General features: G+C 43.2%; 1 protein-coding gene across 2 annotated transcripts; it reads left to right on the top strand.

Annotated features, from left to right (window-relative positions):
• Nucleotides 1-14,503: 14,503 nt before the first annotated feature.
• Nucleotides 14,504-49,045, top strand: MRO (maestro). Of its 2 annotated transcripts, none has more exons than XM_070627598.1 (9): nucleotides 14,504-14,567; nucleotides 28,836-28,966; nucleotides 33,655-33,775; nucleotides 41,432-41,534; nucleotides 42,813-42,959; nucleotides 44,045-44,227; nucleotides 46,741-46,896; nucleotides 47,722-47,829; nucleotides 48,187-49,045. In XM_070627598.1, the coding sequence occupies exons 4-9, from the start codon at nucleotides 41,436-41,438 to the stop codon at nucleotides 48,238-48,240; spliced, it is 747 nt and encodes a 248-aa protein (XP_070483699.1). In that variant the 5' UTR covers nucleotides 14,504-14,567; nucleotides 28,836-28,966; nucleotides 33,655-33,775; nucleotides 41,432-41,435; the 3' UTR covers nucleotides 48,241-49,045. The 2 variants fall into 2 exon arrangements, with proteins under 2 accessions (XP_070483699.1, XP_008505738.2); XM_008507516.2 differs by lacking the exon at nucleotides 14,504-14,567 and adding an exon at nucleotides 14,666-14,831.
• The last annotated feature ends 6,824 nt before the right edge of the window (nucleotides 49,046-55,869 follow it).

Below are 55,869 nucleotides of genomic sequence, written 5' to 3'. Positions count from 1 at the left end.
CCAGCAATTAATTGGGAGCCTTCTGTTTTAATAGGCACCCAAAGGAAAGTAGAATATTTTTCTTTCCTTACACTTGAACCAAAATTATATTGCAAAGAAGAACATAGAATAGATGATTAGTCCAGAATAAATGATTAGTCCTAAACAGTACAACCCTGCAAAAGTTGTATCTGGATTCCAACTTATTAAGGTCACCAAATGGTGCAAACAGAATCTGTTTTTCGTATCTTTGTGCCTGCAACTAGAAATGATGAACCATAAGCTTTATTCATAAAATATCAGATCAGAGGATCTTAATCCTTTTTTTTTTTTTTGGCTAAGGAAGATTCACCCCCTGCTAACATGCATTCCAATCTTCCTCTATTTTTTAGTATATGGGCCACCAGCACATCATGGCCACTAACAGAGTGGTGTAGGTCTGCACCTGGAAACCAAACCCAAGCCACCAAAGCAGAGTGTACTGAACTTAACCACTAGGCCACCAGGCTGGCCTCTGATCTTAATCTTTTTTGTGCAGTGGACACCATTGACCATCTGATGAAGCCTATAGACTCTTCAGAATCGTTTTTAAATGCATAAAAAATACGTAGAATAACCAAAGAATCCAATTATATGAAATAAAGTTATCAAAATATTTTTAAACCCCACATTTCTGGTATAATAACACATGTGCTACTTTATAATGCATTATATAAAAATCTCATGGTGGGTCTGACAACTAGTAATGATGAATAGAAATGATATTTCGAAGTGTCTGCAACAATTGTAAGGCGATATGAAAAATCCGTGGTTTCTGTTAATCCTAGTAACTTGTTGCCTACATTCATAATTGAAGGAAATAAATTCCAGTTGGAGATTAGTGAAAATAAATATATTTTTCTCAGTCCAAGTTCACATACTGCCTGTGGTTAAGAACCCCCTGTACTAGGCTATTTGTTTTGATCAAAGTTCAGCCAAGAATCTTGTTCTACCTTCAGCAATTTATGAGTTCAACTCAGTGAATTCCGCTCCATTTCAACCTGTTGGGCTTTGTTTGGACAGTGTTACCAGGGCTTTCCTGTAGGGGTGAAGCAGCATTATGACACACATGCAGGTGTGTCTGATTGGCATGGCAGAGGTTGTGTTCAAGTTGAAAATTGGCCCAATTTCCCAGCCTCCAAGGTTTACAATTTAGGAAACTCCTCTTAGTCATCTTTTGTTCCTTGTTAAGAGGAATTCATTTAAGAGGAATTTATTCTCTCCTTGTGCCAGGGGCACATATTGTTAGACATGTTAAGAAAGTAACTTGTTACTGATGTTCTTACTGCTGGAGTAATTGCTCTAGAAACATTTTTGAAGGCACCGAAGAGGGTTTTTCAAAAAACATTTTATCATTTTCTTTTGGAAAATAAATGTATTTTAGCTCCTTTTGTGAGGAAAAATTACTTTATATTTTCATATTGCATTCACATTTTCTGAATAAGTGTGAAAAGCAACAGTATTCCTTGTGGAAGTTTGGGGGAAGAATAGAATTTTATTTCATGCCAGCTATGAGCTGTCATGTTCCGGGTTCTGTCATGAACCCAGCTCATTCCATACTTATCAGGGCAGAAAGGAGAAGTGAGCAGAAAATGTGAGAAGGAACATTCTGGAGCTCGTTTTACTCTATTCAAATGAGGGAGCTTGATTCGCTTCCGTGTGGCCAAACCCTTTCAACAAACAGCCTACAGCTCCACGCTCTCCTGTGGACTCACTCCTTTCCTCATCTCATGCAACCTGGCTGTTATCTCCACAACTTTGCTAAAACTGTGCAAAACTTCCTCTTTTCTGGTGGAGTTCAAACCCTCTTTCAGTCTTCAACTTCCTTATTCATTTAGCAAAATTTGACCCCAATGACCTTCCCTTCCTTCTTGAAACACTTCCTTTGGCTCCCCCGACACAGTGCTCCTCTGGATCCCCAGCCTCGCCTTGGCCATCTCCTCTTCCTCCTGCCCCGTAATGAAGGGTGGTCCCCAAGGTTCAATCCTGAATGCAATTCATTGAGATGACTTCCAAATCTGGGTCCTCTGTTGTGAATTTTCACCTTGGACGCTGTTCTTTTTCCTCAAAAGGCTCCATTCATTCAGCAAACATTTTTTGAGTGCCTGCTTGCTTTCAAACATATATTTTATTGTCCCTGCCCTTAGGTGCTCAGGTGGTGGAGCTGAAGGGTTGAAGAGCAAAGAGAATTGGGAGGCAGCAATAATAGAAATGGGGACAAAGAGAAGAGACACCTAACCCATCTGGGATGGGAGTGGGGAAACATTAATTTTAATTCAACAAATGTTAACTACCATGCATTCAACAAACAGTAGCCAGGACCTACTATGTGCCAGTTATCAAGCCAGGCACTAAAACTATAAGAGTCAGAAAGATAGGCCTGGTGCTTGCCTTCGTGGAGCTTATAGTCTATTAAGTAGAAGAAACAGACATGAAACGAGTCATATAATTTTGTAATTGTGATAAATGCTACAAAGAGATAAACACAAAGTGCCAGCGAGTGCTTAACAAGGAGATCTAATCTGGCCCAGGAATCCGCCATGGCTTTCCTGAGGAAGTGACGTTTAAACTGAGGCCTGAAGCTGAGTAGAAATTCATCAGGTGAAGTCGGGAAAGAATAGCCAGGGTGCCTGATGACTGAAAGGAAGGAGACTTTGACTGATGCTGAGATGATGAGGGCAGGGCACGGGCAGGAGGTGATTTGTAGGTCCTTGTGGTTAAGTAATTTAGTCTTTATCTCAAACAAAGACCAACCATCCAAGAGGTTTTAAACCATAGTTGACAAGATCAAATTTCCGTTCAGGAAAGTTCAGTCTGGTTACAGGGAGAGAGAAGGGAGGGCTATGGCAATCTTCTGGTTGAAAGCTAAGCACGGCTTGGGCTTGGGGGCCAGTAGAGATGGGGAGAAGTGGACAGATATGGGAAATGTATAGAAGGGAGAAACTATAGGGCCTGGTGATTGGCTATTGGCGGTGAGGGTGAGGTAGAAAGAACCTCATAGGAGAAGCTGCTTTTACAAGAAGGTAGAGGAACAATGGTAGAGAAGTCCTGGGATGTTGGGTGGGGGCAGTGGTATGTGGTCAGGCAGCAGGAATGGGCAATTAGGGAGTCCAGTGGTGGCTGTGGCTATGACCATTGTGATGGAGCAGCCTGGAGACTAGTAGCTGGGAGGTTGGAGATACTGCTCTGTGTGCCTCGCCACTTGTCTTACCTCATGTCTGGACTATCTTTTACTGGAGTGTTGGGGAAGATTTTTGAGGGAAAGTGTCTGGCCTGAGTATTAAAGGAAGAGTAGCATTAGCTCAGACGGGGTGTGGAGGAGAAAGGTTTTCCAGGCAGAGGGAACAGAATGTGAGAAATAGCATAGCTCAGACAATTCAGAGTTGCTGGAGCAGCGGACAGTATACGGAGGGGCAAGAGATGATACTGGAGAAGAGGCAGGGCCAGATGAGGGAAGGATGACAGGGAGCCACTGAAGGGTTTTAAGCAAAGAAGAGACATGGCCATTTTTGGATTTTGAAGAGATCACTTGGGCAGCTATGTAACTTTAAGGGGGGCAAGAAAAAAATCCCAGTGGAACATGGGCATGTGAAAGCACCCAGGTGTATAACTAGAAATATAAGTGCTCAATAGAAATCAGTGGAATCTGAATATGATTCTTCCTTCATCCCCTATAATGAATTTATCACCAAGACCCAATTCCTGCTCTTTTTGTCACCTTCCCCAGTCCTTATGAATTACCACACCTCCTACAGGTCGTATTTCTGTCTGCCTCCTCTCTTGGTACCTGTCCATCTTACAGATGACTGCCTACCTTATTTTTCGAAAACAACTCTTTTTTCATATCATGCCCCCGTGTCAGGGTAGTGGAAACAAGCAGTGAACTTCAAGTCAGAGGTCTAGCAAACATTTTATTTCTATCATTTTAGGTTCTTCATCTTTCTGGCATCTGGGGAGGCACAGTGCAAGCTCGGCACTAGTGAGAAGCCGGTACAAATGACAGGAGCCTGATAGTCCAGAAGGGGTCCTGGAATCTATCCCTTAAGATTTGTAGCTCATGTCATTGTTGAGGGTCCTGAAATATTGTATTCACCTGCAGATGAACCTGTTCATTGTCCCCATATCTCACACAACTCTTCGGGTGCTGTGAGGCCCAGATGAGATAAGGGAGGTTTTACGGATGTCTGAAGTCCAGCGTTCTCTGCCCTCTTCCCCTCTCCTCTTACCCCTCTCCTATATCGAGGTCAGATTTCACAGCCCAACTCTCCATGAGGTGGCCTCATTTTATTCCTTCCCTCTTCTATTCCCCACTTAGTTCATTTTTTTTTCAGGTGTGTTAGTTTTGCTCTCCCCAGTTGGGCTCTAGACTCTTCTGTACTTCCCAGGGGTGCAACAAAGATGCTCACTGAGAATGTCTACTGATGGAATTATTACCTCCAGATCACAGCTATAGAGCTTGAAGGGGGGCCTTACCATTCCCCAAGTCCCATGTCATTGTCATGCTCTGAATGTGCAGTGAAGCTTCCCCAGGTGACTGAGTAACTCCCCTGAGGACCCGGATAAAACCCAGCTCCCCTGACTGCCTGGGGAGTCTCATTGTTTATTAATCTGCACCATGATTGATGGGTGGTCAACTGCTCAGAGAACCAGCTCCCCAGGAATCTCAGCACAAACCCCCGCCTCGATCTCACAACTTCCAAATCTAATCTCTGCCCTCATTTGCTGGGGACCTTGAATATATTCCTTCCCTATCTGGTTTCCTTTCCTCCCCTGACTCAAGGGAATACAAAAAGTTGGCTCTTGTGTCAAGTGCCAGGTAAGCACTGCACAGTTATCTGGAATAGAACTCATGGATTTATAACCAAAGCTCATCCTTGTATAGATTGGCCTCTGGACTGAGAGTACAATTATATGAGAAATGATTAACATAATTTCCTGGCAAAATGTACCCAAATTCGAAAAGTTTGTAGGTTGGAGTTGAAGCTATTTACCTATAAAGAAAAATTGTTGACTAGGGACTGGCCCGGTGGCATAATGGTTAAGTTTGCAGGCTCCGCTTCTGCCACCCAGGGATCTCAGGTTTGGACCCCAGGTGCAGACCAAGCATCACTTGTCAAGCCACACTGTGTCAGCATCCCACATAAAATGGAGGAAGATAGGTATAGATGTTAGCTCAGAGCCAATCTTCCTCACCAAAAAAAATCTTGACTAAACTCACCACTAGTGTAGTAATAGATTTAACAGATATTTTATTAAGTAATTTTAGGTAAGGGAATGTGCTAGGTAACAGATATTTTATTAAGTAATTTTAGGTAAGGGAATGTGCTAGGCATCGAAAGTTTATAAAAGTCAATGATACTTTCCTTGACATTATGGAGTTTGGAGTCTGGAAGAGGAACTAGGATGTGTACACAAGTTACTGTAATACCGAGTGTCAATGTAGGTTTATCAATTGTAACAAATGTACCACACTGGTGGGGGATGTTGACAATGGGGGAGGCTCTGCCTGTGTAGGGACAGAGTATAAGGGAACTTGCTGTATCTTCCTCTCAATTTTGCTGTGAATCTAAAGCTTCTCTAAAATATAGTCTATTTAAAAAAACAAAACAAAAACCCTAGCTATCCTTCAAGGCTCAGATAAAATGACACCTGCTCCAAAAGCCTTCCTTGATTTCCCCAACCTGAAATGACTTCTCCCTCCTCTGGGTGTTCGTGGCACCTCCTCTGGAGCACCAAAATTGAGAGGAGGATACAGAGAGTTCCCATACGTCATCACCACTCAAGGTCACGGTTTACCTTAGAGTTGTGGAAATTAATAAACAGAAACCTCATTAGACTGAGGTGGGGAAGACAAAAGGGGGAGCTCTCATGCCCTACCTGGATAGCAGAGCCCAACAGGGAGAAGAAAGACCTCCTCTTCTTGACAGCAAGAAGCTCAGCCACTGAGAGACTGTCTCAATTCAGACAATGAAAAGCCACTACACCTCAAATTCTCAATTCCTCCGATGGACTCTTTGGTTTACAATAGCCCTCCCAACTTCCTTTTCCCCTCAATAAAAGAAATTTTCCCCTTTTGCCGCAGGGGGACTTGCAGGTGACTCCCCATGGTTGCAGAACCCAAATTGCAGTTCTTTGCTGATCCTGAATAAACCCATTTTTGCTGGAGAAATAACTGGCTATTTGTTTAAGGTCAACAGGGGTCTCTCTTGGTGTTGTACATTCTATGGGTTTGGACAAACGTATAGCGTGTATCCACCATTATGGTGCCATACAGAGTAGTTTCGCTGCCCTGGAAATCCTCTGTGCTCTGCCCATGCATCCCTCACTGCCCCAGCCTCTGGGAACAACTGATCTCTTTACAGTTTCCATAGTTTCGCCCTTTCCAGGATGTCATATAGTTGAAATTGTACAGCAGGTAGCCTTTTCAGACTGGCTTCTTTCACTTAATAATATGCACTTAAGTTTCTTCCATGTCTTTTCATGGCTTGATAGCTCATTTCTTTTCAGCGCTGAATAATATTCCATTGTCTGGATGGACCACAGTTTATTTATCCATTCACCTACTGAAGGAGATCTCGGTTGCTTCCAAGTTTTTGGCAATTATGAATAAAACTGCTGTCAACATCCGTGTGCAGGTTTTTGTGTGGATAACAGTTAGGGTTGTGACAGGTAGAAATTCATTCCAGATAGAGGTGGATGTGAAATCTTAGAGCTTGCTTCTTTAGCAGGAATTTCAAGTATGAGAATGTAAGACTAGACTGGCAGGTTGGGCCCTTGACTCTCATGCTGAGCAATCTTGTCCTTGTTCTGCAAGCAATGGAGACTTACTGAAAGTTTTTCGGGAGTCATAAGGGGGTGGGGTGACAATAGGGACATGATCAAACTGTGCTTTAGAAGTCTCCTTCTTTAAACCTATCCAGTGCTCTATGTCAATTATATCTCAATAGAACAGAGGGAAATAAAAAGTATTATTCTGGAGTCATATCAGAAATCAGGTGACCAGATAGGACAGCAGACCAATAGCCTGTACTAGTCAAACCATTAAGGGTGTCTCAACCGGAACAATGGAGCTGGGAATGGAAAGGAAGGGACAAAGGATAGACCCCAGCAGTTTTGAGAGAAAGAGGGAGAGTTACTCTAAAGTTTTAAGACTAGTTCATTAAAAAAAAAAAAAGATGTAAAAGAATGGAAAGTGATCATTTTTTAGGCAGAGCCCCAGAAACAGCAAAGTCAGAAATGTACACCACCCACTCGATAGAGGGCAGCTCAGCAGCTGAGCCAGCACCACACACTCCTGGGCTGCAGGTCAGGCGGAAGGAGGGGAGTGTGAGGTTTGGTGAGCTTTGCCTTAGGAAGCAGAGGCTGGAAGCCCCTCAGACTTTGAGAATTTGAACTCTATAAATGATGTGTTGTTTATTTATAGTAAACTGATGTTTCCCATGCCATGGGAGTGACTGTAAAACCCTTCCTGGGAAAGTGACTAAGTCTTCTTTGACTTAATTTCGGCTTTGGTGGCAACCCTTGGATGAGGAGGGGAACTCTGGCTTCATCCCTGGAGTTTGCAGCAAAGATGGGAGGAGATCCGGGCATTTGAGTTGGCCCAGGAAAGAACGAGCCTTTGGGGATAGGTAGTAGAAAAGTCTCTGAGGTCCTGACCTGGGAGATAGATATGTTTATCAAGGATTAAGAAACCAGAAAGAAAGAAAGAAAAGCTTTTTCAGAAAGAAAAGCAGGCTTGTTGTGTGGAAAGTGAAGGGTTCTGTTTTGAACAACTTGAGTTTGAGGTGCTGGCTCCATGAAGACAGTCTAGTCTTGGGAAGCCAGACCTCAGCTGATGGGGCTCAATGGTTGAAACCAACCTAGTATCAAATGAAAATAAGATCTAATTTGGGAAGGATGTCTTTATAGGCAGTATGTGGGTGATATGACCTTTCATCCAACCAGAGACAGAGGGTTTCCCCAATGCCTCTGCTGACTCAGGCTAAGTTGATTTGTCAAGACAGTGTCCTGGGTCAGGGAAGAACGGCCTGGCATCATGAGCACTGGCACAGGTTTCCTTGAATAAGAAATAATTTGGCTGAACAAGATGTTCCAGCGATTTAGTTGTAGGAACAAATCTGCTCATTTGCAGTAGAGAAAAGTTTCTAACTGAGACAGCCAGCTGATTGCTTTTGGAGAGATAGTGCTTACATTCCAGTGAAGGATTAACTTGGCTTCTTAGAGTTTAGGCTGGCCTGTGGTAATTGCATGACCAGCTTTGACTTCTTTAAGGGTAGCAAGGAAACCCACGCAGCAAGTGGATTTGAAAAAGCAACAGATGAGAGAGGAAGGAAAGTCAGCCTATGAAGTGAAATATCACCCATAAAGAGAACGTGTTTGCATGCCCATGCTCTGCCTCCTCTCTCTGCTCCTTACTCGTTTCGGCATAATCCCTTAATCGGTCGGCTTTTAACCCAGCTCACTTTTTTTTTTTTTTTGAGGAAGATTAGCCCTGGGCTAACTACTACCAATCCTCTTCTTTTTGATGAGGAAGCCTGGCCCTGAGCTAACATCCATGCCCATTTTCCTCTGCTTCATACGTGGGATGCCTAACACAGCATAGCTTTTGCCAAGTGGTGCCATATCCTCACCCGGGATCCGAACCGGCAAACGCCGGGCCGCCAAGAAGCGCAACGTGTGAACTTAACCGCTGTGCCACCAGGCCAGCCTAACCCAGCTCACTTTTCTCTTCTGCTTCCTCACTTTCTCTTGACTACTCCCTTACAGGACTTTTCCAGGTAGGAAGGGCTCTCCTTTATGTAACAAACTTCTTTCTTCTTCTTTTCTGTCTTCATTCTTCCCTCAATTTACTGAGAATCTATTTTCTGTAGGGTACTCTGCTAATTGTGTCTGGCTATGCATGATGTCCGAAGACATAATTCCTGACACCAAGGACTTTAGAATCGAGTAGAGGAAATAAGATTTTTACATATTTTACCATAACACAAAGGTGGAAGAAACTGGAGGGGCCAGCCAAGTGGTGTAGTGGTTAAGTTTGCATGGTCCACTTCAGAGGCCCAGGGTTTGTGGGTTCAGATCCCAGGCATGGATGTACACACAACTCATCAAGCCATGCTGTGGTAGGTGTCCCACAGATAAAGTAGAGAAAGACTGGCATGGATGTTAGCTCAGGGCCAATCTTCCTCACCAAAAAAGCAAGAAAGAAAGAAAGAAAAAAAAAGGTGCCATATGATAGTGCCATATGATAGATTCAAGCAATATCTAAGGAAACACTATCTAAGGAAAGTTCAGAAGAGGACACATTGCTTCTAGCTGGAGAGGTGAAGACTTCCTGGAGGAGGGGACATTTGCATTGAGCCTTCAATAATGGAAACAATTTAAACATGTAGAAATGGAGCATTTTGTCTATGTTACATTAGATGTATACACTTAACCACGTTGGTGTTTCAGTCTCATTTCGGAGTACACAAGTCACTGACATGTGATTTATAAAAGGGAAGCTAGGGGTAAAAAGGGCATTTTTAAGCATAGCCAGCAACCCCACCTTCAGAATCAGAGAACTTCCCAGTGGTTGGTTGTCAGTTCAGATAACTGTCTGGTGGTGGTGTAGTAAAAAGAACGCAAACATCTTTCTGATGGGTGCATGGACGCAATTACCCTTACTTCTATTTAATATACCTTCCAAAGCTGAAATTTTAGATTTTACAATATTTATGGATGATAAAATGGTGGATTTACTCATATCCCTATGCTGCACATGGGGAAGCTGGATTTTCTACATCCTTGGTCACACACAGAGAAAAAAGTGATAAGTCAGTATGACGACAGACAGCTGTCAGTCTGTGACAAAGTTTTCACTAGTCTGGGGTGGAATGAGAAAAATAAGGAGACTGCAATGAATTCTTCTTTTTTTAAAGATTGGCGCCTGAGCTAACATCTGTTGCCAATCTTTTTCTTCTTCTTCTTCTTTTTCTTTTCCTGAAAACCCCCAGTATATAGTTGTATATTCTAGTTGTAGGTCCTTCTGGTTGTGCTATGTGGGATGCTGCCTCAGCATGGCTTGATGAGCAGTGCTAGGTCCAAGCCCAGGATCCGAAACGGTGAAACCCTGGGAAGCTGAAATGGAGTGCACAAACTTAACCACTCGGCCATCGAGCCAGCCCCTGCAATGAATTTCTTTTTAAATAAACTAAATGTGTTAAACACAAGGATTATGTTTTATCCAGAGATTATATTTCTGATCTTAACATGGCTTGTTTAAATGACATGATGGGAATGGTTGGTAGAACGGTGGATTTAAAAATAAAAAACCTCTTTCTTTACAAAATAAAAAGCTTATAACCTTATGAAGAGCCTACAGAAAAACACTGGAAGAAAGGGAAATTTACTGGCCTATGAAACTCAAACTAATAAACCCGCTGATTTAAGGAGCAGAGGGTGGTTTTTTGCGTATAGAATAAAATAATGTCAGAATCGAGGGGAACACAGAGATCACCTGGTTTGTGCAACCTCCTCATTTTACAGATGAGAGATCTGAGGCCCAGAAATGTCAAGTGACTTGCCAAAAGTCACTTGCCATTTTATTTATATGTTTTCAAGTGGCCCTATTAATAGTGTTTCTGATTTATGTGTAAGCACACATGATCAAAAAAAAGCTCAATGAGCTCTTATCAAACAGGGTATTTATCATAGCCTCAAATTATGTGTAGTAAACTTTAAGAAATTTTTGACATCACTTCCTCTGAGCCTGTGCTACTATTTATAAGTAGTCACGAAATAATTGTGTTTTATTGTTCTGCACTCAAGAGGGATCTCAAGAGTTTACAAGACCAGGCAAAGCAGTGACCTGTCAATACGCCATTCCTGTGCTTTCTCACCTGTACTAAAGGGAAACATCCACACCACTCATTAACTACTCTGCTCCAGGAATTATAAACAAATTGGTGACACGACCTGTTCCATGGGCTTCGAGGTTTGCTGGTTCATTTGGTTGGAACTTACTCCCTGTTACGCTGTTACACACTATGCCCAATTAAGACGGGGGATCAGCAAGACTAGCCTTGTTATCCTGGAGGTGAAAGTTTAGTGGGGGAATCTCAGTTATGGAAGGACCTCGAAGATCTGGTAGTGGGTTATAGACCGATGTTGGAGGTGCCAGAGGGCTGCCGTTCTATATGTTTGCGCTGAGGAACGATGCAATGAAGATGGCATTTCAGGGTTATCGGGCAAGGAGGTGCCATGAAGAAGGGAAGGAGAGGAGCCTAGAGTAAGAGTTGTAATAATCAGCATGTGGTTACTGAGGACCTGCCCTGGCTGAGAGCAGGAGGGAGGATCTGAGACTTCTCAAGGAAATAATGCCTGAAAATTGATGGCTAGTGGGATGACGGACAAAAAAGAAGAGTGAGTTAATGATGCTCCAAGTTTTGGAATTTTAAGTGATTGAGACATTGGTGATGGTCTTAGATAAAGCTAAGGGAGCTGAGGAGGAAGCCTCTACCCTAGATCGAGGAGAAGAAACTGTTTGAGTCCTGGTGCTTCTTGCTTTTCCTTGATATGAATCTGTCTGTACTTTCAGAACTCTGTATTTCAACGAGTTCTTCTGAAAGCCAGTTAATGCTGTTAATGGTAGCTTTTAATTTTACTATGAATAGGTAATTGCATCATAGAGAAGCAAAAAAAATAATCTGTATGTAAATTCTGGATTATCCTTTTTGACTGCCTACGTCAGGGATAGACGAGCTCTGCATCTGTTTTGACTGGCAGGAGAGGCATATAACCCAGGCGGAGGCATGTACATTTGTTACATCCCTGTCTTTTTCTAGAATGAGGGTGTTTCACATCTCTGGTTCTATTCTTGGACCCGAAGAGCTAAAAATTTGGGTGTGAACTGGCTTGTCAAGCTAGCCAGGGCATGAATTGGAACAGGTCTCTAACAACAACCTTGACCGTGCTTTGACTTTTGACTCAAGAAGGATTGGACCTGTTCCCAGATTTTAGACCTGAAATATCCTCTCACCACAAAGTAAAGCCCGAGTGTGGCTATACGCCAGTCTCACTGGTGTGTACTTGGCACTGGTAATGAGGCAACACTCAGCCTTCAAACCACAGGGGATTCTGGGTTAACTATGTAATTCTAACCCTTTGATGTGTCTTAAATGTTCTGATACGGTTAAAGAGAGGACAAACAATGCGTTTATAACGATGCAGAATATATTGTTCCCAATTTTTTGAGCCCTTAAATCTAGTAAACTAGGTAGGTTCCACAAAATATACATTAGCCTACTTCAAAGGTGCCTGCTTTCCCTTTCACCAGCATCTACCCACCCCCCCAACCTGTAAACAGTGTTTTCCATCTCTCGTAACTTTTGTTCTCCTTCAGTGCTTTCTTTTACTGGAAACCCAACCACCCCAGAAGAATTTTACTCATTTGTTTAATAAAACAGTAGTATACCCGCTGGCATCTTCAAACTACACAGTGACAATGCTTGAAATGTATAGGGCTAGAAGTTTGAGAGTGGCTGCTGAATGCTGTGCTTGAAGTCACTTTAGTAAGTAGAAGTGACTAAAAGTCAAAAGTAACCAGCAGCTTTGGGACACACGTACCTAGAAAGGAAATCCCCCCACAGGGTGTTTTGTTTTATTTTTCAACCCAAGAAGCACATAAACCAGGACATAATTTATCCTGGCTTTTCATGTTGTCCTTTCTACATGATGTAAATAAAACCAATTCGTTTGTCTCTTCCAAGTGGTGATGTTGTGAAAGCATTTCTGAACAATTAACGTCATGGTTCTTTGCTGACATTCACTTTACAAGCCAGATCTTAGGTGTATGGATAAAAAGCTAATGCATTTGGCTTGGATAGCTCTTGAGACCCTGAGAAGGGTGCTTTGTACCTACTGTTGAGGGGTAATGCACAGGATGCTTCATGATAAGGCTTAACATGCTGACGAACCAGAGCAGAAGCAGCAAATATCTAGCAGCACAAACGTGCAGTCGAGATAGCCGTGACACTTCTTGACAGACGGAAACAATCCTCAGGGATATTAATTCTTATTTTGACACTTAAAAAACTAGTATAACTGAGCAAGTGACTGTCTAGTAGTGGCTCAAATTCCTCCCTGGAGGAGGCCCTGTGTTTTTTCTCAGCTGGATTCTAGCCCTGGATGAATCTCTGGGCCTCAGTTTCCTCGATTATGAATAGAGATTTAGCAGAGATTTCCCTCTGCTGTGGGGACAGGGAGTGGGGGTTGGGGAGTGACCGTTAATGGGTACGGGATTTCTTTGGGGAAGGATGAAAATGTTCTAAATTTGATTTTTGTGATGGTCGCACAAGTCTGTGAACGTGTTAAAGAATGGAATTCGACACTTTAAATGAGTGAACTGCATGGCATGTGTTAAAGGCTGGTTCTTTAAGCCTTTAAGCCACCCAGCGTGTGGCGCTTTGTTATGGCAGCCTGCAAGGGTTACTTTTATTTTTCAACTTGGCTGGACCACGGTGCCCAGATATTTGGTCAAACATTACTTTGGAGTTTCTGTGAAGTGTTATTTAGATGAGATTAACATTTACATCTGTGGACTTTGAGTAAAGCAGCTTACACTCCCTGATGTGGGTGGGTCTCGTCCTATGAATGGAAGGCCTGAATAGAAAGAACATTGGCCTGCCCTGAGCAAGAAGGATTTCTGCCGGGAGACTGCCTTTGGGCTGCAATTCTTCCCTGGATCTCCAGCCTGCTTGCCTACCCTGCAGATTTTGGACTTGCACCTCCACAGTCCTGTGAGCTAATTACTTAAAATTAATCGATGGATCTCTCTCTCCTCTCTCTCTCTCTCTATGTATATACACACACATACCAACACACACACACATGCACACGCACACACACACATCCTGTTGGTTCTGTTTCTCTGGAGAACCCTAACTAATATATTGCCCTAGCAAACTAAGACAATATGTGAATTATATCTTAATAAGGCTGCTAAAAAAAGACAAACAACTAAGAAGGCTGCATCCCAAATATTAACAATAATTATTTGGTGGTAGGATTTGGAGTGTTTGGGGTTTATTTTTAGTTTAGCTTATGAAGACTTGTGATTATTTTGTGACCATGTGTTGTTTGTATAATGATAATTTAAGAAAAGTTTTCCATTCAGAGGGATGTGTTGAAGCAAGGTTAGATAACACAGAACACACAGGAATAGGAATATGGTGGCTTGCATTGTGATACCGCTTAGAACAATGATTTGGATGGAACACAAGTCAAATTCCAGCCTCTATAATGAGAAAATCCCAGCATACACCAGTTAGCTTATGATATAGCTGCTAAGGTTGCTCCCTGGAATATGTGTAATAAAGGAATTTCATTTTTCCTACCAACTCTATTTTTCTGCAATTTTCAGTTATTCTTTCAATCTGCTAGCAAGCTTTTTACTGAGCGCCAGCTCTGTCCAAGGACTGCACTAAATACCAGAGATTGAAAGACAAACAAAATACACTGACGTCAACCAAGACGTTTAGACTATAGTGGGGGAGACAACACGCCACAATCAGGTAAGGGCACCCATAGGGTAAGCCAAGATAGTTATTCAGGCAAATGGGAGGGGCCAGAGAGGACGAAGGAGAGCCAGCCGGCAGCCAAGGGTTTGCTTGGGAACAAGGCTGGGAAAAACCTGCAAATCTGCTCTCCTTTAGGGTACTGTAGATCCGGTTCAGGAGAGAGGAAAAGGAGACTGCAGAACGCTTTGCCTGTTCGCCAGGGCGTTCAGAAAGCTCAGGAGGAACGCAGCTGAGGCAGTCCGGAGCCTAACTGACCAGGTTGGACTTTCACAAGGGTCAGCCGAGCTTGGGAGCTCAGATGATATGAACATGCCCTTCAGGGGCAGGGACGGAGACGTGATAAGCCTCCTCTCCAGGAAGCAATGGCACGCGCACTGTGGCTGAGGCCGTGAACTCTTAGAGCCCTGGTCCCTGATAATGGGGCATGGGCGTGTATTCTCCTTTGGATTAGGGAGGGTGAGAAAAGAGGGGGGCCTCTGAGAGTCTTGCTCAACCCCCTGGTTGCTCACATATCTGTGGATCACAGATATGTGAATCACATATCTGTGTGCCATACCCTCCACCAGGCTGCGAACAGGTCAGAGGCTGTCTTAGTTGTGATTGCAATCTTTACCTGATGCCCCTGCCACAACTTGGCCCCGCTGTCCAAGGCAGGCAGAGAACTCAGGAATTTGTAGGAGGATTGACCCCTGCAGGCTGAGAGATGGAAGAGCAGATGGTGCAGGCAACTTTGGATTTGGCCCAGATCTCGTAAGCTGTAGTCTCCTGAGATAGCATGGGATGCTGGGAGGCACATCTTGGGCATTGAGAACTCTGATGGCTCTGGACAGTAGGGAACACTGCCCACTGAGGGACAATGACAGTGTACATAGCTCCTGGGAATGGCAAAGCCTCTCTGCTGGCAGTGCTGGTGGGATTGGGGTGTCATTGTAGCAAGAAAAGATTAGTGCTCAGCACCCATGTCCTGAAAAAGGAACACTAGGGACAGAGACCTGTGACATCATTTATGCTGGAGGCAAGGACACTGTGTAGACCTGCTCTGACTGACTGTGGGGGAGAGGTTTGGACCAGACTAGGACCAATAAGGATCTGAAGGCTCTGTTTGCTGACGACCCACTGTACCTCATGCTTTCCTAAGATCTTTTTCTGGACATCATTGAGAGACCTTGGGTTTATTTTATACAGCAGGAAGGAGTTAAGCCAGATTAAAGACTATGAAGCAATCCCAGTAAATGGAATGACTTATCCCTAAAAAAAGTGCATTTACTGAATCTGATTAACCTTTGAAAGCTTGCCGGTGTCCTACATTTTCAGAAAATTTAAATGAGGAGTTGCAATGGTTAATGTAGTGTACACAGTTAGATTTAGTAAGTGTTTGTTAAGTAAACCAACAAGCACACATACAAATCAGTTCAATTCAACAAATGTTTGCTAGATGGTTAATAAGTGCCTTCATGGGGATTAGAGTCACGTTCAATGGCTTAACTTTTACTGCGACACAGTGAGAAATATATTTTATGTTGTGACCCAATACACACATACACACTCACACACAACTGCAACAGAAGTTTCACCAAACAATTTTTGTCTTACTAGGTGAAATGCATTCTGATATCTTCTATTCCACTTCTTAACAAAAAAGCTGATTAAGACCCACTGAACTGATTTCATGAGTTGTTAATGAGTCACAAGGCACAATTTGGAAAATAGTAGCTGATACATGAAGTTATTGAATTTCTAATTTCATCTTCATTTAGCTTAAAGTTGAAGGAGAGAATTCAAAAGCTGGTGATCACTAGTAGGTGCCTACTCACTTCCTAGTGTCATGAACAAACGTGTGTCGGGGAGCCGAGTGGCCAAGAGAAAAAAAGTGAGTGATTTCCCATTGACCCTGAAGGAAGCTGGGAAATCAGTCTTTTCCCTTTGGCTCTCTTCCCACAAGCTAGAGAGCATCATGATAGGCAGTGATAAACAAATCTGTCATCACTGAAGACACAAAGATTTTCCCCTATTAACAAATCTTTAATCAAAGAGTTTATAACATATGCAATTGTTAGCAAAAGGAAAACACCTACAAATGAATTCCTTGAAAATGCAATCAATCCAGAAGATGCTAGTTCTAGAGAAGGTCTCCCAAGTTCATGACTCAGATTCTTAGAATCCTTGTTACTGAACACTAACACAGGTTCGTTCATCCAATACACAGGAGGGCCAATAACTGGAATGCCAGGCTTGCGGCAAGGAAAGAGTTTTATTATCAAAAGGCAGCCAGATGAGGAGATGGGAGTTAAAACTCAAAACCACCTCCTCAAAGGGAGAAAGGTAGGGGTTTTTCTCTGGGGTTTTAGGTAGGGGAGGGGGAGCATGTGGCTTTGCTGGTTGGTGCCTTCCCACCAGCCTGTGTTTGTTCTTGAGGACCGAATTTCTTTTCCCTTGACTTGTCTGGACTTTTCTGGTTAGTTTTCATCTTCAGCCTGCATTTGACCTTGTAAGGCTGAATCTTGAAGTCTGGACCTTAATTTCCTGGGAAAAACAGCTCACTCGTATACTAAGGAGGGACAGAAAGAGCTGTTTAGTTTTAAACAACAGTTGGTTGTGCTGAGTATGCACAGGGGCAGTTAGCAAAGCTCATCTCAAAGTTTCCGCCCAAGGAAGATTTTAACTTCTTCATTCTCAGTTTCGTTCTGTCTCTACCCCATTAAGAACTGGCCACTCTTGCCTTTCTCTCCCCTTCTCCTTTGTTATTTCTCTCATAACACCTATGACAAACTATTCCTTATACATTATTGGCTTACAATCTTTCTCCCAGATTATGAGCTTCTTATAGACAAAAAATGGTTTTGTCTCCATCTTTATATTCCCAGAGTGAGGCACAAAATAAGTGCTTTGAAAATGTTTGTAGAATGATTGAATGATATTGATTCAAACTGGTTAGAAAGATATCAATAGGGAAAAGCAGAGATTTGTTAACTTATTGAGGAAAAATAAGCTGCAAAAAGAAAGAGTAGACTTTCTGAAAAAGATCTTGAAATTCTAACTGATCACGACTTGAATGAGGTGCAGATAAGGGCATAGTAGGAGATATTCTTACTCAAGAAGTGCATAGAGTGGGGCTGGCCCAGTGGCGCAGCGGTTAAGTTTGCATGTTCCGCTTCTCGGTGGCCCAGGGTTCGCCGGTTCAGATCCTGGGTGCGGACATGGCACCGCTTGTCAAAAGCCATGCTGTGGTAGGCGTCCCATGTATAAAAGTAGAGGAAGATGGGCATGGATGTTAGCTCAGGGCCAGTCTTCCTCAGCAAAAAGAAGAGGATTGGCAGCAGTTAGCTCAGGGCTAATCTTCCTCAAAAAAAAAAGAAAAAAAGAACTGTACACAGTACCCTTATGGTTCTTATATTGAATTTTGAATCATAGATCTCAGATCTGTGAGAAATCTCCTCATCCAGCTTTCTACCTTTAAAGAGTTCTTTTTAATAGATAAAGCAAACATAACAAAATTTGAGATTTATATGAATTTAATCTTAACTGTTGGGTTGTATCTGAGAGTTTTGTAACTGATGAGAGATGTGAGTGACGAAGGGCAGAGAGCAGTGCTTCACAACCCCACAGACTACTTTCATGGGATAGAAGGGCCATACATGCAGACCCTGTTACCAATGTCGTATCCACCCCCTACACTTCTTTCTTGCTAAAACAGTCTTGATTTTGTTCTGGGTAGTAATGTGACTTAGTCCAGTTGATGAATTGTCATTAGTCTAAGAAAATTATGGAAATCCATCTTTCCTTTGCCAGATACTGGTTTTCTTGCCTCTCTTGCAATTGGAAAGAAGTGTTCATGTGGCTAGTTCTGGTGAAAAATGCGTAAGCGGAAGTGTGCTGAGAGACTTCTGGTAAGGATTTTGTTACGCTGAGAAAGATGTGGCTGGTGCTATTCTTCCCCATTCATTCAACCTCGAATGTGGAAAGATGCACTGGAGATGTGGTAACAACCTCAGACAAGCAGGAGGGTGAAGCACTGGTGTAATGACAATAGCTAGAGCAAGTAAAAAGATGAAAAGAACTGAGGTCCTTGAAGGCACCGCGGAGCAGATGAGCCAATGCTAATAGCTCCTATCTCTGGATTTTTGTGTTATGTAATAAAACAAAACAAAACAAAAACAACTCTTTATTTTTCAGACACTATGGATTGGATATTCTGTTACTTGCATCTGAAACTATTCCTGATTGATATGGGGTACATCACTGACTGGATCTTCTCAGTTTTATCAGAAACACTTACTAGAATTACTGCAAAACAATTGGACTATTTTAGTAAAATGCCAATAGGGGGATTTTGGTTTTACAAAAAGAAGTAATTCATACCCAAAATAAAAACACAGTACCAAAAGATCAATCTAAAGATATATACAGACTATCGTTTTTTTTTTTTTAAAGATTGGCACCTAAGCTAACAACTGTTGCCAATCTTCTATTTTTTTTTTATTGCTTTTTCTCCCCAAATACCCCTAGTACATACTTGCATATTTTAGTAATGGGTCCTTCTAGTTGTGGCATGTGGGATGCTGCCTCAACATGGCCTGATGAGAGGTGCCATGTCAGTGCCCAGGATCCGAACCAGAGAAACCCTAGGCTGCCTAAGCGGAGCGAGCGAACTTAACCACTGGGCCACGGGCCGGCCCCAAGGCTATCTTTTAAGAATCAGTAAGAAAGAAGGTAAGGAAAAACTGATGTTTATTGAGTGTCTACCACTGGCCTGGCTCTACACCGGATGTCTTCCCAATTAATCCTCACGAATCTCACAAGAGGTTCCATTTTTTCCCGCCTTATATATGACGTACCTGAGCCTTATAGATGTTAAAATGACCTGCCCAAGGTCACACAGTAAACCCTAGAGCCAGGAGGTAGGCATAGAGAATTATTTTAATGATCTCCAAACGAATAAAGTTTTCTAATGAATAATGTTTTATTCATTTGCACTAAATTGAAGCAGATCTCAATTAGAGAAAAAGTTAAATTATATAATATGTAAAGGAAATGGATTTTGATTACTTTGAATTCTTACAGCACCCAATTAAGTTAATAAAAATCTTAGTAGATTACCTTATGGATCTTGCTTTAATAAATATATAAGATTTCTTTCTAATTAGTACATCCTTTTTTTTTCTTTTTGGTAAAAGGTGTTTCTAAAATACTTGAAAGTGCTAAAAAAATTTTTACCTTTTACGATATCTAAACCTTCCTCCCATCAAACTTGCTCATATATTAAGTGCTGCTAATTGTCAGTTGTAAAAGTCAAACTTCAAATTAACCCTTGTCTGCATAAGTTCCAAATTATGAGGCTCAATTAAGTTTTACCACACATAAAAGGTTATTATTTGGATAAAGGTGAGCAGCAGATCTAACGTGAAGAAATGGAAGCTAATTAGCTCAGGCCACCACAAAAGATCTTTCAAATAGGCTTTCATTCTCTAAAACCATCTCTTACATAAAGCCTTTGTTGACTAGTGCCATTGTGGCAATCTTTTATGAGTAGTGACAGGGAGAGTGAACCAAACAAACAATATTGGAGAGACAGGGAGACCCCTGGGCTGCCCGGAGCTGGAGTGGGTCTGGAGATGGAAGGTGTGCAGATAACAGGTGAGGGGAGATAACGTTGGAGAAGTAAAATGGGGCAGAGCCTGGAAAGCTTTGAGAATCAGTATGAGGAGCCTGAACTTGATCTTGAAAAGTTCTTGAAGGTTCTAGAAGATTAGTTGTATGTTATGTTGAGGGATCCTGCAAAGTGCGCAGAGAATGAGGTCAGGGAAATTCATTTCGATTCTTTAATTCATCTATAAACTTCTTAAGGGCTGAGGCTTTATATCTCATCTGTTTGCTGTCCTTGTGTGTATAAGCCACATTGTGTCCAAGATATGAATCCAAGAAATATTCCATAAACAATTATGATTGTGTTGACTGAAATAAAGAGTCTAGGTAAAAGTTAAGGGAAGGAGTTTATTCAGTAATCAAAGTGAGGAACTCCAGTCCTGAGAAACAGGCCAACAGAGTGTTCTGGGGAACTGCTCTGAGGTCCACAGACCTGAGTGCAGTTTTTATACCTTTTAACAAAGCAGTGTAGGCGCAGGAAAGGCCTTACATTTCTAATAGTCTCACCTTCAAAGAGAGAAAGAACTTTTTGGTTATATGTCAAACGAGGCTTGGACTATTGGTGTTATCTCTGTGTGGAGGGAGGCAAGGACCAGTGTTGTTACTTTTCCCCTCAATCTCTAAGAAATGAGCTGGGAAATGTGAGGGCGAGGTACCCTTTATCTCTTCCTGTTGCTGATTCATCCTGCTGCCGTCTTCAGTCATGAGATGAGGGGTTGCAAGGTCATCTAAACACAAGCTTAGGAGGCCTGCATGGGGCTTCACAGCGCACATGGATTTTTATTGTACTGACTTTAAGCCTATGCAGCTTGTTGCTAGATTCACCTATCAGACCATGGAGAGGGGTCCCAGTTTCATTCACGATTGTTTACCCAACCCCAGACCAATGAAGTGACAATATTAGCAAGAAACACAAGCTCGAGGTTGAAGTAATGAAACTCTGGAATTTTTGCAAATCTTCTTTCTGGGAGGTCTCCAAGAACGAGTGAGCAACAGTTGGGGTGAGTTACTTGGTGGTAGTTTATTTGTGCCCGGCAGTCAATCAACCTGGTGGTTACAGGAGAACCCTAAATTTGGGTTCTGAATCCACTGAAGCAAAGAGTAATGGAACATGTGGTGGCAGAGACAACACCTAAGACAGAGGTCAAGACATTCTTCCTTTCCCTCATTCCCAATTCAATTGAACTGTGTGATCCCAGAGTACTCGGTACTGAGTGACATCTCTGTGGATTGCCCTTCATCACTTTCTCTGCAGTTCAGGTCTGTAGTCATGGACCCTAAGTCTCAAAGAACTGGATGGCTACTTTTTATAATTAATTAATTAATTTGTATTCCAATTAAACTTTATTTATGGACACTGAAATTTCAATTTCATGTAATTTCCATGAGTCATGAAATATTTTTCTTCTTTTTTTTTTTTTTTGCTATCTTCCCCCATTTCCCCCACCCCCACTCCCTCCCTGGGAAATCACCAATCTGCTCTCTGTTTCTCGAGTTCAGTTTTTTTAGATTCCACATATAAGTGAGATCATACAGTATTTATCTTTCTCTGTCTGACTTATTTTGCTTAGCATAATGGCCTCAAGGGCATCATGTTGTTGCAAATGGCAGGATTTATTTCTTTTTTATGGCTGAATAATATTCTATATATATATTTACAACATGTCTTCTTTATCCATTCACTTGTTGATGGACACTTAAGTTATTTCCATGTTTTGGCTGCTGTGAGTAATGCTGCAATGAACATGGGGGTTCAGAAACCTCTTTGAGAGAGCGATTTCGTTTCCTTTGAATATGTACCCAGAAGTGGAATTGCTTGATCATCAGGTCGTTCTATTTTTAATTTTTGGAGGAACCTGCGTACTTTTAGAAAGCCCTAAACTCACAACTTGGAAGCAGATAAAATTGATGAGTCTTCATTCATATTTCCTCTAACACAACCAACTCCCAATTAACTGATTTTAAAAACTCATTGATTTTACAGCCTTTCAGTCTTTATACAGCTTTCTAGAAGCACATCTACTGAACAGTGTGAGCTTCTCTTTATTTACCCCTGGCTGCAACCTTGCTACATTTCAAGGCACATCTCCTGAACGTGCTCCAGGACTTCTGAGTCTGGAAACTTTCCTGGTTGACAATGCATGTTTTGATTGCAGTAGTAAAGTCACTGTGGACTAGAAAAACCTGTTCTGTTCCACATTTAGCATGTAGTGTTCATTTTGACTTTAATTATTACATATTTTAGATGGAAGAGGAGTGGTGTCTGGATGTGGAATGAGGAAGGAGGAAAAACACATCACAAAGGGCTTTGGCTAAGGTCTTCCTAGAAAGATAAGGGTTTTCCATTCAGCGTTTTGAATTTGCTTGCATAAATATGTTACAAAATTGCTATAACTCTAAGCTGTATTATCAAGTTACACCATGAAGACGGACGTCCCATACAGCAGGTCCTTGCAAGGAAAGAGCAAGAAGAGGGGATGGCCACTCCCTAGTTCCAATGATTGGACAAATTCAACCTTTGGCCATTAAGTTAATTCCAGGATGGATTTCACAAATGCTCAGAGTGGGGTTGATATTAGGATAGCTGTGATAGATCAACCCAGTGTGGCCTTGTATAGAGCAAATGCCATCAGTAAAATTATGCTAAGAGTCCCAGGCTACTAACTCCTCCAGGACACCATCTTGAGAAGCATCCTAACTGCACACTTAGATGACCATTTGTGGCGAGTATGTGGGAGGAGGGGTTGCAATTTCCCACACTGACAAAGTGGTGTGCCTTAGTAATATATAGGGAATGCTGCTTACTTAAATTGGCTGTATCTAATTCTATCCCACGCCACATTATCATCATCAGTAAAGAGAAGATCCTGTTATTGCTGTGTTGTCCAATTTGAAGAAAGTCACCCGTGTAATTCTTTATTAAAAGTCATTTAATAGTCGTGTTACCCTGAGAAATGGCTGTGGAGACCTTCAGCCAGTGACCATCTTTTATACAACAAAGAGAAAGCCTATCGTCATAAACAATTTACCACCCCCCCACACACAAATGAAATTAGTGCTAAACAAACGCCCCTTTGCTTAAGCTACCATTGCATTTATTAGCCACTGGGAAATAAGAAAATGCGTTTTTTAGCAAGCTGACTCCTTATAATTCCTGTTATATTTCTGTAGAATTAGAGTGTTGTGACACCTCAAACCAGTGTTTGCTTTTGTTGAAGTGAAAAGCAACACTAAAAATGTGCTGAAGATTGTAAAGATTCAGACAAATGGAGCAATCATTTGCTAAAAGCCCACTCCATGGACTGAAGGTTTGTGTCCCCCTAAAATTCTTATGTTGAAACCTAGTCGCCAGTAGGATGGTGGTGTTTGGAGGTGGAGCCTTTGGGAGGTGATTAGGTCATGAGAGAGGAGACCTCAGGAATGGGATTAGCGCCCTTACAGGACGAGACAGGAGAGAGCTTGCTTCCTCTATCTGCTCTCCACCATGTGAGGACACAGCCAGGAGACGGCCATCTGCAAACAGGAAGCCAGCCCTCACCAGACACCACATCTGCTGGCACCTTGATCATGGACTTCCCAGCCTCCGGAACTGGGAGAAATAGCTGTTTGTTGTCAAGCCACCCAGTCTGTGGTACTTTGTTATAGCAGCTGGAGTGGGCTAAGACACCCACCAGGTGTAAGGCACTGTGCTGGGTGATGCAGGTTTGGAGCGAGGTCCCACAAAGACGGGAATACAAGCCTCGCTTCCTACAGGCGCACGACCCAGGATGGGGAGCTGGGTTCCCAGGCAGTAGTTTGAATACACATTGGCTCGTGCTGGCCGCTGCTACAGGAGGGCAGGTGCCTAGGGAGAAACTGAGCAGGCTGTTAGGGCTGGGGAGGACTTGCAGCGTGCGGTTCAAACGAGGCCTGGAAGAAGCAGGTAAATGAGGGCTGGGTGCAGGGAGGGCTGCATACTCCCAGGCATGAAAAATAGACACTGAGTGTAGACGTTTTCGGGGAAGTGAAGGAGCTGAGAGGAGAGTGAGTGTGTCAGTGACTTGGGAGAAGGGCAGCAGAAGGGAAGAGGTGAGGTGGGAGGTCAGGCAGCCAGGTGGCCGGGTTAGGAGACTGGCAGGCCAGGGCAAGGGTGAAGCCAGGAGCCCGGGAGCTCAAAATTTACTGAGACCCTCACTCTCAGGTACCCATCTGCATTTGCACAGCCCTGAGGGCGTGTGTCTCCTAAAATTTTGTCCTAGGTGTCTCTCTCACTTTCTTCAGTCCCAGCCCTGATTGGATGGGACAAACATCATAATGGACACAGGACGGAAGAACCATGGCCTGCCTGCTTGTGACCTGTCTGAGGGCAGGGATCGTATCGTCTTCATCTGTATAGTTTTCATTCCCTATGCGCTAGTGTTGGCACCCAGAGAGCCTGGCACCCAGGAGACTCTCAATGAATGGTTATTTAATGAATAAATGTTTGTTTAATGACATAGTCAGGGCAACCAAGGCAAATGCAGTCAGCAAATTGATGCTGGGCTCTACATACTCAGTCTCCAAACAGAAGCAGCACAGTGTAAAGGCGTAGTTGTTACACTCACGTGTCCGAGAAGACGTTGCCCTGGAGTGAGTTCAGCGTTTAAACTCTACCGCCCGATGTGTAGAAGAACGCAGTGTGTGTGACTTATAAACAAAATGTGTATAAGTTGTGATCAAAATCAAGGTCTGATGCCCTTGACACTGGAACAAATGATTCAAAATACAAAACCCCAAAGTAGAAAAACATTCTGTAAAATTCTAACACTCAGAGTGCTTTCCTCCTACATCCGTTCCCAAAGGGAATTTTTAAAAAGAAATACAAATAGTTCTTTTTTTTCTTTTTTTAAGAGATAAATGTCACTCTATTGTTAGATTTGGGGTTGCTATGTTACTTAATTATATTAAACGTCATTTCTGCTCATCCAAGAAAAATCTTTTCCTTTTCATCCTCTTTTTTGGGAACAATGTACGTGTAGCCTAAATAAATATTCATTCGGGGGAGTGAATTCTTAGCATAAAATTTTTAATAATGAATTCAGCTTTATTTTTATTCTAATAGGGGCTTAAATTCAGGAGCAAATAGAAAGCTAGGCTTCTCTTTTCTCTAGGGACCAAAATCAAAATGAGAAGCCGGCCAACCTCCTTCTTCTACACCCACTTAGCACTGTAAAATGAGGGAAGCACGCCACCAGTAGCTTTCTCACAGGTTCCCCAGAATTTAAGAGATGGCAACTCTGGAAGCTTTGAGTTCACGCTTGACTAGAACTGAATTAATAAAAGAAAGAGAGATTAATGATATTCTTGTTCTATGATTAAATATATTAGTTGTTTAATAGAGAAATGAATTTAGTATTTGTTTGTCTTCAGAAGCAAGAACTGAGATGTGAAAATGGCCTAAGAGCAGAGGTACAGAGAGCTGTCTGCCTTCCTGCCTCCCCTCAGCCTCTTCCCGCTTCCCCTCCTTGGACCTATTGCTATTTAAAAAAACCCTGCAGTTTATTTTTTAATGTAGGCTGTTGGGGGATGTGCACAGCCATTAAAAAATAATGCTTAAAAGTCCAGGGGCCAGCCCTGTGGCCGTGTGGTTGGGGTTGCATGCTCCACTTCAGTGGCCCAGGGTTTCCCCAGTTTGGATCCTGGGTGTGGACATGGCACCACTCATCAGGCCATGCTGAGGTGGCGTCCCACATGCCACAACTGGAAGGACCTACAACTAAAAATACACAGCTATGTACCAGGGGGCTTTGGGGAGAAGAAGTGCAAGGAAAAAAAAGAGCTGTAACTTTCTATTCTGAGAATCCCTATTGATTTTTTACATTGAAAGCAATAAATTCTTTGGGTAAGAAAATTCAAACAATACAGAAAAGTACACATTTGAACTAAAAGCTTCCTTCCTTACCCAATTATTCTCCTCCCAGGAGACTCCTGGTAATGATTCCTTGTGTGTCTTTTGAGAAAAAAGTTGGCTATGTCAGTATACATTTTTTTTTTTTTTGAGGAAGATTAGCCCTGAGCTAACATCTCCCACCAATCCTCTTCTTTTTGCTGAGGAAGACTGGCCCTGAGCTAACATCCATGCCCATCTTCCTCTACTTTATATGTGGGATGCCTGCCACAGCATGGCTTGACAAGCAGTGCATATGTCCGCACCCAGGATCCGAACCAGAGAACCCCAGGCCGCCAAAGCGGAGTGTGCAAACTTAACCGCCGCGCTGCTGGGTTTTCCATTGCCTTTTAAAAATTTATGTACATTGAATTATAATATATTCTTCTCTGCACCTTGCTTTTTTCACTTAATAATATATCTTGAAAATCTCTTTGTTTCAGCACAACTACAGTATTCCATTGTATAAAGCTACCCTAATTTATTTATTTAACCTGTCTCCTGCTGATGGACATTTGCAAAAATTTTTTGCTATTACAAATAATGTTTCAACGAACACATTTTCACATGTATCTTGACATTATCTTTCATATGTATTCATAAGGTAACTGGGCCAATGCATACAGTTGCATAGCTTGTACACTGCGCAAAGTGCCTCATCTGCGTGGGCACCAGTCACTTGGTAGACAGAATAACTAAATTTAAATACTTATTATGATAATTTTCTGGCAAATAGACATAAAACATCTTGAGGAAGGAGTTCCTTTTTCTAATTTGCAGAAAATCACCACAGCCCTAGGTAAATGATCATTGGCACACTGAGTCAAAGGACACATGTACACAGACTTTTGATAATATTGTCAACTTCCCCTCCAAAATGATTGTACCAAGAGACATTCATTTTGACAGGTAATAGTGGTTGATTCTAAGATCTGAAATTTTCTCTATGTTCAACTGTGGTCAACTTTCATTTACCAGAAGTTACGAGAAAGAGTAAGAACAAGAATACTTAAAGCTACAAAAAAATTCCCAGTGGGTAAAACTGAGTGATCTGCTTGTCTTACTTTCCCTTCCTTTCTGGGGATGATCTCACGTGTAGTCTCTTGAGGGAACAGAGGCCAACAGGAGGGAGAGGAAGCTGCTGCAGGCCCGGGGCACCTACCGCCTGCAGAGTTGATTCCTGAACACATGGGTGTTAATGAAGTGGTCTTCTTTTGTTCTTTTCCAGAGGAATTAAATGAATAACATGGGGAAAGGTGCTGTAAGGATGCGATGGAGCTATGGTGGGAGGCTGGCATTATGAGATCAAAGATGGGATTGTTGAAATACATCTGTTGTGGCTGCACAGTCGTGCGTCACTTAACATCGGGGATGCATTCTGAGAAATGCTGCATTAGGCGATTTCATCGTTGTGCAAACATCACAGTGCACTTACACAAACCTAGATGCTCTAGCTTACTACACATCTAGGCTCTATGGTACTGATCTTATGGGACCACCGTCATATACGCGGTCTGTTGTTGACTGAAACATCGTTACCGGTGCATGACCCTATAAAAGAATATCCTACTACTATAGTCTTCTCCAGTCTCTCAAAGAAGAGTCAGCTGTCCTAATAATAGACTGGATTTTTCATGACGGCAGCACACACTGTAAAATTGTGGACATGGGTCTATTGTTCCGTTGGTCAAATTGTGCCTGACATTGTTCTCATTGTCATATAAGCCTAGACACTTGTCACTCAGTGGGATTCTACTGCATTCTCCTGTAAACGTAAAACCAAAGGGAAGGCAAACGCAACCCTGAGACTATGGTTAGATCAAGAGGAAGGAGCATACTGAACAATGTCCACAACAAACTGAAAATGGAAACAAGGAAGGTGGAGGAGAGGGCAGAGAGGAAAACAGGTGGGAGGAGGTGGAAGGGATGGGAGGGAGGAAGGCTATTGAGAATAAGAACGACCTTCAGAGGTGAGTGACAAGGTCCACACAACTCCGGCTGGTCAAAGCAGGAGAGGAAGACAGACACATAGACCCCAGTGCCGTCAACAAGCTTTGAGGGGGCTGGCGCCCTGGCCGAGTGGTTAAGTTCGCGCGCTCCGCTGCAGGTGGCCCAGTGTTTCATTGGTTCAAATCCTGGGCGCGGACATGGCACTGCTCATCAAACCACGCTGAGGCAGCGTCCCACATGCCACAACTAGAAGGACCCACAATGAATATACAACTATGAACTGGAGGGCTTTGGGGAGAAAAAGGAAAAATTAAAAAAAAAATCTTTAAAAAAAAAACAACAAGCTTTGAGGCTTTGGGCAAGTCCCCCACCCAGTCTGCCTGCCCCTCAGTTTCCCTACTTGTCAACAAGGGATGAGAATGACCTCCTCCTAGGACTGGAAGGACAGAATGACAACTAGCATGAGGATGCTTTAGAACGTTAAGAGCAGGCACGAAATGACACGTGGTCATGTCTGTGGGGTTGATCTGGCCTCTCACAGTGCTGTCTATTGATCCTATTCTCTTCAACAGTAAAGCACGTGTAGCTTTCTCACTGGGCCCTTGCAGACATAGAAACTAACATGAGAATCTTCAAAGTTTGCCAAACAGCATGGCCTGAAATGTATCTCTAGCAATTATCAGGGGCAGATAGCCTGAAAAGGTCTTATTATGTATTTCTCTCTGGTGATAAAACTCTAATCTGTTCTATGTTTCATCTTCAAGGACAAAATGTGGCTTACAGTCAGCCCCAAGCTTGCTTAAAGAACAGCGATGTTCCCAGGATTAGTTACGTCTGCCTTTCCTCAGAATGAACTGGAAGCCAGTTGCACATGGTTCCTCATTGCCTCGCTCAGGTAAGACAGCACAGAACATTTTCCGGATTCTACTGGTTCTATTAAACATTGCAGTTCAGCACAGTTTATTGGTTGCTATAGATTGAACCAGGTGGTTATGTAAAAATGTTTCTGTAAGTTTATGATTATTTTTTGGAAGTAGGGGTATTGGTGATCGTGTGGGAGTAATTAATGTCTCAGAAATGATGTTTAAACTTGAACTGTTTCTTAAAAATTTTATTTGCATTCATCTTATGCTGAATTGATTCCAGAGCCCTAAGTTTTTGTCTCTTCTGCGATATTTTTTCTTCTGTGCAACAATCCTCTCTTTCTCAGTAAAGATCATCTCAGTGTGGCAGGAGGAGCTCACGGAGGGGTTAAGCGGACCAGGAGCTCTGGACATCCAGAGACGCATCCTGGGGACTTTGTTCTTAAATGAACTCTATGCCCAGAGAGGCAACATCTAAACTGTTAAGTTCAGCATTCCTCTGCATTTTCAAGCACATAAGGCAAAAACTCAGTACTCTTTCGGGGCCCCTGGCCCTGTGTCCAGCTCCACTCTTTGGCCTGGGCACTCCACCATTGTTAGATGGAGTGGCATGCATTGCTTCTGCAAAGTGTCATCTTTCAGAGACTTGGTGGCTTTTCAGATATGTGTACCTTTGATGGTCTGGGCAGTTTCACAGATGTTCTTAACGAGAACATGGAGATGCGAAGCTCTTGATTTGCATGATTTTGCAGGGTTTTCTGGGTCAAGTGAATAGTGAACCGTTTTCAGAGATCATCTCCGGTTACCTATGGAAGAACTTGAACTTATGCTTTCATTCCAGTAGTGATAATGACTGCCAAGTAATAAAGTCAGGAAAACAGAAGGCAGGACAGACAGACCAGACAGTGGGTTGGACAAGGAAATGGCTGAGAGCAGCTTTCCGTTCACAGAGTCGGTAGAACTGGAGAGCCTTCGCTTCACTTCCCGTCTGGGCATCGGGAGGCGGCTGCTTCCCTGGGCCAGAGGGTATGGGAAGCCGAGGGATAAATCTGGTGCTTCTCCCTATGGCATCCACTTTCCTCAAGATTTGGGACAAAAAGACCATTGCTTTTACATTAGAACAAACCAGGTATGTGGCGGAGAGGGAAGCAAATGGGGGCTGAAGTTTGAGAAGAGCCTCCCAAGGCTCTGGGCTTGGTGCAAGTGGCTTGTGGAAGAGTTTGGGATGCATGAGGTTACCCGGCTCATCCGGCGGCATCCAGCTGGGCCCCCATGCCCGTGCCACACCTGCCTCCTACAATGCCTTCCTTCTCTGTCTCTCCCTGCTCAACTCTGTTCCTGGGAAGCCCAGGTGCAGACATTCCTTCTTTTATGAAGGATATCCTGGTGGACTGCCCCTGACTCCATGCTCTTCGTCAGCTCCTCTCTATGGCACTTACTGATTCCCAGAGACACGTAAGACCATGTCTCAGGTCCTCTCCTGGTCCGTTCTCCTGGAGGGCACAGTCTGAGCATTGTGCCACCTGACAAGCTCTCTGCCTTGTTGAAAGTAGGATCTCAATAAACATTTGAAGAATGAATGAAAGAGAAGTTGGTATTCCCAATTTGTGGCTGAGCAGGCAGCTCATTTTCTTTCTCGAAATGAAACTCAAGAGAGGGTTTGGCTTGACCTGGGAGTATTTCCAGAAAGAAGATGGAAGAGAGGAAACTAAAAACCATCCCTTTTAGACAAGTTTCCGTATTAGACCATGTACCATCACAGAAAGAGGGTCTTCTGAAAATCCTGACACTAGAGAGAAACCATTTTGATCAGTGACTGTCATTTCTCACCATTTCCCAAGTCTAAATCAAAAGCGAATTGTTGATTGATTTCATTCTGCCTGTTGCCCTTCTCATCAGTAATGTAGACTAAATAATCACCCTCTTTTATTTCTCCCATTGCATCAGCCCCAGTGTACTTCTGACAATAAGGAAATCTTAATTGAGAATGAAAATAGAGCCATTAAACAATAAAATTAAATCATTACGGCGTGCAAAGGACATCATGTCATCAGTAAGTGAAAATATTGCAATCAAATTATCAACGTTCCCCTCAAATTCTCAGAAGAACCGTGCTGTCCTAAGGCCATGTTAGGAGGATCTTAGTTCTCTCGGGGCATCATGACCTGGTTTGGATGCTTGCCAAGTTTGTGCTGTGTCTGGGACTCTCTGGGGCCATTAGCTGTGTCCACGCCCTTTGTGGGAAGTGTTTAATAAAGCTCAAGTTGGATCAGTAAGATTCCTGGGTACCAATTCTGATTCTGCCCCTGATTTTCTTTGTGGCTTGAAGCCAAACAGGAAAACTTGTCTGCATTTTAGTTTTCTTATTTGGCAAATGAGGAAGACATTACTTCTCTAACAAATCTCTTAAAACCTGAATACTGCATAAGGAAACTTTAGACATAAGGGGTCATTAATAGCATACCTCTTGTGTTTCTGTCCATGCAGTGGGGGTGAATTTCAGTCCTGGTTCCCCAGTGAGATTTGGCTGAGCATCCTTAAACTGCAGTGAGTTCCCTTCTCCAGCAGCCTCTGTCTTCTGGGTTATTTTAATTTTTTTTACTTTTTCTTTTTTGAGGAAGATTAGCCCTGAGCTAACATCCACTGCCAATCCTCCTGTTTTTTTTGCTGAGGAAGATTGGCTGTGAGCTAACATCCATGCCCACCTTCCTCTACTTTGTATGTGGGACGCCTGCCACACCATGACTTGATAAGGGGTGCATATGTCCGCACCTGGGATCCAAACTGTTGAACCCCGGGCCTCCGAAGTGGAGCATGCAAGCTTACCCGCTAGGCCACCAGGCTGGCCCTGTGTGGTTTAATTTGATCTGCTTTTTGGTCATTCTAAGCACTACATGGATTAGTTCAGTATAAGAATATGTCCTCTCAAGTCCTATCCCACTCCTAGGGGATAACCCACCTCTGGATTTACTGACAAGATTAAGGCTGACTTGGAAGAACTGAACTCACGCATCCTTCTCATTTTCATGATGACGTATCTCCATCTCTATGGTTGCCTTCCAGTTTCAGACAAAGGGGGGCATCTCTCCTCCTTTCTACAACTGACACTTTCCCCTGCGCCCTCCGCCCCTCCCTTCACGTCTTCCTAGTCCACTTTTCGCTACTCGCACCAGCACATCTTAGGTCTCCCTTGCAACTGCTTTCAAACATGCCCAGGCTTGATTCTGTTTTTAAAAGTTTACAAGAAAACCAAAATGCCTTTACTTGGCCTGGCTGTCGCTTCAGTCTATTTATTGCCTTCCTTTTGCAGAAAGATAGCTCAATTTCCTCTTTCCACATAGCCCCTTAACTTTGCAGTCTAGCTTCCTTTCTTTTTTTTTAAAGATTGGCACCTGAGCCAACATCTGTTGCCAATCTTCTTTTTTTCTTCTTCTTCTTCTCCCCAAAGCCCCCCAGCACATAGCTGTATATTCTAACTGTAGGTCCTTTTGGTTGTGCTAGGTTCCTTTCTCCGTCATGGTTGACACTGCACATTCAGAGGTCACCAGTGGTGCATTGTGGACGGAATCCAAAGATGGTTTTGTTTTAGCCTCATTCTTCTTGTTTTCTCAAGAACATCAGTCTTCTTTCCCTTCCCTTTTCGCCTTCAACCTTCCACTCTGACATAGTTCTCTGGTTTACATTGTCCACTTATCTCCTAGTTAGATTTCCCAAACTTGCCCACTGCATAGCATTGTGGTGAAGCATCTAAGTTCGGGAATTAGACCGCCTGTGGTTGAATTCTAACTCTGCCACTAACAAACTGCATGACTTTTGGCAAGGTCATCTCTCGGTGCTTCAGTTTCCCCTTCCTTACAATGGGGATCATAATGAGTACTTGCCTCAGGTTTGCTGTAAGAATCAAACAAGACAGTCTGTGTGACATTTACCCCAATGTTTGGCACATAGAAAAATTCAATAAATGTTATCTGTTAGCATAAAAATAAGCTCCGAGGTCTTTGAAAATGTAATTTTTTTAAATTTTAGGACATCGCCCACATTACCCAACATGGAGCCAGACAATAAATAATTATTGATAAATAGACTTATGCACGTGGTTGGAGAATCCAGGGAAGGAGGAGAGATGGGGTGAGGGAGCCTCCCCTATTCTGCAAGTACTGTTATTCTTAGGTTTTTTTGGTTATTGTTTTATCAATAAATCATTTAAATTCGCGAGAATTGAAATCGGTTCTTTCAGGACCTGTGGTGTTTGTTGAGCAGGAAGGGGCATGCACGGTTAAAGCTCGAGTTGTTGGTGCACCAATCACTCACAATGAGCCCGCGTGGCCTGGAACACAGTGTCCCATCCTTGGATTAAATGCTGCTCCAACAGGATTATGGCAGGAAGCGCTGCAGCTGCGGCTGTGCCGAGGCTCCTGGAACCCGTCCATTGGGTGATGGCGCCATCTAGTGGCGGCAAAGGGCAGGCGGAGCGCCAATCCTCACGGGAAAACACGGCAACCCGGAGGAGGGGGAGCTCTCAGCAGAGTTTGGGGAAGTAACGCATCGCTTGTGCGGCACCTAGAACAACCTTGTCTGTTTCAGAGGGAGATTCCCTCCTCCACCCCAATACCATATAAACCTTTTTTTCCCCCTCATATGATTCTCACTTTCCAGCACGGTGCTGACCCATTATCCTGAACAGACCCTGCTTCACCCTCTCATTTCCCTTCTGTGCTAGGAATTCAGGATTGGGAAAATTGAGCCGAGTCATCTCTTCTGGCTACCACGCCGGGAACCTCCGCGTCGCCCTGGAACAGCGCTCCAGCCCTCCCGCCGCCCGTCACACGTGACCGCCGCAGGTAAGGGCCAGCTGCGGGCGGAGCAGCCCTGACTGCAGCGGGAGGAGGACACGGTCCCCTGGAGCTCCCCAGCCCTTTCTGGAATGTCACTCGGGTCATTGGTATCACAGGGCGTAGACATTCTCTTAGTAAAGCTGAAGTGGGCAATGTTGACCATGAAGCCTTTTTTTCTTCCTCCCACAAAGTGTGTCAATCCATCTATGATCAACAGATGGATTATGGATCATTATATTAAGCCAGCAAAGATCTTTAGGATGGGAAGGGACTGAAGGGAAGATATTGATGCTTCAAACTGAAATGCCTACACAGTGTGTCCTTATCTGCTCAGCACGCAGGACACTGTCTAGGAGCTGGATACAGACTTAGAACATGATGATGGAAAGGTTAGAGTTTGCAGTCTGGAACTCCACTCTGCCACTACTAACGATTTGTCTTGGGTGAATTTTTACATTACTCTAAGCTCCAATTCCCCTTCTCTAAAATGGGCATAATGAAACCTGCCTCTCAAGATTACTGTGAAGATTAAATGAAATACAGAAAAGCCCTCTTATTTGCGAGATTGGGACTGGATTTAAAAAATTAATGGGAGAAGTTGGTTAAAGCAGAATTATAAAAGATGATACATACTTCAAATATTTTATTTTATCTTAAAATATAGAATTTATCAATCTTTAATATAGGGCTATGGCCTTTTCTTTGAATATGGACCCACTAGTTGATGTTTTTTGAGTTGTCTTTTTTGCATCAGCCACATGCATGATGCTTCATCTATGAGTTCTAGTTTGGGTTTTTTTCAATATAGTGAGAACTTAAAGACATCCGGGAAGACACTTTAAAGTCACTTTCTGCAGAATCCTTCAGTCCCAATCATCATTCCAGATTGTTAAGACTTTCCAAATTTTTACTGTCCATTCTAATTCTAACTAGATAGCAGGTTTTTGCTAGATTCCCATGGTCAAATCTTTCCGAAATATTCAAACTTACTTTCATAGAACCAACTTCCTTCCTTTGTGTACTCATATTTCATCAGTTTATGTAGTATTTAGTTAAATTTCACAGTTACAATAAGCGTAGGTGTCATGTAAGCTTTTTTGTTTTTTCTCTCCCGGAAGCCCCAGTACATAGTTGTATACCCTCGTTGTAAGTTATTCTAATTCTTCCATGTGGGGTGCCACCATAGCATGGCTTGATGAGCGGCGTGTAGGTCTGTGCCCAGGATTCTAACCTGTGAACCCCAGGCCACTGAAGCGGAGTGCACAAACTTCACCACCTGCCCATGGGGTTGACCCCTAAGCCTTGAAGTGCAGCAGTAGTCAAGAGCAGGCACTATAGACACAAGCATTGGTCGGTACAGTCCACAGAGCGCCTGGGGAGTCACTGTTAACCTGGCAGGTTGGTTAAGCAGAGATCAGCTAGAGCAGCTTCTGCCGTGTGTAGAAAGGACTTCATATAGAGCCTGGCACGCACGTGTCCAGGGAATGGTAGCTATTAATTTTATTATCATTATCATTAATAAGTTCAGTGTTGGAAAGATTGTTAAAAATCTAACAGTTTCTTCCCCTCATTTTACAGATGAGGAGGGAAGATCAGTGTTTTGTAATTTTGGCCTTCATAGTATACCTCTTGGGTTCAAGCAGTAAAAGGATTATTGACCATAAACCTAATATTTTGAATCAGAAGGATTTAAATTTGCAAAGGCATCTGGAGTCAGCGTAAAGTTTTCTAAGTCAGCCCAGACCTACGTATGTCAGGAGGACCGGGTAGAAACACAACGTGGCCATGAATCCAAACTCTAGGGTCTGGGGAAGGGTGAACCCCAGGGAACAGGGCATTATTCGCACACACGGGAAGCACTTCCCAGAGGAAGAAGAATGTGTTGAAGAATGTGCACAGGGATGAATGAAACTGCAATCAGAGCCATGCCTTTGGCTTCACGGTGGCCAGGTGGCCTCCTGGTCTCAGTCATACTAGACTAGGCACCTGTGATGACCAGAGAAACCCATCAGAAGAACCTGACTCTCCTTGCCGAGGGCTGTTTGGGTGTGAGCAGGCTGGTGGGTGGAGTTAGAACACCTAAGAGATCTCTGAATCTGTGTCCTACGTTTATTTGTAATTTGTTTGAAATGTTCCTCTCTGAGATCCTGTATTGCAGCAGATGGAAGTTATGCTTTGGTTTGATTGGATTGGGTCCAAAGGACTGACTTTGTCGGAAAGGAGGAGGAGGACACTGCGGGCAGGAAGAGGGCATGCCGGTGGTGGCAGTCCTTTACGAAGCTGCAAGCGCAGGAGGTGCAGAGCCCAGCTGAGGGGCTTTGCGACCCCAAATTAACTTTCGGTTTGTTTTATTCTTTAGGGAAACTTTTAATTTAAGGATAGCATCTAAGAAAGGTGCACAAATCCTAGCCTCTACAGCTCGAAGCAGTTTTAATTTTATTTTGAAGGTGAAATTCAGTGTGCCTCATGAACATGTACCATCAATGCTTTGTTCTCTGCAAAGACACTGACATTTCCCCTTTCTGCCCTCTCGGCCCCAGTGGCTCCTCTGACTTCTGGGGTCTCTCCTGATGCGTGGCCTCAGGTTAGTGGAGTATCCCAATTCTGGAGTTACTTAATTTCCAGTGTGGAGTTCTTATATACCTGCATGTGTGTGGCATCACCAGGTGCCTTGTAAAAAAATGCAGTGCTCAGGACTTCTGCTCCCTCAATTCAGATCCAATAATTATGGGGTAGGCCTGGAGCTTATAACAAGTACTCTGGGAGATTCTGAGGTAGGCAGCCCAGCCAACACCATGAGAAATGCTCTGCTTTCCCTGCACCAAAGATCGAGATCGGCCATGACAACTTGTGAGGTTGAACTGGACCAGTTTTCATCTTGTGATGGGGAGGTGGAGAGGGGTCTGCTGGCAGAGGTGGAGCTGTGTGTGTGTCTCTCTAACCACGTGCTGAATCTTCCACGCAGAATGCTCAGCTCTCATTTACTCTGCCCTGTTTTATGGCCTTCCATGACCTTAAATTCTAGATATGCCTGTTAAGAAGTGACAAGGCTGGATGCTTGGCATCTGAAGCCTTGGGGAAGCTGCCTTGGCTGACTAAAGCCCTTAGCTGCTATGCTAATCCTGCAAGAGAGGTCCAGCGTAAAGACCAGGGGACCAGTTTTACTTTTCTCAAGCTTCAAGCATGGCTTTCTTATGCCTTGGCACAGAGACGCCAGCTGTTTCATAATGAGGCCTGCGCCCTCCTCAGTGAGTGGCCCTAAGCTTGAGGGAACTTTGCTTCTTTTTTTCTTTTTCCAAGGAAGATACGCCCCAAGCTAACATCTGTGCCAATCTTCCTGTTTTGTATGTGGGTCACCACCACAGCATGGCTGCTGGCAAGTGGTGTAGGTCCATGTCCGGGAACTCAACCCAGGCCGCCAAAGTGGAGTGCACTGAACTTAACCATTAGGCCACGGGACTGGTGCTTCTTTTAAGCTCCTCAGACCCATTGACAGGCACCTGTCAGCTCTGATCCAGAGTACTCCACCTGAGGAGTGGCAGGTTCTGTTGAAACAGAAGGCTGTGCGCAGAAAACCCCCAGGAAGAAACCACCCAGCATGTTTTTTCCTCAGTGTGAATTCTTAAATCCCCTTATTCTGGAGAGGAATGGAATAGTAATACCGTGGCTTCTTCTCTTAATGAAGTGTGGTCCCCAGATCAGCAGCATCCCAGCAGCACCTGGGAGCTTGTTAGAAATGCAAATTATTGAGTCCTGCTTCAGATGTACAGAATCAGAAACTCTAAGGATTGGGTCTGGGAATCTGTGTTTTAACAAGTCCTCCAGGTGATTACGATACATGCTCAGGTGTGAGAAGCCTGTGAGAATAACTTTACTCAAACAAGGAAAATCTTGCTAGTTGGCGGGGGTGCAGTTTTCTGGGTTTTTATTTGGGTCCCTCATTGCAGTGATGAGGGGAGGTCTGCTGGCCAGAGATGAAGTGAAATAGAGACTGGGAGGTGAAGGATGTTTTCATGGACCCCTCCAGTGTCTTCTGGACCAAGAGAGCATTACTGAAACCAACTGGGGGGCAAAGATGGTAGAGAAACCAAATCCCCATGCACCTCCAGGTCAAATAGAGTCAAATGGTCCCAAGCACAGCTGTTTAGCAGGGCTGGGTCCTATCAGCTGCCTGCATTTAAGTAATTTTGAGACAATAAGAATCAGTGGGGTGGCCTGCTTGTCCCAGTTTGCCCATGACTTTCCCAATTTTAGTGCTGAAAGTCCCATGTCCCAGGAAACCACTCAGCCTGGCCAAACCAACGTGGTTGTTCACTAGTCACCCTAGTTCAGTGACTGCCCATTGGAATTACTTGGTGAGCTTTAAAAATTACTGCTCCCGGGGCTGGCCCCGTGGCCGAGTGGTTAAGTTCGCGCGCTCCGCTGCAGGCGGCCCAGTGTTTCGTTGGTTCGAATCCTGGGCGCGGACATGGCACTGCTCATCAAACCACGCTGAGGCAGCGTCCCACATACCACAACTAGAAGAACCCACAACGAAGAATACACAACTATGTACCGGGGGGCTTTGGGGAGAAAAAGGAAAAAATAAAATCTTTAAAAAAAAAAAAAAAAAAAAAAAAAAAAAATTACTGCTCCCTGGGCCCCCCTCTGGAGATGATGACAGACTTGGTGTGGGGCGTGGCCAGGGAATTGGGGATTTAGAATTTTCTCAGGGATTCCGATGCAGCCTGGGTTGAGAACCCCTGCAGCCACTTGCCTGCCATTTCTCCTCCTAAAAAAACGTTAAAAATGCAAACAACAAAAGACAATGGTTCTGATAAAGTTGGACCCCAACCATACACCATATACTAAAATTGACTCAAAATGGATCAGTTACCCAAATAAGAGCTAAAACTATAAAACTCTTAGAAGAAAACATACGGGTAAATCTTCATGACCTTGGATTTGTGATGGATTCTTAGATATAACACTAAGCATGAGCAACAACAACAATGAAAATAGATAAATTAGATTGTGTCGAAATTAAAAACTATTGTGGATCAAAAGACCTTACCATAAAGTGAAAAGGTAACCTACAGAATGGGAAAAAATATTTGTAAATCACGTATCTGATAAGGGTCTAGTATCCAGATAATATAAATAACTGTATGACTCAAAAACAAAAAGACAAACAACCCAATGAAAAATGGGTAAAGGATTTGAATAGACATTTCTCCAAAAAAGATACAGAAATCACCAACAAGCACACAAAAAGATGCATTAGTCATTAGGGAAATGCAAATCAAAACCACAGTGACATACTGCTTCATGCCCACTAGCATGGATATAATAATGATAAATCTAAAAAAAACGGAAAATAACAAACGTTAGTAATGTGGATAAATTGGAACACTTGCATATTGCTGATGGAAATGTAAAATCATGCAGCCACTGTGGAAAACAGTTGGGCCTTTCCTCAAAAAGTTAAGCATAGAGTCACCATATGACCCAGCAATTCCACTCCTAGATATATACCCAAAAGAACTGAAAGCAGATACTCAAACATATACCTGTACATCAGTGTTCATAGCAGCATCATTCACAGTAACCAGAAGACGAAAACAACCAAAAGTGTCTATGAGTAGATGAATGGATAAACAAACGTGATCTATCCATATAATGGAATATTATCCAGTCATAAAGAGGAATGAAGGACCAATACAGGCTGCAGTGTGGATGAGCCTTGAGAACATTATGCCAAGAGAAAGAATCCAGACACAAAAGATAACAACATTGTATGATTCCATTTCTATAAAATATCCAGAACAGGCAAATCCATGGAGACAGAAAGCAGATTCATGGTTACCAGGGGTGGGAGGGCAGAATGGGGAGTGACCTCTTCATGGGTATGGGATTTACGAGATTTTCCTTCAGGGTGTTGAAGAAGTTTTGGGACTAGATAGAGGTGATGGTTGCCCAGCATTGTTAAAATAGTTAATTGTGTGTAATGTAGCTTTCACCTCAAAAACAAAACCAATTGTAACTAAACTCTTTAGCAGTCAAAGTCCTACACCACTGGCCTTTAACAGTTCCTGTAGCCTTATCTTTTACCACTCTTACAATTTTCATTGCTATTACTACCAGACCATGATGCTGCCTACGTGGAGTCCCATTGGAACCCCAACGTGTCAAATATACCTCTGTCTCTCCTTTAGAGCAGGTCTCTACAGCCGTCCCAGCCACAGTCCTCTCTTGACTTCTGTAGCACTTAACTCGACACCCTCACCCTCGAAGTGTCGTCCTTGGATTGGCTGCCTTGGTGCCCTGGGAGCTTACAGGAAAGGCAGAATCTGGAGCCCCCACCCCAGCCCCTCTGAGTCCAAACCTGCATTTTAGCAAGATCCTCCGATGATTCAAGTGCACATTGAAGTCTTGGAAACCCTAGTTTACACTAGTGGGTCTCAAACCAGGCCGTAGGTCAGAATCACTGTGTGAGCTATAATTTATTTATAATATATATTTTAAGTAATATACACATGTGGCAAAATTACAAACTGTATATCTATAAAAAAAGAGTGAAAAAAGAAAGTCTCCCTCCCACCTCAGTTGCTCAGATTCTACGTGAAGAGGCAATCTTTGTTAAAGTTTTTTGGGTATTCTTCCCTGTTCTATGTATGTGCAGGCATGTATGTACATATAGATCCCCTCCCTAGTTTTGTTTGTATACAAATGGTAGCATCCTTACACACTGATTTGTACTTTTCAGCCAACAGTATATTTTGGAGATCATTTTAGCATATGCAGAACTGCCCAACATTCTTTTTTTCCTGTGAGGAAGATCTACCCTGAGCTGACATCTGTTGCCACTTTTCCTCTTTTTGCTTGAGGAAGATCCGCCCTGAGCTAGCATCTGTGCCAGCCTTCCTCTGTTGTGTATGTGGGTCATCACCACAGCACGGCTGCTGACGAGTGGTGTATGTCCACACTCAGGAACCAAACCCGGGCCACTGAAGTCCACTACTTAACCACGAGGCCACAGGGCTGGCCCCCCAATATTCTTTTTAATGGCTGCATAGTAGTCACCCTATGGTTGTGTGGTTGTTGCATATAATGTGTAATTTATTTGTATTACATCTATTAGAGGACAGCACGTTGTTCCTTAAAAGCTGTGGTGCCTATCCTTTATGTATGTCTTTGAGCATATGATGTACCAATGTATCTGTAGGATGAAAGCTTTGCTGAAAGATATGTGCTTTTTAAAATTGTAAGAAATGATATAAAAAAATCCCCTCTAAGATGCAGTACCAATTTACATTATTGGGGAGCTTTAAAAAACACAAAATTTCAGGCTACTTTTTGCTTCAACTCATGAGAATCTCTGTGGTTGGTGCCCAGAATCTCTTTCTTTGGTGATTCTGATACAAGAAGGCTGTAGGATGGGATGGGAACCAGGGGCAGACCATCTTGACCCCAGTGGTTCCTCTCAGGCTGCCTTGAACTGCTCTTCATCTTTTGATGCAACTCTTCCGTCTCCTCACCCAGGTGACAGGTTCCTGAGGGCAGGCCTCAGGGATGTCATCTCTTTATAGCCTCACCAGCTCAGTGTTTTGTATGATGATGCGCCTTGACAATGAGGCTTCAAAAGAGTGTTTGTGGCTCACATGATGATTTTTGTTTTTTTAGGTCCATGGATCAAGCACAGAGGAGAATCCTGGGCCAGTCCCTTTCCATCCCCACCGCCCAGCCCAAGAGGAAAAGGACATCAGTGATGTCTTTATTTTCCAAGGTCTCACACAAAATATTATGAACAAATGTCCCTCCCCAGCAGCTGCTTTGTGACATGTGTGCTTGCCTGGTCTGTGTTATTTAGCCTTGCTCCACTGAGGTTCCTTTTTCTGAAAAAAGTTTGATGACAGTTCTTTAAACATGGATAGAATGTTTCTAGGATAACAAGAAGATGAGTTGAGAATTTAACTTGCTGTTAACTTAATAATAAAATATAGAATGGACTGTGATGAATAATAATAATGAGGTTTGGTAATCACCAAAACACCAAAGAGGGCTGTGGATCCTGTATCCAGCACTGCCACAGCTAAGGAGGGTGGGGTGGTGGCTTTTTCTTGGATCTTGTTTGGATCTTGCATCGTCTTGGTTCTGATTCTTGCCATGTCCTGTGAAGCGCAGAACCCCAGGGCCTCTCTAGTTTCCGGGCTCCTATGTTCACTGCAGAGGGTAACCCCTCTCTTGCTCTGCTCTTACTTAGAGCTTAGTCTTTGAAGTACAGCTTTCTGCATTAGCCACTACAGTGTTTTCCAGTTTGTGTTATTTAGGCATTTCTTTTTCTAACCTTAATTGCTCAGATGCGTGCATTCTGGGGTGGGATATCCTTCAGGTGTCCTGAAATGTTCGTAGATGTGCTTTAATAACATGGCAAATGCTCTTGAGAGGTTGAGTAAGATGACTACTGAGAATTGCCCCCTGGATTTAGCCACACTGGGCAGGGGGTGGGGGCGCAGGGCAGGCATCAACCTGATTGCAGAGGCTTCAAGAGAGAATGGCGGAGAGGAATTGGAGCAAGCAAGTATAGGCATGTCTTTCAAGATGTTTAGCTACAAAGTTAGGCAGAAAAATGAGGAAGAGCTGGAGGAGGAAGGAGGGTCAAGACATTCTTCTTTGAAATGGAAGGAACACAGTGTCCCTTGTCCTGTGAAAGGGATCCCTATTCTCAACTCACCCCAACACTTCTGCAGCCCCCTTTCTTCTCAGCTCTGTCACAGCTGCAGCTGCCCCAGAGCACTCTCTCCATAATTCCCCCAAACCTACCTCAACACCAGCCCTAGATTATCTTTCCTTTCCCCTTCCCCATTCCTGCATCAATTTCTTCAGTATGTAGATCAAACTAATATATTTCCAGCAAAAATCAGGTGTCTTTGATAGAGAAAGAAGGGGTAGTATTGAGCAGGCAACACAGGATTTTCTTTAGGGGGAGGGGTTGGGTTTGAGATTGGGGTTGGTTGTGACTCTGAACACTCCCAACTTAATACATTTTTGACTCACCATGCAGGTGTCTTGGAAATTGAGGTTCCAGAAGCGGGAGCCTCTGAAGAATGTGTTTTTCATCTTGGCAGAAAAAGCCTATGACCCCAGTGCTAAAAAGCGTCACATGGCAATCAGAGGCCTGGGGACCATGGCCTCTGAGACCCCGGACAAGGTAGGAAGGGAAGGTGGTTCTCAGTCAACCCTCATGGCCTGGAGTCCCCAGGACTGGATATGGTACCTCATATACTAGTTATCTATTGCTGTGTAACAGATCACCATAGATTTAGGAGTTTAAAGCAACACACATTTATTGTCTTACAGTTTCCTTGGGTCAGGAGTACGGCTTAGCTGCGTCTTCTGCTCAGCATCTTGCAAGGCAGCACTCAAGGTGTGGGCCAGATAGATTGTATTCCATTCTGAAGCACAGGGTCCTCTTCCAAGCTTATGTGGCAGTTGGAAGAATTCAGTTCCTTCCAGTTGTAGGACTAAGGGACCCTGTTTTCTTGCTGTCTAGCCACACTTGGCTCCTAGAAGCACCATCTCACAACATGGCAGCTTACTTCTTCAAGGCCCACGGGAGAGTGTCTCCCACTCCTGTCTGCTAAGATAGAGTCTTATATAATGTAAAGTGACCATGGGAATGACATCCCATCACTGTTGTCATATTTGATAGGCTGGAAGCATGCCACTGGCTCCTCCCACACTCAAGGGAAGGAGATTGTCCAAAGGCATGACCATTTGAGGTCATCTTAGGGTCATCACACCTCAGTATTATCAGCCTTGGGGAAAAGAGCTGCAGGCCGAATTAACACACAGCTGGACATCACCCTCTTTGGTGAATTTAGTTTATTTTCTAATAATTTGTGCTCGTTTAGTAAAAGATGTTTTTCCCATCTCCTTCAGCATCTGTCAACTTTAGTGACCATTTCTTCTTGTCCCCTATAAAGGTACCAGTGTGCCTCTGATCCCTAGATCATCCAGGTCCACCGCCCTCCTTGATACCCTGCCCAGCCTCATCTACCCATAGGCCACGCTCCAGATTGCTCTTTCTGTTCTCCTTCCAAGACTGTGCTGGGCTCTTGGCTCAGGTTAATGGAAGCATTTGTATTTTGATGAGAGCTGTTACGGCAGATCCTGAAGAAGGTCATGGTCTCTCAGTCCAAGTCCTAGGTTATTGGAAGATTAGAAGTGGAGTTGCTTTTCAGCTCATGGGGAGCAATTCCTGTACCACTAATGCTTTTCACACCTTGACGACAGGTGAGAAAGTATAAGAAAATTGTCCTAGACCTGCTGGTGCATGGATTGTATGACCCTGTGAGTTTTGAAGTCATCCATGAGAGTATGAAGACTCTGACCATCATCCTGGGCAAGATCCAGGGGAAAGGTTTGGGCTCCTTCTTCGTAGACATCACTCTTCAGACCAGGACTTTGTTAGATGACGTAAGTGAGACAACTCGGAAAAATTTTGGGTTATTAAAATCAAAGTAGGATTAGAAATGTGAGCCCTGGGTAGTGTGTTTCTCAGGGAACAAAGTCTCCATTATTTACTTATTTATGAGTAAATCTTATTGAGAGCTAGTACTGTGCTTGGGTTTTTGAAGACATAAAGAAGTGTAGGATTCCATCATTACCCCTCAAGGAGTTTTCATTGTAATAGAGAAGTGAATATATGTACACTGATGATGATGATGGTGATGGTGATGGTGATGATGATGATGATGGCGACAATACCAACATGTATTCACTGCTCTCTCATAAATGTAACAATAACAATAGTTAGCATCTAGTGAGCCCTTACTGAGTGCCAGGCATGGTGCTAGGCAATTTACATGGATTATCTCATACAATCTTCACAATAACCCTGTGAGATAGGCACTATTATTATTTTTACTTTATGAGTGAGGAAACAAAGGCACAGAAACGTTAGATAATTTGCCCAAGGTTCTCAGAACCAGTTAGCGGATATGGAGCCAGGCCCTCTGACAACAGGGCCTGCACTCTTAGCTGCCAGGCGACAAGGCAGACTGTGCAAAAAGTGCACTGATACATTGTTTAGTCTTAAACTGAGGACTCTGAGATGGCTTCCTTGAAAGCTAACTGATTACACACACAGTTACACACAAACACACACACTAACGGAAAAACAAGACTTATAGAACAGAGAACAGACCTTTTATTTACTCATAGAGCTTCTTGCATGAGTTCCCCACACCTAATTCCCCATGGAGTAACACAGTGAGTGCCAGATTTGCTTGCACCACACAGGAGAAAGAGAAACCTTGAAATGATGAAACCAGGAGCTTATATAGGAGCTGCTGGCACGTTTGCCTCTCCTCCCTCTCAGAGAGACAAAGAGACCTTTGCTCTGGAATGTAAACCAGTCCTCTCTGGGGAGCGGAGAGGAAGGTCTCTACTTAGCCTCGCTGGAATGTAAGCAGATGTCCCAGAGGAGATGTCTCTAAGTCTCTCTGAAGGTGCTATCCTAATTTCCAGTGCTTGTTTGCCATGCAGTCATTTCTTAAACCTAGGTTGGCTGTGAGTTTTGGTCAGAAAGCCCTGGTTGTATAGAAACCTGGAAATAGTCATGGAGAGTTGTTTCCTGCCAGTCTGTATCTCTAGGATAGCGCTCTTCACTCCCTGCCTTATGCCATGCTCGCTTGTGCACCTGTCCCCCACTAGATGACTGTCAGGGGGTCAGGCGCCCGTCTTACGCATCCCTGTCCATCTCATAGCATCAGGGTAGTACTTTGGATAGAGTCAGGTCTCAGTGAATGTTAGTTGAATTACATACACACACACACACACACACATTGGTAGAACAGTAAAGGAAGTATAACACGAAAGCAATTGTTGTATGTGTCACAAGTGCTAAAACAGTATTTTAAAATACTTCACAAAATGATCATGGTCTTTAGTCTTGCTGAGTGTCTGTGGCCTACAATTCTAGGTGCTCCTTGCCCCTGAGGAGGTGTGTCATGGCCCTGTTCCCTCTAGTTCACCTGGAGCTGGACAGGACCAGGAAACATTGATATAAAAGTTCCCGCAGCAAGAGTCAGGAGGCGGGGTTACTAGCCTAGTTCTCTGTTACCGGATGGTGTGACTCTGGGCAAGTCACTGATGTACCGTGGGCCTTGGTCTCCTCACCTGGAAAGGGAGATACTTGGACTAGACAGCTCACCTTGGAGAAGAAGAAAGGGCTGAACTCGTGACATGCCCTCAGGAGCAAACCAGCCATTCAGACTACAAGCTAGCAGGGTGTCAGGGAAGAAATATAATTGTTGTATCTACTAAAGATAGGAGAAATGCAGACCGAAAGTAAAGAGAGATGATCTGGCAAAAATGCTGGGAGTAACAAAAAGGGGCCGAATGGTGCAGCCAAAAAAGAAAGAAAGAGTCTTTATGTATTGACATGGAAAGAGGAGTTCCCAGATAGATTGATGGAAAAATCAAGCTGTGTAAGAGCGATAGAGTATGCTTCCATTTGTGTAAAAACATAGGAAAGATGATGTTTATTGGTTTTTTCTTTTTTCTTCTTAATTTTCTGGAGGGATACACACAAAACATAACTTTGCTCACTTGTGGGGAGGGAAGTTTGGTGGCAGGTGGAGTGTGCTAGGAAGGAGAATAATTTTTTAAATAAACGTTTTTGGTTATTTTGAACCATATAAATATATATGATTTTAAAAACATTAAGTAATGAAGAAAAAGCTGGGAAGCTGGGAGTATCAGCAGTGGTCCCCCAGTCTAACCCTCTTGTCTGCTGGAGAAGAGGTTCCTTGAAGACAGCCCCTTTCCACTCTGTCCCCCACCCCAGCCAGCTAAGTGCTTGAGACGGGATCTGATGGCCCGCCATGTAACGTGCCGCAAAGAACGGGTGGCTGTGATGGTCTCTGATGCAGTTGCCTCTTGGTAATGACCTGGGTTTTGTTTTTTTGTTCATGGGGCGTTCACAGGACAATGACAATCTCAGATACTCGGCCTTTGTCTTGTTTGGGCAATTGGCTGCCTTCGCTGGGCGGAAATGGAAGAAATTTTTTGCCAGCCAGGTCAAGCAGACGCAAGATTCCCTCCTGGTCCATTTGCAGGATAGGAATCCCCAGGTTGCCAGGGTAAGTCCACAACTGTCTACCCACTGCGTGAAAACCTGTGCCATTCATAATGGGACTGGTGACGGGGCCCTGTTGAGTTGAGATGCCAGACCCTCAGCTCCTGCCAGTTCAGTTGTGGACACTTAGCTGTGTATCCATGTGAAACCTGGAAAACGTACCTCCTCAGTGTGTAATCTGTCTCTGAGCAAGAGTGTTCTTTTCTGTTTGTTCCTGCCCCACCTGCCCCATCCCAGCGCCTGTCCATGCTAGGCACGCTCTGGTTAATGGGGGAAGAGAGGCACAGGTTTATTCCGTGGGGCGGCAGCCCACATCATGAGGATATTTATTCATGCCAATTACCTTCTGTCACTGCGCCTGCTATACATGTCGCACCCCTGGCTTCTCAATTCCTTATAGAGCTTTTGTTTTATTCTTGGAGAAAATATGTCCTAACAGGGTTGGATCAACCTCAGGCCTGCTTTTGAGGGGGTGTTTCAAAAGCACCGGGGGTGGAGGGTCCCATCAAATCACTTGTTCTTCTTTAAGTTCCTGCACATGAGGGAGAGAGAGGGATTGAATTTAGGAATCCATTACTACTTTGACGGGACAATGGCAAGGGCTGTGCTAAACTATACAGCTATGTCCTCCCCACCAGCCCCAAACTATACACACGTCCATTTTATAAACATAAATCCTTTAAGGTTAAAGTTCTCAAACTTCCTGGAAGTGATTTTCACACTCTCAGTGGCCCCCAGACCACAGATTGGGTGCAATTGTCTTCCTTGCTTGGGATTATAGAACTCTCTGATATCATTGACGGTAAGACGGTGACATTATTTTTCTCAGGCTTGCAAAACAGCTTTTCGAGCCTGTTCTCCATTCCTGAGACAAAGGAAGGAATACAGCTTCCAGAATGAAGAAGATCAAAGGAACTCTAAACTCTACCGGCAGTTGGTGAGTGAGCGAGAATAGAGAGAATTCTCCCAGAGGTCCCCGCCCTCCTGGTGGTAACGCAGAAGGTGGAGGGCACACCATGGAGTGACCCCCCCATAAAATGACTCAGGCCAATTATCTCTCAATTGTAATTGACCCAGAATGCAATGTAAATGGCAAAATGCCTGGAGGATGGTGCACAAAACATTTTGGCAGTTGTGTTCAGATCATTAGATGAACACAGGCAAGGATGCCTCCGCCTCTGAGATCTGCAGATGGCTTGTCCTCATGCTCCGCATTTGACACTGTCTACTTGTTCTATAGTCAACCAGATTTATTGAATCCTCCCTCATGTATACCTTTGCTAATTTTTTTCAGAGCCACTATCATCCAGAGCTCCTGCAGTTCTTGTATGCAAATAAAATTCTGTAAACAGAGCAGCAGGGAAATGATTCCCCGGGAGCACATTGCTGGGGGGCTCATATTCCCCCTCTCTTACCTCTTCCGATGCTTCTGCTTGCCTCTTGTGATTGTAATAGAAAAGGGGATGTTGGGAGAGCAATTGATGGCAAAAATAATACCGTGGAATTGTATAATTATATCTCAAGTAAAATTCTAAATTGTTTTCACATATCTCGTTTCCTCCCCACAGAAATCTGATGGGAAGGTACATGCTTCCTTTAAAACGTTTAAAGTCTATGTAGATTCAGTGCTTATTTCTCAGCCTATTCCTTCTTAAGTTCGTCTCTGTCACCTGTCTTTTATTTTTAGTTTTATTTTTAATTTCTGAGGCTTAGGAGAATAGCTCCCACGCTAAGTGCTCAGGGTGCAGAGATGCAGAAAACGTGGTCCCTGCTTTCAGGCTGCTCGTGAGATCGGTCTTTCTTAAGAGGAGGGGAGAGAGGAGAGGAAAAGACAAGGAAGGAAGCTGAGAATCTAACAGGTGTGACCAGTACTCGTAATCAGTGTGAACAGAATCCTGCAGAATTCCAGTCAATAGAGTAATAATTGAGGGAATGCTTCACACGTTATAATAAACACTGGAGAGTGTTTTGTAAAGAGAGAAACAGCAGCTGTATAGGATAGCTAACAGATAGGGTTGTAAATAATGTAGACACATATTTGTGCTTTTCTGTGTTTTCCAAGTTTTCTGCACTAAGCATGTGTTACTTTTATAATCATAAAGCAGTGCAAAAATGCTCTTTTAAAATAAAAATGAATACCTTGTGTAATTAAATGCAGTCTCTAAAGTGAGATGCTTTGGAAAGCCTGGGATGGTTATTGTTCACGCTCAGTAGGTGTATGTATACGTGTGTGCATATGTTTGTGTGTATGTGTATTCGTATGTGTGTGTGTATGCCCGTGTCCTTTTGTGACATTTTTGTTTTAATCTGTTGATGACACAACTTATTGATGACAAATAAAATGGCTTACAGTTGGTTTTCAGTTTATTTATGTTATTAAATTTCCATTCGTTTCAGTCTGGCCATAGTAGAGAAAGTCTTTTGCTCCTGTGTTTATTTATGTGTTAAATGTTCTCAGAAAAACCTTGGGTTCTAGTTAAACCCAATGCATCCCAATTTACCGAGGAGAGATGGTTTGATATGCAAAGGCCTCTATTACTTATCAAGTTAAGCACAAACTCCCAAGCCCACACATAAGATTCTTCATAATAGACACCAACCTATAATTTCCCTTGGCTCTTCCTAAATTCTTACTACCTGGAATGCTTCGCCCTCCATTTCCTTGTTTCTGTCCATTCCCTGGGCTGATTCCAAATGCCCTTTTCCTTCAGAGCAATTGGGAGGATGGGGCCTGGAATCAGGCCCTGCTATGTGTGAATCTGGCTCTGCCACTTACCGGTGTGACCTGGGTAAGTTAGCCCATAAAGCCTCAGTTTTCTCACCTGTGAAATGGCCATAATAACCCAACTCATTGAGTTGTTGTGTTACAAAAAATGCAGTTAAATACCAATGAACACTTGGCACAGTGCTTCATACATAGAAGGTGCTCAGGAAATGTTAGTTAATTTGCTCCTCATTCCTATCAGCTCTCCAGATATTCTTTCTTCTTTTCTTGAAGCTGCCCAGGTCTTCAGAGAGGAGCATTCTGGCATGAAGTATGGGGATTTGAGGGTCATCTTGATCCTCCCCAATGAATGATTGTAGTCCTAGGGACAGCTCTGCATGCTGCTCCTCACCAGGTCCCCAAGACTGTAGCTTTGAGCCTTGCCCACCATGGGTGTTCAATAAAGAATGGTTGAATTTATTGAATGGCAAATGTTGGTGCCTTGACCAAGCGTGAAACTGGTACCTTACAGGCTTTAGAGTGCCTCAATACATTTTAATAAGAGTGAGTGTCATAACAAAATGAGAATAGCAAGTTGTTCTTTCCCTCTGGGCTCTTGTGGGGGTGTTGGGAATGCTCAGGGCAAAAGGAGTGCTTTTTTATACTCCCGAGATGGCTTAAATGGGCTCTGTTCATTCTGCCCTAACAGTCCCAAAAGCTCTGTTAGTAATTCTGTGTTGTATCTTTTGGGTGATCTCTTGTTAATAATTAACGCCCCACCTTCTGTTTCCAAGTGTAATGGCTGTAATCATGTTCCTTTCAAGCTAATGAATTTCCTGCAGCAATTCGCAAATGTTAACCAGGTAATGGCCCAAATGTCTCCCTGCAAGAAGAAAAAATGTTTTTCAGGAGTGTAGATCAGAGAGTTAAAATGTCATTTCTCCTCTGGGACAACATCAAACACACTAACATCCATATTATAGGTATCCCAGAAGCAGAAGAGAGAGCCAAAGGGGCAGAGAATCTATTTGAAGAAATAATAGCTGAAAAATTTCCTAATCTAAGGAAGGAAACAGACATCCAGGTACAGGAGGCACAGAAAGCACCAAACAAGATAAACCCAAAGGGGCCCACACCAAGACACATTATAATTAAAATGTCAAGAATTAAAGATAAAGAGAGAATCCTAAAAGCTGCAAGAGAAAGGCAACAAGTTACATACAAAGGAAACCCCATAAGGCTATCATCTGACTTCTCAGCAGAAACCTTACAGACTAGAAGGGAGTGGCACAATATATTTAAAGTGCTAAAAGGAAAAAACCTACAGCTAAGAATACTCCACCTGGCAAGGTTATCATTCAGAATGGAAGGAGATATAAAGAGTTTCCCTAGCAAAGCAAGCAAAACTAAAGACAAGCAAAAACTAAAGGAGTTTATCACCAAATAACCAGCCTTACAAGAAGTGCTAAAGGGACTTATTTAAGTAGAAAAGAGAAGACCGCAAATAGTAGCAAGAAAATGATCAAAACAACAACAACAACGAACAAACAGTAAAATCACTGGTAAAGGCAAATATACAGTAAAAGTAGATCAACCACCTATGAAGCTAAGATGAAGGTCAAAAGACAAAAGTACTAAAATTATGTATTTCCATGATAGAAGGGTAACAGATACACATGCACAAAAAAGAGGTTAGGAGAGTGACATAAGCATCATGGTGGAGTGAGTCTTTCCAGTAATCTTTTGCCTCCAATATACAATGAAAAGGTCATTCGTACTCCAACAGAGGATATCCAAACACAGCATAAAAAACGTTGGAGGGACCCATGCAGCCATATGATGGAGGGCAGAGAGGCTGGAACCCCCCTCTGAGGAGGTGGAACAGGGTAAGAAAAACCTTCACTCCTTCCCCTAAAGACTGCGATCTGGGACCATGGGCAGCCTCCAAGCGGGAAGGAATGGGGGAGGGGATGTTCATTTGTGGGAACATCAAGGACTCCCAAGGGCCCTTGCAGCCTAGAGGGAAGCCCACTACTGGGGTGAAAGCTTTCACAGGGAGTGACCTCATCAAGCCAACACCCCAGGAGAGCAGATAGTGAGAGCAGAGGGAGAAAACTCTGAGAGCGCGCAGGAGAAAGTGCCCCTCCTCCCACCCCTCAGTGCAGCTCCAGCCCCTAGGATTGTGGCTGAAGGCAGAGGGCTCAGAATATGTGACTCTTGACCCCCACCCAGTGGTGATAGGTGATAACTGCAACCAAATAATGCCAGGATGTGAAAAAACAGAGCCACATTCCCTTTAGCAATATCAAACATTATATTAGAGCTCCAGACCAGAGAGAAAATGACAATTACCCAGAAATCAGTCCTGAGGATGCAGAAATGTGTAATCTAAATGACAAAGAATTCAAAACAGCTATCATCAAGAAACTTAATGAGGTAAAATAGAATGTAGAGAAACAATTCAATGAATTCAGGTGCTACTTCACAAAAGAGATTGAAACTATAAAGAAGGCTCAATCAGAAATATTAGAGATGAAAGACACAATGGAAGAAATAAAACAAAATAGGGATTCTCTGAATGCTTGAGTGGATACCATAAAGGAGCATATCAGCATAATTGAAGATAGACATGTTGAAATGCTCCAGACAGAGGAGAAGAGAGAACTAAGACTAAAAAGAAATGAAGAAAGTCTCCAAGAAATATCCGACTCAATTAGGAAATGCAACATAAGAATTATAGGTATTCAAGAAGGAGAATGGAGTAGAAAGCTTGTTCAAAGAAATAATAGCAGAGAACTTCCCAAACCTAGGGAAGGAGATCCATGTGGAAGAGGCTGCCAGATCTCCTAAATATGTCAATGTAAAAAGACCTACTTGGAAGGCTTATAGCAGTGAAACTGGCAAAACTGAATGAAATACTAAGAATACTAAATACAAAAGAAAGAATACTAAGGGCAGCAAGGCAGAAGAAAATAGCCTACAAAGGAACCCCCATCAGGCTTTCAGCGAATTTCTCTGCAGAAACCTCACAGGCTAGGAGAGACTGGAATGACATATTCAAACGTTTGAAGGACAAAAATTTTCAGCCAAGAATACTCTATCCAGTGAAAATATCCTTCGGATATGATGGGGGAAATAAAAACTTTCCCAGATAAACATAAGCTAAGGGAGTTTGTAGCCATGAGACCCCCTACTACAAGAAATCCTCAAAAAGGCCTTCATACCTGAAAAAGAAAAAGGGAGAAAGGGGTTACAAGGCATGGAGTAAGGAGATAAATAGGTAGACAGAATCAGAGCAGGATAGCAAATATTCAAGTATAGCATTAAAGACAAAGGGAAGGAAAACACAAAAAACAAAGATTATCTTGTCATTTTAACCACAAACTCATAACACAAGATGGAGTAAGATGTGAGAAAAACAACTTAGCAGTGGACGAGAAAAGGGACTGAATCAGTTTAGTCTAAGGAAATTAGAGGCCATCAGAAAATGGACTATCTTATCAATGAGATTTTGAATACAAACCTCAGGGTGACCACTAAACAAAAAAGCAGAACAGAGACACAAGTAATAAAAAAAAGAAAACAAAGAAACACAGCATAAGAAACTACATAACTCGATTGGAAGACCAAAATACACAGGACAAGGAACAAAGGAAATGCAGGGGGAAATGAGTGATAAAATGGCAGCATTAAGCCCTCATATATTGATAATCACCCTAAGTGTAAATGAATTGAATTCTCCAATAAAAAGACACAGAGTGGTGAGATGGATTAAAGAACAAGACCCAACAATATGCTGCCTCCAGGAAACACATCTCAGCTCCAATGACAAACACAGGCTCAGAGTGAAGGGGTGGAAGATGATACTCCAAGCCAATGGCAAACAAAAGACATCAGGTGTTGCCATACTTATATCAGACAAAGTAGACTTCAAGATAAGACAGGTAAAGAGAGACAAAGAGGGGCAGTATATAGTGATCAAAGGGACATTTCATCAAGAAGAAATAACACTTATAAATATCTATGCACCCAACACAGGAGCACCAAAGTACATAAAGCAACTATTAACAAACCTAAAAGAAGACATTAATAATACCACAGTAATAGTAGGGGATCTCAACACTCCAGTCACATCAATGGATAGACCATTCAGACAGAAAGTCAACAAGGAAACAGTGGAATTAATTGAAAAGCTAGCCCAGTTGGACTTAACAGACATATATAGAATACTCCATCCAAAAACAGCAGAATACACATTCTTCTTACATGTGCATGGATCATTCTTAAGAATAGACCATATGTTGAGAAACAAGGCAAGCCTCAATAAATTTAAGAAGATTTAAATAATAACAAGCATCTTTTCTGATCACAATGCCATAAAGCTAGAAATTAATTACAAGAAAAAAGCTGAGAAAAGGACAAAGATGTGGAGACTAAACAACATGCTATTGAACTTTGCAAATCATATATCTGATAAGGGGTCAATCTCCACAATATATAAGGAACTCACACAACTGAACAACAAACAAACAAACAGCCTGATCAAAAAATGGGCAGAGGATTTGAACAGATGTTTTGCCAAAGAAGATAGACAGATGGCCAATAAAGACATGAAAAGATGTTCAACATCACTAATCATCAGGGAAATGCAAATGAAAACTACACAAAGATACCACCTTATGCCTGTTAAAATGGCTAGCATCACTAAGACTAACAATAACAAATGTTGGAGAGGGTGTGGAAAGAAGGGAACCCTTATACTCTGCTGGTGGGAATACAATGCTGCTGGGTTAACTGTGGCCCATAGCCTGGTACAGCAGGTTTGAAGGTAGCCTGAAGAATTCCAAGTACCTCATGCTGCCCTGCCCTTACTAGAACTATTTAATAGCATGAGTTATATTAACATAGGTCCAGAATTTGCAAGGAAGACAAGCATGGTCAGTTAGGATTGCTGTACACGCCCTCTTGCCACCAGACTGTCATTTTTACCAAATTTAAGCATATTTCTTTGATTGACTTCTTCAACACTTCAACACTGTTGACGGCCACTGATTCCAAACATTCTTGGCATGTGTGTGTGTGTGTGTGTGTGTGTGTGTGTTTCTGTGTGCACAAGGTATACTTGGGTAACTGCGGAGAAACTCTTCCAAATGTACACTACTTCTCAAGGAACCGGTACTTCAAAGAGGCTGGAAAATTCAATGGAGTTGCTTTTAAGCCACCTGCGTTCCACCACAACAAATAGCCCAATCTTGCCAGGGTTTCTTTCCTTCTCTCTCGCTCTCTCTCTCTCTCTCTCTGTTTTTTTCTGAGACACTTACAATTTGACAGCTAACTTTCGGGCTCTGAGGATAAATCCCTTCTCTGATCCATTATTGCATTCTTAAGAATTCGCAGCCCTTAGAGACCAACCAGGGTCTTCACATTCTTTTGATTTCTTCGAGAAGGTGTTCTATATTAAGAACTGCTGATTTTTTCCTGGGACCCCAATCTGGAAGTGGGGCCTGAAGGATTCAGCTCGCGTGGCTGGCCTGGCATGAGCTGACGTCTCTGCTTTGGCTACTGTGGAAGGTTCGCTGGAAGAGAGGCGCCCTGGGTGTGATTACGGATAATGGTGATGTCAGCCAGAGGCCGCCTCAGCTGGATGGGATGGCGGCCTGCGTGAGGCACTCCTTATTTCTTTCTCTGTCCTTGCGACACCCCTTTTACTTCCTCCTTCTGAAACTCCTGGTCACGAGGAGCCCTCCGCCCTTGCTGTGGATGTCCCTTGCAGCCCCTTAGCCTGCTGTCTCAGACCATGGATCCAGGCAGAGAACATCTAGTGTGGGACCCCTGCTCAGAGTCAAGTGGTGGCAGCAGCCTCATGTGAATTTTCTTGGCCTGGCCTTGACTTTTCTCTGCTACAATCAATAAACACTCATTCTATATCCTATTTCTTAAGGGTACTGCTCCCTCTGACCTCCCGGGAGACAGAGCTGTTGGGTCATTATACATGAGCAGTGGTTATATAGCAGTATCCTTCTCAGGGACATTTGCATCGTAGCCTGGGCCTCTAGTGGGTGCTGTCCAGTATGGTGTGTGACCATATGTGACCACATGTGACCATCGAATACTTCGAATATGGCTAGTCTGAGTTAAGATGTGTAAAATACGCGCTGGATTTTGAACACCTGGTATGAAAAAAAAGGAATGTAAAAGATCTCATCTAAATACTGTTTTACATGGATTACATTCTGAAATGACAATATTTTAGATATATTGGGTTAAATAAAA

The sequence above is a fragment of the Equus przewalskii genome, chromosome 7, assembly GCF_037783145.1.
Source record: "Equus przewalskii isolate Varuska chromosome 7, EquPr2, whole genome shotgun sequence".
Lineage (NCBI taxonomy): Eukaryota > Metazoa > Chordata > Mammalia > Perissodactyla > Equidae > Equus > Equus przewalskii.
The sequence above is the reverse complement of the archived record's forward strand: the minus strand, read 5'-3'. Positions and strand labels throughout refer to the sequence as shown.

Bases quoted from the DNA above. Each gene is read 5' to 3' on its own strand.
- MRO (XM_070627598.1), top strand. From the start codon at position 41,436: ATGGATCAAGCACAGAGGAGAATCCTGGGCCAGTCCCTTTCCATCCCC. The intron at 42,960-44,044 runs GTAGGAAGGGAA...CCTTGACGACAG, and splicing joins CCTCTGAGACCCCGGACAAG to GTGAGAAAGTATAAGAAAAT. The intron at 47,830-48,186 runs GTGAGTGAGCGA...AATTTTTTTCAG, and splicing joins CTAAACTCTACCGGCAGTTG to AGCCACTATCATCCAGAGCT.